A 56,863-nucleotide genomic window follows, 5' to 3' on the forward strand; every position below is an offset into this window, starting at 1 on the left:
TGACATTATCCGCCTCGAGTCAAAGATACGAAACTCTGGTTTCCTGGGTCTACGAATGAACCCACCATGTCAAAACAATCAATCACCGTGTACTGCGTACTCAACCAATCAATTCCTATGATCACATCATAGGTGTGATCCGGAATCACGATCAAATAAGCAGAGAACTCTCCACTTCCAATCACAATAGGACAAGCCTTTCATTGTCTCAAATTCGAGGAACACTCCACATGCGAAGTGACACATAAAGAGTTTCTCATAGATGTAGGAGTCAATCCTACCATCTCCTCTACCGAACTATCACTAATAAGTGTCGATATCATCTTCTTCTCTCTCAGGGTACTCAATCATCTCAAAATAGATTATGATGCCCTCGATCCAGTGGTCCACTACCATATGATCCAGGCCTCTATGAAATAAGACGTTGACAGACGATTAAAGTCCTTGATCAACTTAACACACGACTATCGTCGTCTCTAACGACAGCAGCAGGGTCAACCTGTTCTGCCCGTGGAGCAGCCTCCTCCTAAAGGTTCTCCACATTTCAGACTCGGCCTGCAACCCTACCTCGGCTGCGACCTCTCGTCCGTCCTCGGCCATGTTCACGGCCCTTTTTCCAAATTCATCACCATTCAACAATTAACACTCAGTCATACATGTGAAGTCTCGAATTCGACAAAATAGATCCAACCAATATCAATCATGAAATTTCAGAAGAATGTGAATCATCGAAGTATCGTCACAATACTCTCTACAGGACCAAACCATAAGGTATGGCTCCTAACACTCTCGCTTACCCGGCGACATATCAATACCGAGGAGCATGTGATGGGTGCCCGCCTGCAGTCGGATCATCGCTCCCGGATGATATTGATAATCACCAAATACGCACTTAGGCTCTGATACCAACTGTAACGACCCCAAAATTTCGAGTATAAAAACTCAAAATTTCAAAGTCGTTAAACACCAAACAATCTCGATGAAATCGAAATCATTTAAAATGCCACAGCGGATCATCTCTGAGTTCAAAATACAACTCAGTCAAACCGATTATTACAACCAAATTATAATTCAACATTATAACAAATGGAAATGTATAATCCTCACAACAACCTCACAAGATAGTCACACAAAATCCTCACATAAGCTGGAGATAAATAACTTCGTGTCCTCTGAGTGGTCCGTCAATTCCCGCTAATCCACACCTGCGGAGTTATCCACTACACCATCGAATTGGTGCACCGGGATTGTAAACACAAACCCGGTAAGCTTTACAGCTCGTATGAGTAAAATGAAAATATATAACTCGCATATCAATATATACGAAAATTCACAAATCAAAACAAATATAAATGCACTCATGAGTCAGTGGACGGCCCATCTGGTTGTCCCAAAGAAATATGAAATAAAACGCTCATGAGAAATTAAGTAACCCTTCTGGTTACCCAAATGCATTTATATTACGGGTACCAAGAAAGCTGGTACACATCTGTCACCCCTCTCGTAATACACCGCCGACGTTGGATAGCCACCCGCTACCCAACATCCAAAACAATCTGACTACCCATGAGCAGATAACCACCCGTTACCTCACATGCAGTACTAAGGCAGACAGACTAGAGCTCTAACTGTATCGTAACTTTCGCCCGGCCAAAGGCTAGGTTCCGACTTGCCAAACACGTACAATAATCTCACATCATATTGTACCAATCACGTCCGAAGATAAATCAACATTTTAACAATCTCAATGTTAAAAATCACGTACAATAATCTCACATCATATTGTACCAAAAATCATGTCCGAAGACAAATCAACATTTTAACAATCTCAATGTTAAAATCACGTACAATAATCTCACATCATATTGTACCAAAAATCATGTCCGAAGACAAATCAACATTTTAACAAACTCAATGTTAAAATCACGTACAATAATCTCACATCATATTGTACAAATCAAAATCACATGCTCGATATTTAAATCTCGTCATCGAAATGACATAAATCACGATAAAATCATAACAGTATATTATATAGCAAACTATAATATATATATATGTACATATTTACAATTTATACAATATATATAATCCATTATATCGTATACATGTCATATTTCATAAACACGTCCGAAGACAAAACTCGTCCGAAGACAAAACATTTTAACAAACTCATGTTAAAACCACGTACAATAATCACACGTCATATTGTACAAAAATCACATCACATGCTCAACATTTAATTCTCGTCATTCGAAATGACCAATTCCAATGAATTCATAACAGTATATAATATAGCAAACTATATATATATGTACTTATTACCATTTATACGATATATACGTAATCCACTATATTATATACGTGTCGTAATTCAATATTAAAAACTCTTGCAAAAATCTTGGAATCACCGCAAGGGTAGATTCGTAAATAAGTGAGATTTTACTCACCTTCTTTCCTGCGTGCAACTTTCACGACCCTGAAAGTAATTTCCTCACTCGTTTCGTCAGTCACCTAATAGCACGATAAATGCTTAGAAAATGATACTTAAAATATCAGGTGACGAGTTCAGCACAGCTAAATGTTGTTCATAAAACATTGTTCACGGAACACTGTTCATGTTTACTAATCACTGTTTTTACTAAACCACTGTTCACAGTTACTGTTTTTACCAAAACACTGTTCAAAGTTACTGTTTTACCATGACACTGTTCACAGTTACTGTTACAGATCACTATTCACAGTTACTGTTACAGATCACTATTCATGCGGAGTTACTATTCATTCGGCGTTACTGTTCACCGACCGCCACCAATCATCACCAAATTTCACCACCACAACCTAAACAACATTTCCAACAACTTCCTATTTGACACCAAGGTCTAAATCCGAGTCTAAACAGTCCAAACAACGAAGAACATGAAATCGGCACTATTCACAAACCCTAGAAATTGAAATTTTGATTCGGGTACTTACACTTCGATTTGGCTCAATTCCTTTTGTGGGAATGTTGCTGGGACTGAGCCAAGCAAAACTCCCCAAGAATCTTAAGCCATGGTGGCCGGAGGAGGCGGCGCCGTCACAACAGTAACTTCCGGCGGTTGCTACACCGTGTGTGGTTGTCGCCGGAGTGCAAGGCGTAGCCCAAAAGATGGAGCTCGTCGAGCCCGTCAGTTTGATAGGTGGCACGACACGAGGCGACGTCGGATGGTGGAGAAATCGGCCGGAGAAGGTTTTTGGGTCGGGTGAACAGTACCCGAGCTCGAGTGAACAGTACCCCGATCTGATTTTTAGAAAAAATCTGATTTTCTGATTTTTAATCTCCTCTCCTTCCTTTTATACTATTTCCAAAATCGGAAACGAACTTCCGACGTTAATAACTTTTGCATCCGACGTCCGATTCGAACGCATGACGTGTCCACGAATTCGTATCGATGAGCTCTACGACTTTCGTGAAGGAAGTTTTTGCAACCGAGCGACGGAATAAAAGTCGATCTATACGTTGCGGTAACGTTACGTTTTCTAATTAAACGATCCGAGAACGTTTCCGTTTTTGTTTTGAAATGTCGCAAACCTCCAATTGTCGTCTTGAATTAATTTCACAAGTTTAACACTTAAAAAAATACTCAACATTTCGTTTCTAAAAATTCGGGTTATTACATTCAGAATTTGGGAAATACAACGCCAGAGGCTTTAATATGTCAACAATTACAGAGATGACTACCAAGTCCTTAAAAAACGAAAAACAAAAGAGCAACGTTCAACTGTTCAAGTCCTTAAACCAAGCAATTCACTTGCTCACGAAAACTACTTTGATAACTATGGGCCATATAGGCGTACCACACAGTTCGTGACAGTACAATTTGAGACTTGCCCCAATATATTTTTACGATCGTAACATATGAACTTTCGATCGCGACTTCAATCCAACCTAAACCCTATAAAACAAACCCTCCACCGCTCCACATAAATATTCTCCCAGTTCTATTAGGCAAAACCAAATTTTGATGAAGTCTGAACCTTGCCTTTATAAATAGGGAGAGAACAGAGAGATAATAGAGTCTTATAAGTTACAACGTTATATCTCATCGCATGTAAAACCAGCCGGAAACCCTAACCCTACTAGAAATTGAACACAATCACCCTACAAATAAAACCTATTCTTTCTAACATTCAACTGCTTTGGAATGGAGAATTTATCGGAGGATATGTGGGTTGAAGTTCTTGGTCGACTATCGTCGGAGAAGGACTTGGTGCCTTGCATGAGTGTCTCCAGGTTATGGCACCGAATAACATCAGATATCTGGGTTCGGAGATATTGGGTGCAATCCCCTCCTTTGGGTCTCTTCTACCGCACGGCCACCACCAGCCCGACATCCACCGTAGATGACAAGGTACTGCACCGTATGAATTATATCTCTTTATATAATTATCGTGTCATGGAAGATAACATGGAAGATAGCATGCATATGAGTTATTATCGTGGAAGGTATTTTTATGACAAAAGTGAGTATAGGTCCCATAAATTTAATTGGCAGATTCTTGATCGAGAATGGTATAAGCCGGGTCCTATTGTTGAACACACTGATTCTGATGAGTACCTAAACGGTTGCAATGGGTTACTTTTGCTAATGAAATCAGCAACCTATCAGTTTTATGTTTGCAATCCCATCACCGGACAACAAGTTGCCATACCTAAAGCCCGTGTCCACCAAAACCATGATGATCAGCTATTTTGTGCTGCCTTGGCATTTGACCCTTCTGAATCTGCTCATCGATATCACTTCAGAGTTGTTAGGATTGATTATTCTACATCCGGCTCAGTCTTGCTTGATATATTTTCATCCGAATATGGACTCTGGGTTCGAAATCAGCTGCAAATTGACTCATGTTTTACTGAGGGTTTCAGAAACTCCAAGTTCTGCACGCACTTTGTTTACTTGCGGGGCAAGCTATATAGCTTAAGCCTGTCTTGGAACCTTTTATGCATTGACCTCGATTCTGTTATTGCTTCTGCTCTTGCACTTCCTAACCAAGCCGATGATAAGACCGGAGGCATGGGATGTGTTGGAGTGTCGATGGACAGTCTCTGCTATATGAAGCGAATGCCCGATATTTCGAAGGCTTCTCACAATCTGGTAGTTTGGTATTATGATGATGAATCTGGGGAATGGATTCCCAGATATAGTGTTTCTTGCCGCGAATTGTTATACAAATACGAGGGACTAGGTTATGGCTACGATGATATCATGGAACCCTTTGGAATAAGTCCAACTTCGGATCTGCTGTTCTATCACTTCTGTGGCAATCCCAAGTTAATATTTTGTATCCACCTTAGAAGCGGAAAGACTAAATACGTTTGTAAAGCAAGACACGAAGTACATCAACCGGCTTTCTTGGCATTACGAGCATATTTCGTACCTTTCTACACTCATTTGAACAAAAAGAATGATGTCTCCACTTCACTGTAAGTTATTTCCGTCTCTGTACATTAAATTTGTCGGGTTTCTAGATCTTTTGGTGAAATGCGAACAACTTGGCCAGTATAGAAAATTTGCTTGAATTTGTTTCAAAATATTATAATTTGATACCAACACTTGAATATTATGCATGTAAATTCTGTCAGTATTTCGCTTCAATATTAGCTGATGTTATCTGCCCTCTTTCTCTTGTATGCTCTTTAGCAATCACTATTTGATCTTTTCTCATATGTTTCTTATCAATCAGAGCACAAGATGGGAGCACAGAAATTTTAAGTGTGGAAATGCCATATGGACGTCAAGAAGATGATGATTCAGTTGAAGTAATAGATGTCAAGTTATATGATAGTATGAAGAACATACCATCGCCGTCATTGGTTTATCCCAGTGAAATCATTGGAATGCACGTAGAGCTTGGAAAAGCCTACATCTACAGATAAGGGCAATGAGCAATGAAGGGAAAAAAATCCCTCTAGTACGTACGTCCTCTTTACTATCTCCTAGCGTCTATGTAATTCACTTATTTCGCTACAAATTGGTTCATCTTTTCAGTCATATTATTCTGCACATTTACTGTTACTATATGAAAATTTTTGTTGTACCTACGCACGCTAGCTTCTAAAATCTTTCATACAGTCGTTAATTTATTCTTTCAGATTTCAATTGACACACATTTGAGCATCACACTCAATTCTTAGTGACTTGACTGCATCTTACATTAATCATGTAATAAAACTTCAACTAGCTTTTCTGTTTAACTTTCCTCAGGTTCTACCAAATCAGCACAAAAAATCTAAGAGGAAACAAACCAGCAACTCTAGTATTTCATTGTATCAATAAATTAAATGATCAAATATTGTTAGCACCTGATACCTGTTTGCTATACTTGTTTCATTAAGACTTGCCATCTTTCTTTGCTTATTGCAAAGAACCTTACGTAAACTTGTATAAACAGTTCAGTGGTATTCAACCAAATGTTACGGAAACTTGAGAAGAGAGCCCCCCTCTCCAGCCTCCCTCTCACACAAACCCTAAACTGGCTAAACATGAGTCCAGTATCACCGGTATGAGCTCTGTAGATAGAGCTCCAGGTTAGCTGAGATGTTATCCAAAACCCGCCCCAAGGTAGAATGAGGTGTCTCAGCTTCATCAAGCAATATGATTATTTGACTTAAAGGTAATTAACTATAATTCATACAAGCTGAAGTACAATTCTGATCACAAACTAGGGTGCTAATTACGCATTTTAGCTCTAAAATGAATACCAGTACGTAAGTAGCACTAGTCTGACATAGAAATAACAACCAAATTATGATCATGACAACGTACAATTGTCCTATTATATATAGATAGAATAGATGCCACATGTGTGTTTATGCATGTGTGAGAAACTTAAGGAGACTTTGGGCAGCTCTGGGTGCCGGGGTGGTGTATATAGAAATATTGTAGAATGAAAAGTTAGTTGAGTGGTGTATCAAAAATGAGACGAGATAGGGCGTGTAAATAAAGTTTCTCAAAAAAGAAATGAAGAGGAGAAGAAGCTAAACTTGAAGCAGAGCGAAGGCCAACTGAAATTCACTACATATACTCACTCCAATATCGATTCCAATATTATATGAACCCGTACGACCGTACGTACAGAACGAGCTACGAACTATAAGAGTGCAGACCCTATTGGCCCTCTTGGATGAGCGTAAACAATACTATAAGTCGGGGAACATGTACTCTCCTGCCAAGCATGTTTTGCCGGTGCTCTTCGCAATTGCAGTGGTTTCGTTTTTGAAGACATGGAATGCGGTCATGTTACTTTAATTCTTAGCCAGTTTCTGATGAACACATTAGTGATATTATTGATCATTTAGAGTTTATTTTATAAGTACATGTTTGCGAAAGTACCACCTTAAAACCAGAAAATCAAGCTCTAATTGTAAGGAACAATACCGAAATTCTTAAAGTATTATGATGATATTATTTTGGGTTTCATATGATCTATTACATTGAGCTACTGTTCTTGCCCCGCAAGGTAAGAAAATCTATTTCACTAGATATATTCCACTTTGACCTCTTGTTTTTTTCAGAATATGGAAGAAGGTAAAGGTTGATTTTGCTTTTTCGTAATATATTGGTTTGTCTTGTTTTTTTTTTCCAGACAAAGACGCAGAGAAATACCTCTAGAGTAGTTGAAACTTGTACTCCTCCAATGAAAGAGCCAAAAGACACAATTCGTGGTTGACGATGTTGTGCCTCAATCCCTCACCAAATGACCAAATCACCACTTTCCTCGCTTTTTCCTTTTCCATTTTCATTTTGGGTCTCTTCTGTTCTGCCTTAAACCCCTTTCATTTCCAATGCAACCTCATCCCTTACCATGCAATTAGGTATGCCTTTGAATTATTGGGCACCATTGACTACTGGCTTTTGCAAGACTTGGTCTTTGCTGGGAACTTCCAGATCTTTGTGGAGCACTTAGGTGGGTGGAAGCTTCATTTGGCCTCTATACTTGAGCTGACTTCCAGGTACCAGGTTCTTACATCAAAAGCTTCAGCTTTCACATTTCAATTTCTTGTCTTTTATCTGGGTTTTAGTTCACCACTGAATTTAGCTTCTGGGTGCTTAGGATCTGATCTATATTCAAGTATTTGGGTCATTTCTAGTTCTTCATTGTAGTATTGGAGTAGATTTGGCTCAAAGTTTGTAGCTTTTTGAGGTTTTCTGTGCATTTTGGTTGCTGGGTTTACAGGCTTTAGCTAAATTGATGATCTGTTGATTGAATTGAAGACTAGAAAGATTATAGGAATTTACTGTTTGACTAGAAATGTCATTGATTTCTCAGAGGTTATGATCAACTGAAAGCCAATGATGGGAGGAAACTGCAGTAAAAACAAAGGTGTTGATGCTCCACCCCCACCACCACCCCCACCACCACCACCACCGTCACTGCCGCCACAGGAACCCCTCGAAAACAAAACCAAATCCGAGTACACAGCCCATTTGAGCTCTTATGAGGAATTCTGTAAGCTTGATTCGGGTTTACAATCGTTTGATGTATCTCTGCAACAGCGCACTAGCCGAGTCTTCAACTCACTCTCCACCGGAGTTGAAGTGAGGTCACTATCATTGGATTCACTCAAAGAGGTCACTGATTGTTTGCTTGAGATGAACCAGGAAGTGGTCAACGTAATTCTCGAGTGCAAAAAGGATATATGGAACAATAAAGAGATGTTTTCTCTAGTGGAGGAGTATTTTGAGAACAGTCTGCAGACATTGGACTTCTGTACTTCCCTCGAGAGATGTCTCAAGCGTGCAGTGAACAATCAGGTGATTATTCAGGCTGCGGTGAGGCGGTTTGAGGAAGAAGTAGAAGCTGGTTTTGACGGGAAGGGGTGTGTGAGGACATTGCAGGAGTTGAGGGCATTCAAGGCAGCAGGGGACCCTTTCACAGAGGAGTTCTTTGTACTATTTCAGGCAGTGTATAACAAACAGGCATCAATGCTTCAGAAATTGCAAGTTCGAAAGAAAAAGCTTGATAAGAAATTGAAATCTGTGAAAGCTTGGCGCAAAGTGTCAAATGTTATTTTTGTTGCCACCTTTGTGTCTGTATTGATATTTTCAGTGGTGGCAGCTGCCATTGCTGCACCACCACTTGTAACCGCCTTGGCAGGTGCACTGGCTGTTCCCATAGGTTCTGTCGGGAAGTGGTGTAATATGCTTTGGAGCCGCTACGAGAGGGCTCTGAAAGGACAGAGGGAGATTATAAGCTCAATGCAGGTTGGAAGTATGATTACAATGACGGACTTGAACAATATCAAGGTGCTTGTTGAGAAATTGGAAATCGAGATTGAGGCACTGCTGCAGAACGCAGACTTTGCTATTAGAGAAGAGGATGCTGTGAAGATAGTGATGATTGAGATCAACAAAAAGTTGGAAACGTTTATGAAAACCATCGAAAGTTTAAGCCAAAATGCTGATAAGTGTGGCCACAATATAAGGAAGGCAAGGACAGTGATTCTGCAGAGAATAATTAGGCATCCCGGAAAATGAACAGCCATTTGGTATGTTCTCCTGATCACTAGCTATTTTATTTTTGGTGGTCTTTTTACGATATTATACTACCTTTTTGAAGTACATATTCTGTACTTCAGGCAATGACTTAGATTTGGCCTTCTTAAAGAACAATGTAAGATTATTGTCCTTAAGCTTATACTTGATGTGTTTCAAATTTCAAGTGAGCTTTAATGCAAAGAGTTTCTTACTTCTTCCTTTGGCTTATACTTTTTGATCTAGTTGCTATATTGTGAGATGTACTTGAATATGATGAATGAGTGCTGTTTTAGAAATCATGTTGAATCACATTGAAGTTAACTGTTGCCCTTCGGTTGTGAGTTTGCAATGATAGAAGCATGCATTCAAAAGGCCCCCAAAGAAGAAGAAAAACATGCATTAAAGGCTGATCTGTCTTTTGAGTCTCCATAGAGATTTGTCTGTTGAAAAACCTTTATACATGTTTTATGAACTACATGAAGATATCTCGGCCTAGTAGTAGTCTATTGTTGTTGTGAAGGGAGTACAGTAAATTTAAACTTTAGAGCAAAGTGCACTTTTACCTTGGTCATTCAAGTTTCTGTTGCTGATGAGTAAACAAAACGAACCCGACAAGAGTCATGGATTTTAGGAGGTTCTTGAGTTTTATAGCTCTGATTGCTGGGTAGCAGGACCATTTCTTATTGATATTGTTCTCTGTTTTAATAAACTAATGTATCAAAGTATCAAACTCTAGTGTTCCCCTTTCGCCAAATCCTATTCCGCATCCTCTGTATTGAATTTTGTGTCTCCTCTATGTATCAATATGCTGTATGAGATGGTTTTAAGAAAAGTTATGTTTGTTGCTTCTCTATTTAGGTAGAGATGGAGATTGTTTCTCTTCAGTCTGATATTGCTTATATGTTCCCAGCATGAACTGGCTCAGTATTAGGGAAGACATACTGCTGCAGTTCTGAGGCTGAGGAAATCACACTGCTTCAAATCGATTCAGTTTTTGCATAATTATAGTTATCAGTAGTTGCATGTTATTTAAGAACTTGGAAACATGAATGAACCTCTTTGAGCACTTTTTTACAAACATCTTGAGATGATGATATTGGATTAAAGAATTGTGTAGAGTGCATAAACTGAGACTTGGTATAGGCATGCTCTAGGTACCATGAGCTAATGACAATACTATGGAATACCAAGTACTCTTGGACTTGGTGTGCGGTGTGCCTGTGAACACGTTGAGTTAGTGCATCTGTTACTCATATGTGATTATGGAAAGAGGTCTATTTGTACCCAGAAATCTCGACTACATTATTTATCTTTGCAAGTTTCTTTTTTTAAACCCTTGTTTGTGAAGTTGACTCCATCATCAATGTTCTTGGGGGTTGTTCACAAGTTTTCTCAAACGGGATTCTTAAAATTCCTGATTAACTGCTGAAGTTAATTCAAACCCAAGCTAGGGATTTTGCATGCTTACTATTTGCTCTGTACTCGTGTACATACAGCATGCTTCTTATGCTTTCTGGAAGCGTCAGTCGAATAGCGACGATGAGAGTATGTATGTGGACAAGGAGAACCTATGAATCCAGAAATTTCTTAATATCTCGCAGCTTTTTCTTTTATTGAACAACCCTTTTATCAATCAATCATTGCTTCTTCATGAATTTTCACTACCAGGATGGTTGGAAAAGTAACGTTAGATGATGATTGAGCAAAATTTTGGTACTAAAATAGTCATAATCAGTGGTTTATAATACCCGTGGGCATTTTTTTTATACGAGAATACCCTTGGGCCTTGGCCACCTTCAGGACTCGTGTTCTGTCTCAAGTTCAAATCATTCTCTCAATATTGCTAATTATAAAAATAAATAAATAAAACACAACAACAAAAATTTTTGAAGCGAAATTAACTAGGATTTTGGAAAGGTATCGAAGTTCCAAAGCGAACTGGAGCTTTTCTCAGTTCTCATAACTCATCAGACTAAATATGCAGTGGTTCTTGGTAACATTTTTTTTTTGGACAAGGGTTCTTGGTTAACTTAATTAAAGCTTTCCTATATCAGCAGTTTCATTCGTGTATAACTATATATACAGAGCACTGCACATATAGCTTGTTATTTGCTTTAATTACCTAGCAAGCTACTTAATTATAAAAATAACAGCCACAATATTTTTCATGCTTCAAAGAGCATTGCCTTCAAAGCTTATTATACTATGACAAAGTGGGCGACTGAAGTTGAACTTGGATGGAGCATATAGATCAGATGGAAGTGGGGGTGCTGTTTTGGTAGTGCGGGACAGAGATGGGGGGTGATTGGTGCGTGGTATGAGCACTTGTCCAACCTTAGCTCTCCTCTTCATGCAGAGGTTTTGGCATGCAGATTGGGGATGCTCACTACAATTCAACAGGACTAGATAGACTCATTTGGTGGTTGAGAGTGATTGTGAAATCCTTGTCAACTCCCTAAACGGACGTAGTAGCGACATGGTTGAGGTCAATAGAATTTTAGATGATTGTAGAGCGTTAATGCTTGAGTTTGATCATATTAATTAGTGTCGTGCATGCTTATCATGAAGTAAATAGTGTTGCCCATCATTTGGCGCACTTTGCTAGTCTAGGTAGTCACTTAGAATTACACATATTGGTTCCAACCTTTTTTTATTGATGTTATTTTTTAGGATAATTGTAATGCTTCTAGTTTTGACTCGAGGTTCATGCTTTACGTGCCCCTCGTTGACACGTCTTTCTAATAATATTCCTAATGGGCATTTGGTTTAGCATTATTGCTAACTCACATCCCTCATTCGAAAAAAAATACTATGACAAAAACTGCAAGAATAGAACATGTATATCTTAGGGAATATATGCCATGCATTGACGATCAGAAAATAGTTTCACAATCATATTGCTTTCCCCAATTGACAATGCAGCTACAATTATTAGTAAAGCAAGAATGCTGAGGTTCCTTTAATACGATATTGTTGTTGCCATTTTTTTTTACACAAGTTACAAGATTAAGTGCAAATGACAGAAGGAATATAGCATTGTGTACCCAAAACATCGGATTCTATACAATAACTCGTAGTACAGTTGCTGTTTGCCTCGAGTTCATTAGGCATTGCCAACCAGAGGAGTCTACTTCATGATCTTTTCTTCTTGACTTTAGGTCCGGTAATCTTCAAGAAAACCAGTCATGCATGCAGAAGATGCATGTGGTGTTCTTCACAGCTATCTAATCGAGCATATATATGAGATTTGCATATCAAGATTTGTCAATGGATTTAGATCTTTTTCGTAATAGCTAGTCAAGTACTAGAATTGAAACGAGTGATAACTAACAAAAGCATACTGGTTAAACACACTTGAATTAAGCATATTTGTTTTAGGTAGGCTTCTCTAGCATTAAGGAGGCTTTTTATTCTTGTCGATCTAAGTTATTTAGGGTTTCTTCTGTCCTAGGCCTCTGGTTATTTTGTGGGTTTGTTTAGATTTGTGTGGAGCAAATATAATTGTCTCCCATCGAACAAGTAGATGGTTGGTTACTGGTTAGACAATATTCTCGCCAAGAATTTATATTATTCGGAGTCTTTTTAGCTTTATGTGCGTTTTCTATCGATTTGCTAACTAATTATCTTCAGTTAATGGTTGGTTTGGTTAGATGGCTGATATTGGCCACTGCTTAAGTATTTGGGAATTAAGATTGGTATTTGATCGATAGACAATACGAGACATATATGAGATTTGCTCTATACTTTGACATGAATTAACTAAGCTATATATTTATTACTTAGAATGTTTCATGTATGAATACATAACAAAATGAGGTTTATGATCCTAAGCCTCTCAGAGTAATCTAAAATACCAAACCAGAACAAAAGTGGTACCACCATTTTCCAAGCTCGAATGCAACTAGATATACACTTGGGAGCTAGAAAATTCCAATGGATAACAAATTAAACCAGAGAAGCATCAAATACTCTACAATTATTTTAGAAACAAAGTTGCACATTACAATTATGCATTTTTTCTTTTCTTTTATAGAGGTCGATATCAAGCTTGGTATTCCCGCTCTCCATTATGTAAATTTTGTTCTTTGTATTATTGTACATGTGTGATGTGTCTGTGTGTATTCATGTATGTATGTATATTGAAGAATGATCTAGCTATTTCATGAGTCGATGGTGACTCGACGACATACTTTCTAACTTAAAATACCAATAAACAAAATGAAATTTACCTATATGCTATATTTAGGTAAACCCTAACAGCTGGTGCTCTTGATGCCAAACAAGATTACGTATTTTGATTAAGCTAAATCATTATTTAAGTAGGAGTTTATATTCTTGCCCACGCAAATGATAATGATCATGAAAAGCATGGTTTGAATGATAAGGCTGTAATTCATATGATGACTAACACAAACATATTTCGAAACTTGACCATGGCAATAGGAATTGTTTAACTATATGCCACATGTTAATAGTGCGACTAATCAAGATCAATTAAGAGACCGAGCTCTAGTACGTTGTGGTTCTTAGCTAGTCATTATATGCCCTATATCTACTCTTATGGATTTACAAATGGATCAGGGATCAGTTCTTAACATTTGAAAGGAATAGTTAGACCAAGTAGTAACCATGTCTTGTAAACCCTAATTTTTCGAGTCATGCATGATGGATTCGCCTCATCTCTTTGGCCATCAGTCTTACGAATTCATTATCGGGCTCCTATCAACAAGGGTATACCATTTTCTAGCTCAATTTTCCTCTAATTTAGGCTTGTACGGATAAGATGATCGAGATACGTGTTTTTTAATCCACACTTGATCCGAACAACCCCTCTTCTATTGCCGCAATTGACCTAGGTATGTCGGGAGTGAGAATGTCGTCATTATAGTTCAGACGGTTTAAAAGTTACACGACTTTTATCGAAAACATGACTCCATTTCACTCTAATGTAAATTTAATTCCACGCTTTTAGGTTAATTGTGAAGAACCTTACAAGCATTGCATCGATCAAATATGGAGTGTTAATTCAATATCCCTACAATAATAGATGATAATGCTCGAGGTCAATGAAATGAGTATATGTGACTAAATAAAAATAAGAAACAAGAGAACAAATAACACGAGTACGTAAAATATCCAATCACCAACTACGAAGATCTCACGAGTCACGTGATATTTTCAAAAGTTGTATACATACACTACTAATTTATTCAAACATTTTAAGAATTCAGATTGACTGAGGTGTAGAACTTATTTTGCACCCGATTTTCTTAGTTGTAATCACAATATATCCCTATTAATTTCCATATCCAGGTAATATTTGACTACAAAAATTCAGGGAAATAGATAAAATTGTGTGTGTATGTGGCGACACGTTTACGTGAACTATTTTGAGCTGCCATCCTCTGTAGCCAACCCAACCTCGCCTCTCCCTTTACGCCACGCGTCCTCCCCGCGAGTCCACCATAGGTCCATAGCCCGCAGTCAACATCAGCGCTGGTAACTATTACTTTTTCACGTGATCCTACAGTTACCCGTTCTCCCCATACCACGTTACGGCCCTAAACCACCCACCTCAACGTCCTTACCTCGCTTATCTCGGCCTCGGGGTCCTCGCGTACGATATTTTCATGAGATTAGAAGTCCGTAACCGAATATTCCCAAAGGTGAGGCATCTGTTCATATCTCGCGTCATTTCCGCGGTATATTGAAATTCTCGGAGTCGTCTCGGTTCTTGGGAGACCTATATAATCCCGCAGAGGCCTCCATTGAATTAACCAGTTTCAGATTTTCTCTCTCTAAAAAAACCAAAGAAGAAGAGGAAGAAAATAAGGTATGGCGTTCAAGAAAACCCTAGCTGAGCGCCTATTCAATATCTCCAAGATCTCCACCCAGACCCTGAGAAACTGCCGGATTTCCTCGTCGGCGGTGCACCTCCGGCCGGCGACGAAGCCTCGTGAGTCGAGCATCTCCCCGGAGCCGGGAGACAATAATGCCGTTTTCCGGCGGGGCATCCACAAGAGCGCCGCCGCCACCGACGTCTGGTCGGTCCCGATCAGGGATCATCTGAAGGAGATGCTCTGGTCCGGCGGCATTTGCGGGAGCCGGATTCGCCTCGACGGTCTGGGTCCGCCGGCGACGGTGGAGGCGGAGAGGGAGAGGATGTCCGCGCCGGCGGTGACGGTGGAACTGACGGCGGATGAGACGAGGAAGCTGCTGAGGGCGGCGCAGATGGAGGCGGTGAAGGCGAGGCTCCGGGAGGTGGAGAAGACGTGGGTGACGTATGCGGAGTTTGGTAGGATTTGCTCGGAGGCTTGTTCGGATCCGGATCAGGGTCTCGGGTTTGCGAAATCGCTGGATGAGTGTGGCGCCGTTATCGTTTTGGGAAAAGCCGTTTGCCTCAAACCTGAACAGGTTAATTTCTGCTTCCCACTTACCCATTGTTTAAATTTTTCTTACCGCGGTTGAAATTTTGTGAATTGGATTCATTTGTTTTTACCCTGGTTTTGGAATTTGCTGTGTGGTTTTCAGAGTGAAATGTATGAACGTCTTGGTCTGTGTGGCCGAGAGTGGTAGAATTTTCGATACGTTTTTTTTTAGTGTATGTTTGAATTTGGGGACTGTTACCGAAAACTGATATAGTTTTTATGATTTTATTTTGTTTTCTTCAACAGGCCAGTACTAAAACGTGAAAAGGGTTCTCCCCACCTTTCAGTTTCTACCGTGGCAGATTTTAATTGTCACCTTTGGAATGTTTGAGGAGCCTTCAGTGGATTAACCCTAAAGAAAAAAATTGAATCTCTTCACTAAGAAAATATAAATTGACATCATACGGAAAGGGACATGTTCGTCACTGGCTAATTTGAATGAGTCTGTATAAAATGAAAAGGTTGGGAAAATGATCGAGTAGTATTAGTGATTACTGATTAATTCTTTGGGGTGGTAAAGTTAATTTGAATCAACAGAGGTTGGAGTAAAGTGGGAAGAGTTAGGATAGCATTTTTCTGGTGTCAAGATGTTGCTAATATGGTTGAAATAGGATACTACTCTAAAACTAAGATAATCCCATAAGAGTGTTGGATTGGCTTTTCTGGTTTAGTGTCTTAGTTGGTAACCTGCACTATTTCTAGAACATTTCTTGAGTTACATGCCATTTTTGTGCAAGGGTAGGTGGCCTTGAGTATAGAAATGATAGGTGTGTATTAACTTGAGCCGTTTTTTAGGCCAAATTGTTGTTGTTGTTGTTAATTGTATCTGTTGTATGATGAGCATAAGAGTCCAAGATTGATGAAGATGGGTAGCTTGTTAGGTTGAGTACGCTTTGCTCCGAATGTGTTTCAAACTGTCTGGTTACTGCAGGTAGCAAAAGCAATCCAGGGCCTCATTCCCATCCCTGGAGCCACTCCAAATGATGCAAAAATGAGGGAGCTAGAAGGCATGGAGAAACAGAAAGCCCTAATAGACCAGAAAGCCGATGCCTTGGTGCGCAGGGAACTCTGGTTGGGGCTTGGCTATCTCGTTGTCCAAACAGCCGGCTTCCTGAGGCTGACCTTCTGGGAACTCTCATGGGATGTGATGGAACCCATCTGCTTCTATGTCACTTCAATGTACTTCATGGCTGGCTATGCCTTCTTCCTCAGGACCTCCAAAGAGCCCTCTTTCGAAGGTTTTTTCCAGAGCCGTTTTGATGCCAAGCAGAAGAAATTGATGAAGGATCACAATTTCGACTTGGGTAGGTATGAGGAGCTCAGAAAAGCTTGTTACCCGCTCTCATCTTTTTCATCGGATCTGGGATACGGGTCAACTACCTTTGATGGAACTAAGAAGATGCCAATGCAATTTGGTTCCAATGTTCTATAGAATGAGTAATTTAAAGAGGCAGAAGGGAATTCAAATAACAAACCCCAATTTTGCTAAACCAAAACCAGATTTAACTCTAGAAATTTAGTCCCCCCGGCTTTCTGTAGACAGTGATGTGGAGTGTTATGTTCTATCTTGTAGATTTTCGCTGATACTAAATACATTACCGATCAAACTTGATTGGCAACCATTTCATGAATGAAATTAGTTACTTTCCCAAAAGTTACAATCTACTAATTTACTCTAGTACAGTAAATGGATAAAGGAAGGAGGGGAATGGGAGAGATTTACATCATGGATTCAAAAGAATCGGCTTCCTACGAGTGCTTCCAAAAACATATCAATTTTTAACCAAATTTGGAGCGTCAATATGCAGCAACAGTGGTATAATCAAATGTAAAGTCACTATGCAGCACCAGTTGTAGCAGTAGCACACCAAAAACGATCAATTTGATGGTAGACACCCAATTCAAGGCTTTACACGATGTTACCAATTATTCTTGGAAAGGAAATATCACCATTGTCTATTTATTCAAAAGTTGAATCAATGACTCCCTCTAGCCGCTCGTTTAGATCCGAAGTCAAGAAAGTGAGCATGAAAAATATTTTTCCGAGATAACAAATCAGGCAAGAAAAAGAATATAATATTGGACGGATGGCATTGAGAAGGAAAGATATTTCAGAAGCGAAAATTCATGTTTAGCTGAATCGAAGTGCAAAGAGATGGCCTTCCAGGATTTCAAGTGCCTTTGAGTCTGGTTTATTCACGCAGGAATGGTCACTAGTGAAAACCTACAATGGATGATCGAATAACCAAGCAGCTGTCTCATAGATATATAAAGCTCTAGCTAGTAGGGGTGGGCATAAACCGAATTAAACAAGAAAAATCAACCGAACCGAAAATATGGTTCGGATAACCGAATTGAAGAGATGTAATTTAAAAAATTAAAAAAAAACCGAACCGAAACCGGTTTAAACGGTTTGAAAATGGTTTACGTGATCAAACTAACCGATTTAAAACCGAACCGACCGAATTTAATTTAATGATTTAAAAAATAAAAAATAATGGGTATTAGTACAAAAAATAACAAAACATAACATAGAAAGTTGTCTAGCGCAGTTGGTATAACGCACAATTGTTATATTCTAAGTCAGGAGTTTGAATCCCAACATTGATATTTGATGTTTTATTGAAAAGATATATCAAAATGAGAATAAATATAATCTTTACATAGTTATTAATGAGAAATGCGTGTGAATTAGTGATTTGTGACATCATTTTTGGATAGGAGTTCGTGTCCCACCTCTTGAAAAATTAAAAAAAATTACATATGAGTTGTGAACCGAAACCGAACCGAATTTCGATTAAACCAATTGTTTTCGTTCAGACTAATTCGATTCGGTGAGTGATTTGAATTTCTAGAAAACCGATTAAAGTGGTTTGGTTTTAATTTGGGTCAAAAACCGAACTGAACCGATATATGCCCAGCCCTACTAGCTAGTAGCCACATCAATATAAGAAGATTCTTAATGTTTTGGTTTGATGAGAAATAAAACATATCATCAACGCTTGTTTTTTTTCCTTGATACATTTGCTCGAACACGTACACTTTGCAATTTGTATGTACTGTATCAGAGTTGACCAATGCAGAAAAATTACATATATACATACGTAGATATGAAACAAATTAGTAACAGCATCCCATTTGATATATATTATTTTTGAGTTACTGTCCCCGCACTGTAGCCAAGCTCGGACGAAATTACTGTTTTGCCCTCTTTTTTATGTTAAATACGGTTATGCCGTATGTACAGTACCGGCTCAGCTCAACAGCTCGGCTCGGCTCACACTCGAAATTACTGTATTACCCTCCATTTTCTGTTAATTGCAATATTCCCCTTAAATAACTAATTAAAACTTGCCCTTATATTGATTAAAAATTACCATATTTTCTCCTATTTTGCATATTTTAGGAATGTAATGGCATACAAATTACTTTGAAATGAATTGAAAGTTAAATTTAGGACAAGCATTTACTCGATTTTGTTTCATGGTATTGTAGTTTGTAGTTGATAGGCAAAATTTTCAAAATATAGAATACACTTTTTGTAGTATAGTTTCTTCACAAGCTAGATTACAAATAAAAGCCAATGTTGGGCAGTTTCTACTGTGAAGAATTTGAAATGTGTTTGCATGTTTATTGTGTATTATTGTGTGTGGTTGATGTAATTTATGGTTAATCCATGGCTCACATATTGTTTAAAATTTTCAAGTACAAATTAGACAAATCCCAAAACAAATGAACTTAACGGTATGATGTATGCTTTTGATTGGTGTTAAAATGTGGCTACATGAGAACTGGTGAGTGCCATGTTTATGTCTGCTAAGCCGTGCATTGTTCTTACAGACATGTACTGGACTTAAGAACTAATATCTGTCATGATTGTCATCATATGAGACAATCGAAGTGTAGATGTCAAAATGTATATACAGTATTTTTAGCTGGTCTGATTCATTTTTGATGCATAGTTCGATGTAGCTTGGGTATTTCGAAAGGAACTTATAAAATTGTGGAAGATTAGTGCGAAACAATTTAATTGGTTCTAAACGTTGTTTCTATATTAGTAATAAGTGGTAATAAGAAGATTTCACTTGATGTAGCTTGGGGATTTTGAAAGGAACTTATAAAATTGCGGAAGTTTAGCGCGAAACAATTTAATTGGTTCTAAACTTCTAATATTAGTTATTTCTATATTAGTATATGCGAATCTATGGTTTATGGCGTGGATGGTGAATCTTAATTTTTGTTTTTTTGTTTGTATTCTCCTTTCTAAATTGAATGTATTAAAATTCGAAATCTACATTGATTAACAAACTATTGTTTTGTTACAATTCCGAGCTATTGTGTTTCTCCTTTCTAATTGGATGTATCAAAATGTAAGATCTACATTGATTAAATAGTAAATCATTAAACATATCAGAGAGGGTATCAGATTTATGTTACGCAATTAAACCCGCAGCAAAGCGCGGGTACTTTTCTAGTATACATACGTAGATATGAAACAAATTAGTAACAGCATCCCACCTCGTCACACTCTACCATTCTACCAATGGAATAAGAGTCGATCTAGAAGCAAACCAATATTCAAGAAACTTGTGCTTAACCAAACCGGATGACATGTGCAAATGCCATGGAGAATTTAGATGATGATCGAGTCTCATTCCCTAACGACTTAGGTGGTGGAATTGATTTCTGAACCACACGCATGCATGTTCTTTGCGTGGTGACTATGAACTCGCTCGAGCATAGCTGGGGGAGGTTCAAGTGGCCAGGCCTATTTCACATCTGCATGCATTTGCCTTCAGGAAAGGGACATTGGGACCATGAGAGACCCATCTAGCTATATCAATTTGAATACGAGTCTGCATTAACGATAGCATAAACTTGCGAGCCATTTGGTCCTCCTTTTCTCACCGTCCAAGTAAGAATGTGAGAGCTAGGGTTAGACCTGGAAAATGACCAGCAGCTGAAACTTCCAAGGAGCTGGGGTTTTGTCTTCACTGTTTGGATGGTAGGCAACATAATCTAAACATCTTCACGTTCTATCATCTGTTTTAAAATAAATAATCTCGAATCCAAAACGCACATTAATCCCGCGACCTAATTTTGCCGTTCCAGGAATCTCAGGCTGCCACCGACTTAATGTCGCTGCCAATCGGTCTCGCATCCGAAATCTACTGTATATAAACAAACAGTATTCTCTTCATGATCACAAGCCGACATTTATTTATTTAAAACACACCAAAATTAATAGAGAATTATGCGAGACTAGTTCCTCGGCCACACATTAAGGTACAAGACATGGCCTTAACGACATTTAAAATGATCAAAGATAAGGGTTGAATATAATCGGATGGAAGGGTATCCTCACAACGAGATATGCCCGGGGATTGGATATACACATTGAGTGAGGGAAGGGTGTTTGTCTATCCAGAGTTGACATTAACGTTAGGTACATATAGTCATCCCTCTTTTACTTTTTTCAACAATATCTGGGTCTGAACTTATCGAACTAGATCCATACGGGTTTGGTTTATGGTCATTTTAATGTGCATCTATGAACTTCACATTCTACACATTTAGATTACGTTTCGATCAGCCGATTCAGAGAGTTTCTGAAGGGAAATGGTCTGCGAATTGGTCCTGGCCCCTGCCAACCAAGCTATCCTACTATTGCAGCTGAAGTTAATGATGATGTTATATATAACGCGTTCATTTTTAAGTCAAATGGCATGCGTACTCAACATGCTTGGTGATTGTTTATTTCATAAGACAACTAGACAACTAGACAAGAGTCTTTGTCAAAATCTTCATTATGGAATATCCTCTATTTTGAAGATAATTACCAGACAAGACTCTCGTGAATGGCTTTAATAAGCAAAATTCTCAATCATCATGTTTTTCGAAAATTTGCCGAATTTTTCTGCAGATGAGAGGATTTTAGGCTGAAAATTGCCTAAAAACTAGAATTTATTGTTAGGGCAATATATAAAACACTTGTGACTTTACTCTTGGGCAACACAAGAGTTCTTCCCATCAACTCCAATAATTAGACTAAACTGATTTTTTTATGTCATTAGTATACAATTCTACCCGCTCTCCCTATCAAAAATGAATCCAAAATAGGGGTAACGAGGTCCAAGATGTTGTGCCTTCTTCGTGAATATATAGCTTATACGATTCTACCCGCCATCTCTAATGACTTAACTCCATCATTTTTTTATGCATGTACGTATTGTAGTTTACAAATTTAATTTTGGTAGGTGATCATGAACTGGAGAGTATTATTCTACGTGTCCTTTGATTTTGAATTTGTCTCATCGAAAGTTGGGGTATAGGCGTATAGTTGGCTACGATGTGTAAGATGAACTACGGAGCTAGACAACTAAAACTCGATTAATAATTGACATGCAAACCAATGAATAACAATGAGAAAAATAATAATGCATGTGATAATGATCGAGGTAATCATTGGCTTTGATACAAGGATTGCTCTTCTTTCTTTCTTTCTTTCTTACATGGGACAAGAGATCAGTTTTAGGGCATACGTTACGTGAATCCATTTTGATCGTATTTCTCTCAGGCATCATCATTTGTCCGAGTTTTCTGTCATCATCAGGAGGCTTAAGTCCACAAGAATTTTGATTTTCTTAGGTGTACCGTACGTACGTTCTTGGTAGCAAATGTATGTGGTATCTTGTTGAAAAACTGAACACAACTTGCGGAAGTTTTTCTAAATTTCTTCTTGATAAAGAATAAGGTGACAACTCTAAGCTATATAAAAGAGAGATGGAGTGTTAAAACAAACTTCATCACCCATACTTCTCATATAAGCACATGCCTATCCATTATTAAGGGAACAAGCTATACAAGATTTGACTAAATTCTATCAACCAACAAGAGATGACACCAAAAACAAATATACAAGTAAAGTAATGTATACAAGTAAGGTATAAACAATGAACAATAAGGTTGAAATGGACAGAGGAACACCCATGTTTCTACTAAACATGAGAACAATAGAATACCACAACAACCTTGTATCCTACATATAAAGCCACACTTCATCAAGACCATCTCCAACCGTAAGGTAAAACCCTCAATATAGCTTACCATTACCTCCCACCATAAGCCATCTCGCACTTCTCAAATTTTTTTTCCAATATGTGAACAGTTGAAGGTCATAGATAGCATACCATTTGGTAAGGTAAATGAGATTCTTAGTTTATCATTTTCTTCTTAATTTATCCTCCTTACATTTTTAATATTTCTATTATATCTCTTTTAGTTTTAGTTACATTTTAATTTTCTCTATAAACATCGTGTTTATATTTTTTTTTTTACAAATAATGACTATACCATCACGAACCTCACAATGAGCTCTTTCATATGAGCCTAATATTGAATATGATCAGGGCTAAATTATTTTAATGCATGATAATTACTATGATTTATTACGATAATTAACAGGCTGTTTAAAACCTTGAAGATGAACTCCAAACTCGGTAAAAGTACCATGCACATTGATGCATAAAAGTAAAATAACTAAATAATGCATAAATATTAAGAGAAGTCACTAATCATCGAATTCAGTACTCTGGAATATCATCGTCACCTCTTACATAAATAATAGCCGTTGCAAACCCAAAACCCTATATATACCTTACTATTTATACCTTATGGTGGGAACTCATAAACCAAATGTATAAAAGATACTAAGAAATATGCCAAAGTGGTAAGTCATATTTCTTATACCTTACTAATTTTAACTTATGGTGGCAGATGCTCTAAGCACAGCCATACCATCACTATACTTCCAACACTCCCCCTCAAGCAGGATTAAGGGATACCTTCAGCCAAGCTTGCCAAAAATTCTGCAATGATCACACTTCATGTGAAACCCGATTAGCTTTCTAGTGCAGACAATAATATAGAAACCACTCACTGACATTATGGAGATCAAAACACTGAGAACTATACTTGTAATAGTCATGCCATGATGCCTAATTAATGCAAAAAGAAAACTAATATGCAAAGCTTGAAGCTTGACCTTCATCACAAGTTCACAATGGAAGATGCTAATGATAACAAACTACATGCTCCATGATGCCAACAAGAACACAGTCCCTGATAGCTATGCACTGATCTAATTCAGAGAACAATGAAAGCTAAAGGTAGAAGTTACTTGTTGCTGACATTGAAAAGTTCCTGTAAGATTGGAGCTTTCTCTCAAAATAAAAATAAAAACTTTGAGACAAACAAGTGAAATCAAATGGAACCCACTTGAGGTTTGAAGATGACCAAATATGAAATAAAGCTTCTCAAACTTTACAGCTTCATCAACAACCATACTTCTAAGAGAAATTCTTCCGTGCGCTAACCGCACCACGTGTCATATACACATCGAATAGAAAGTCGCCACGTGTTACATTTCCCTCACTTAAATCTCTTCTTCTTCTCTCTTCATCCTTCCGTTCCCAGATTAACAAAAGCTTCTCTCCCCAATACAGTACAACTGAGGCAAGTATAGATCTTTCTTCTCTCTTAATTATATCATGGCTTTTGTACTCCAACATTACTGTAAGCTACAAAAGATAATTATCATAAACCCCAATTTCACATCCAATGCTGGTTAAAAAAAAAAACTCGGCAAAACTATCTGATCAAACCAAAACAACAGTCCACGTCTCTTAATTTCTCCAACTCCTCTTCCTGTTTTTGTATGTGTGATTTTGAGAGAACTAAATAAAAACGAGGGTCTCTCTCTCGAAATCCTTATGTAGAGGCGAAATCCGAGTCATGGTTGGCGTTGGCGACGGAGAAGCAGGTGTCCTCATGATAAGAATCTGAGAGCAACTTGGAGGGGGTGGTGGGGGTTGGGTCAGGGTTTGGCATGTTTTGTGGTCTATATTCTGATGACGGCAATATTCAACTTGAAGGAATTGCAGATTGAATCATCGGAGAAGAACCTCTCTCCCGTAATCAGGAAACAAAAAGGAAGAAGAATGGAGAGAAAGAAGAGATTTATGTGAGGGAAATGTAACACGTGTCGACTTGTTATTCAATGGGTATATGCCACATGGTACGGTTAGCGCACTGAAGAATTTCTCTACTTCTAAATAACCCATCAATCACTACAATGAAAGTACTCAAATTTGGATCATAAATCCTTGTCCACCATCTCAAACAATACAATTTTTCAAATCCTCAAACTCTGTAAACACCTCAAAATAGAGTCCAAAACATCTAAAGTTGGCTTTCGACTCCTAACCATCCTCATCAACTCACCATAGGCATGCCTAAATAGCTTATAATTGCACAAAACGATAGGCATAATCGAAAAAGAATGCATCTTTTGAGGCACACCTAAATGAATATATGACCAATTAAAGAAATATATAAGACTGTCTAAGTCACCAAACTAAAGAAGTTGTTGAAGAACAGATCGAACCATTTTGTTGAACAACATAGAAGTCTTTCCCAAGAAGCTAAACCCATTTTTACTTCAAAGATTGAATCTTCATTTGTTTCCTCCCCTGAAATAAAATTGGGAAAAGCACTAGCCCACTTGCTAGAAGGGTAATACAATTATGCAGTGGAGCCAACTGATAATTGTCAACCCAAATCCATGGAACTTGGTGAGTAGCATCAGCCCCTGAAGTAGAATTGTTATCACCATAGTAATCACTGTAACTTTGTAACGATGGAGGAGAACCCAAAATGATCATGAAGACAAAAAACAAGCAAGCAAGCTGCCAGTTGATTTGCACCAAACACAAAACAAGCAGACACTACACGCTTGAGAACGAAGGTGCACTGAGCCTAGATGATGTCAGATTTCCATGTGACGTCGGTTTGATGATGAGGACAATAGCTTATGGAATGGATGATAAAGATTGGTCATACAGACAATGGTCTAAATATCATTTTCGGCATCGTATCGGTCGAGAGGTAAAACGATATATCGGGGGATATATCGGTTTTATCGGATTTGCTTATTTTTAATAAAATTTATAAAATTATACTTCAATATGTACCAAATAAACTAAAAAAAGGTACTAAGTAAACTAAAATAAATAAATACTTGATTTAATGACAATTAAAGTACACGAACGACATCTAATAATAAAAATAGGTATTTAAGAATGATTATTTAGACTTGAAATTCATCATATATATTTAAAATTTATATAAATTAAAAATATATATGAAAAAATGAAAAAAAATATAAGTTTTTTTTTAAAAAAAGAGGAAATAAATACTAAAAAATTAAACAAAAATTGAAAAAATAATAAAAAATCAAAGTTTGACCGATATTTGACCGTTGACCATCATTTTTGCGTTGACCGATAAATTTTGACCGATATGATCTTATCGTATCGGATTCGAAATATCAACGATATATCGGGGATATATCAGCGATATCGCCGATATTTCGAACAGAGCATACATATCAGGAGACGCCAATGAGGATTGGACTGTTGAAGCCAAAACTTGGATATCAGAGAGAGATGCAACGAAGATATCAACCAACCACCAACGGATGCATGAGAGAGGCACAACGAAGAAAGTGAGGAGCCGAGCACAGTAGAATGTGTTGAAATCAAGATTGCGGGTCGGGTTGAAAAATACACAACGACAACCCCGACGAACACAACTTCCAAATGCAGAGAGAGATTCGTCAAGATTAGAGATGCATAGCGGCAATAGAGATGGGTGATTCGACGCTGAAATGACCTTGAAATCAAGATATAGATCCGACAAGAATCGAACCACCTTGATCGCAAATCTAAAAAACAACAACAAGGTCAACTGCAAAACTGATGTACAAAAGACTAACACTCTTGTTTTTCACTTCAACAAAACTGAAAAAAAATATGATAGTCCAACATCGAAAATGACAAGGTTGAAGAAGAACCTCTAAACATATCTCTTATCTAAAATAAGATGAAGACATCATATCTTAACCATGGACAATAAATTTCTCTTCAAAATGGAAAGAATAAATCATAAAGTGGCCAAGAAGAAATGAAGAGTAGTGAACTCTAAACATATATCTCCTCCAAAATGGGATGGAAAAATCAGAATTTGGCCAATTACAACATATTTCTCTTATGGAAAGAGGAAATCAAAATAGCGAAAACGAAATGAGAAGTCTTATACCAAAGAACTCCAACATATTTCTCTCCCAAAAACAGGAAGAAGAAATTAGATGATGACCCGATTTGGACTTACTCCAACATCGGAAATGATTGAAATTACAATATAATCTCTAATAAGATCTTCATCCAAAATAAGATGAAGAACTAGATCTCGACCATGGATAACATATTTCTTCTCAACATAAAATGAAGAAATCAAAAATAGCTAAGAGAAAATCTGGAAATATCTCCTCCAAAATGATAGGAAGAAGAAATTTGATAATGATTTGACCAAGAAACAGAGTAAAAGAGACAGGCCATGAACACCTGCTCTGATACCATGTTGAAATCTTGAATGAAATGAACAAAAGCTTTTGGTTGAATTTCTAATCTATTTCTTGATACAAAATACAGAGGCACATCTAGTCTTTATACATAAAAAAAAAAACAAAGAGAAGGAAAAACACTATTCAACCACTACACCATGCCAACCACTGTACAAAGCTAACAACTAATTTCCTAATCTCTGAACAAACCGAAAAATAAGGGAAAAATATTATATTGCTTTGATTACAAGCAATCTGATTTCGTGGAAGGAACATAACTGCACCTAGTTGTACGATCTGCATTTAATGTGCAGAGATGAGAAGAGAACGACACGAAAGACCACAAACGACCACTCTCGATTAAACTGCAAACGACATTAAAAAGCAAAAATGACCACCAATATCCCTTGCCATGCAGCTCTGCCTACTACATGATTCCAATATATATATTGTTGTAGTTTATGACAAAAGCCATGCACAGAGTATCATAAACTTGTGGGAGTAGTCCTGCTGCGCTAGAGGCGGACCTATGTGTATTCTAAGGCGGACTCAAGTCCACCCAAAATTTTTATCAAACTCATTCTTCACCACATAGGATGTATCCTACTGCACAACAGACAAACTCAAATTTAAAGGGGGGGGGGAGAAAAACTTACTACTATATACTTATAAAGGTTGGTCTTCTCAAGGAAAAAGAGTGATTTCAGAAGCAAGAGATAAATATGTTTGAACTTTGAAGTAATATGATCTTCCTTTAAAAGATATTGTAGGAGTTTAATCTCCTAGAGTGAAGAGTATATATTAATAACAGAGAGTACAGATATATCGAGTATGAATACAAATTAAGGCTAATACAAACTTTAATAGTCTCAAACGAAGTCGTCGAAACCCAACGTACCATTTTCACAAACCCAGGCTACCGACTGGTTCCAAGAGAGTACACAAGGCAGGTTCAAAGTGAAGCCTAACTAGGCCTAAGTGCTTAATTAATAAAATAACTGGCATGGGATATCATAAACTCATTCTCTTCTTCACGGCAATCCGGAGATGCAAAGACATACTCAGTTCCTCACTGTCTCAAAGAGAGAGCGTGCGCGCGCGCGCACACACACACACACATATCTTTATATAAATGACGGCCGGAAAAGACTGTCATATATAGGAGCGTTCACCGAAGAAGGCATAGAGGAGCAAACATTGCCAAACCCCTGCCTGTTGGAAAGCAGTGGCAGTACGTCTTACGTGGTTCTTCCATCTTGCCCTGCACCATAATTCATATGAAGGGCAGAACACAAACATTTCAATTTTCTGACCATGCTACCAATCCTACCATGAGTTTTATTGCTTTCATCATTGCTTGGGTACTTCTGATTGAGGAAGACAGTCCCTGCAAACCTAGGGCTTAGTAAGTTATTGCTTTTAATCAAGAATTATCATCTGTTATATACATACAGGTTATGCCCAATTTCCTTTTTTTATGTAATCTATTGTTTACAGGCTTAGCCCACATATCTTGTGTTGGGCTTCGGTTACTTGTATACTGTACAATACAAGGACACACCCTCACAAGTCACAACTCACAAGCCACAGGTCTCGTCCAAATTCTAAGCCAATTATTCAAAAAATATGTTTTGAGGCACAAACTCATCATATATGCTTGTTCCAATGAAATTCATATTCATTTGTGCTTTATTACTGTTCGATCAAGATATAATGGTAGATCAAAGTAAATAAAACTAATCGATTTCAACTATCTCTTATAAGTTTTCATCGTATTTTATTACTGAGTAGGTGAATAAGATAATAAGTACAAATTATGTTGGAGACTTACCGGCAATTTAAAAGTTCATTAAAAGCTCGTAAATGACAAAAGTATGTAATGCGGAACTCCACGATTTTATGATCTGAAAGGCCAACACTTTTTAATGACCTTTACTAAGGCACACGATTGCTACATGAGCTCAAATCTAAAAGTAGTCATAAGCCAAATTACCGGCATGCCTCATATGAGCCACCAAATCCTAACCACCTCGCCAAATGCCATACTTCGCTTTCTTGTTGATTTAATAATTAGACTGTGGCAATAAATTTCTTTCGTATGATGATCTGCCCTTACATCCTTACATAAGGCCATACTTCCATTTCTTGTTGATTAATTATTAGATTGTAGCATCAACTTCATTTGTATGGTGATATGCCTCGACATAGTGCTCCCCCTCTAAAAAGATTTGGTTGTTTGTCTGCAACTCGTACTAAAGTTCCACTCAGATACGCCCAACGAGATTTGCAAATGAATTGGTCTGGCACTGCTTGTTGCAAAATTTCCGCAATCTGTTCAGAAACAAAAATCTGTACTGGCATTTCTATGAGTTGAGGGGAGAACTCGATCGAGTATGTATTGCAACAATCGGTGTCAGCTTCCACACAGGGTAGGTTACAGTTAAGTACTCCGGCTTATAAGACCGGTTTCATTTCATCGCAACTATTGAGTGAAATAGAGATGATGCGACATCAATGATGCTACGAACAATATTTAACCCCCATTCTACAACTCAGAGATTCTTAGCGCTCAACTAGAGCAACTTATTCAACACATGAGTCCAGCGGTATCTACAGTTACCAGTTACAATGACGATCAAAATGAGCCACATAGAAGTTATGAGTTTCGAATATTAGTGACACTACTTTGTGTTTGTGAACTTGATTTTAACACATACCAATCGCAGAAAAGATTCATCTCACAACCTATGACTATGATCATACTCATTCCACAACTGAGCAGCGGACTCTATTCACATTGCCTGTGATAGCACGCAGTAAAACTATTAAGCAAGAACAAAATAAGCTATATAGCTAAGAACACACACTACTACTCTCACAAGCCAGACTAAAAAAAAAAAACAATTTGATTCGATTTCCCAACTAAGATTTTTACTGCTGAATCACAACCAAAATCGATTACCATCAACTACCTTCCGAGACATGTAATTCAACTCAACTCAACGCACCACTCTCCTAAACCACACTCGAACACCAAAACTCTTAACACCCCTCTCCCCAAAGAACAAAACTTCCTTTACTCACTAAATAATACTACTTTACATCATAAACACTCCTTCCCTCAAAGCTCTTTGTCCTTAACTCTACCCTCCTCCTCCTCCTCCTCATTCTCCTTCGCCTCCGCTTCCTCCACCGCAGCTAATGCGGCCCTCTTCCCATAACCCCAATGAATCTTCACGTAGAAGTTCAAGAACAGCAGCAGAATCACCGCATTCAGCACCGAATTGAACCCCCACGCCCCGATCCCATTACACCCTCCTGTCATGAAATGCATCACCAAAACCCCGACATGACACGCCACATTGCACCCCAGCAGCAGCATCTGGCAGTTCACCACGAACGCGAAACACGCCCTAGGCAGCCCGATCGCGATCCAGAACCGATAAGCATACACCACGGCGTAGACCAACGTCGTCGAGAGGATTGCCAACACTTGAAATGATTGCGAGAACTCCAACCAGATGAACGACATGAATGTGAGAATGGAGTGGTTGAAGAGCTGGAAGGGGACGAGGCGGCCGCGGCGGAGGACGGTGAAGAAGGTACGGATCATGTGGAGGTAGCGAGAGAGGTAGTAGATGTAAGACCAGAAGAAGACACGGCCAGAGGGGCGGGTGCCGAGAGGGAAGCAGAGGAGCCACTGGAAGGGCGTCTTGGAGCGCCGCCAGAACCAGCGGGTGTCCCGTATTTCGGCGACAGAGGAGAGGGTGATGCCGGCGAAGATGGTGAAGGAGAGGAGGGTCATGAGGAGGGAGTGGAGGGCGGGGATGGGGCCGAGAGGAACGAAACGGCGGCGGCGGAAGAGGGAGAGGAGGAGGTGGAGGAGGAGGGAGAGGGCGAGGTAGAGGGTGATGGCGGTGAAGAGGAAGGACCACGTGGAGCCCCAGGAGTGGGCGTGAGACCACCGGAACCCGACGATTGATGGGTGCTCCGAGAGCCAGAACGTGAGGGTCTGGATCACGGGCTGACCCATCAACGCTGCCGCCAGTGGTGGATCAACACGGCGGCGGGTTGACGTGGGTGCTTATTGGTTTGATGGGCTATGTGACTAGGGTGGAGGGATTGGAGGGGTGAAGATAGGGTGGTGGGTTCAAGCTGAGTCGTACAATCAAAGGTGGGTTGGGAATGCGAAGAGAGAACGAGAGGTAGTGAAGAAGAGGCGGGGTGGAGATAGCTGGTGGGTATAAAGAGGAGGACGTATTGGAAATTGGAAAACTGCATTTTGGGAATGGTACGCGGGGGTTTTTGATTTGTGGTGCTGTTTTGATAATAGTTGGGTCCAACAAGGTTAGTTGGAGAATTACACTCTTTTAAGAACTGGTTTGACAAAAATCAATTGTAATTGTTGTTTTTAGAACTGTAATCAAAGTGTTGTTGAATTTTAGTATAAAAATTTCTAAACTCACTCATTAGTTTCACTTATGTGGGAATAAAACAGATGAACTCATCGCATGCTATTGTATATCCCACTTTACCAAACCTCACTTAAATTATAATTTAAACAGTATAATGTCACGTCCCGTTTTCAAAAATGTCTATTGCGGGCGTCGCTGGTTAAATGAATATCAGACATATGTGGGATTGCTCCAAGATAACAAGTGTGAGAGATATATGGCTGCTCCTTCCGAGGGGTTCAGACAGACCGACTCAGTTAAGTTTGGGGAGCTTGTCGCTAGTCGGGGACTTAACGTCGAAGAAAGAAGTTGGCCGCCCTACACACAGGTTGAGGTCTGGAGCCGATCCCTTAATGAGCCCAAGGCAGGGCGAAACCAGTGCATTGCCCCGTTGGATAAGACTGGCTCCATGGGGATGGAGTGCCGCATGGACCAAGTGTGACAGCCGAATGGCTAGGTCTGTGACAAGTGGTATCAGAGCCGCCTCAACATCGATGTCGTTGTATCACCAAGCGCTCACACGTGTCGTCGTGTCCCCAGGATACGGGGGGCTCCGCGGGGGAGTCGAGTAAGCACGGCCGCCTCCAGGGGGGAGGACCGGACGAGAGGTTTTATGGCAAAGTCCAGGACGAGAGATCAGGCGGGAAGCATGGTTGGGCTATCTTTGGGAACTCTTTTTCGTCGCTCAGGCATCGCGGGCGTACAAGGGTTACGCGGGCCGCAAGTGGGGATGCCGTGTACAAGGACGTACACCCAGTTTGGTGGGAGAGGATGTCACGTACCGTTTTCGGGAGTGTCTATTGCAGACATCGCTGGTTAAATGAACATCAGGCATATGTGAGATTGCTCCAAGATAACAAGTGTGGGAGATATATGGCTGCTCCTTCCGAGGGTTTCAGGCAGGCTGACCCGGTTAAATTTTGGGAGCTTGTCGCTAATCGGGGACTTAACGTCGAAGAAAGGAGTTGGCCACCCTACACACAGGTTGAGATCTAGAGCCGATCCCCTGATGAGCCCAAGGCAGGGCGAAACATGTGCATTGCCTCGTTGGATAAGGCTGGCTCCATGGGGATGGAGCGCCGCATGGACCAAGTGTGACAACCGAATGGCTAGGTCCGTGACAATAAGCTACTGTATATCTGAGCCAAACGGACCCTAAATTGGGGTGAAATTATAATCAATGTATATATATCATTCATTTCGCATGTCTTTAAATAATAAATTGACAAGATTTTAAGGCCTAAATGAGGAGAGAATGAAACAGTTTGGAGAATTTGTTGCACGTAAGGTTTAGAATATCGATATCGGTAAATATATTATTTTTTTAAATTAGAGATATCGGATATATCTGAAAAATAATTGGGATATTAGATAAAAAATATAGTTCATATTCCGAAATGTTTTTATATTTATTTATTATTTAATTACATACAAACATATACAATTATTAACTTTATCTAATACCAGAAAGAGACTCTAGTGCTTGAAAAAATATATGACTCTCATGTTAATCATTACAATTCATACTATATGGCGAGCTACCGACAGATATTCCAAGAATGAGATAGTAAAGATGAATCCAACTCGATGATTGATCATATACTTCTCTAAACTGGCCATAATCGTAAATATGATGACCAGATTGATAGTTAACTTCATGTGATTCGTTTGACGTTCCACTGTGTTTTGTGCCTAAATTGATAAAATCAAAACTTAAAGCAATTGAAGCAATATCAGATGGAATACTTTGATCATCAGCGACTTCTTTTGTCCTCCTCCCGTACCCATTATGTTGTTGCGCACCATGATCATCTGCTCTAGATCCATGATCTTCATCTTGGGTAGCATAATTAAAATTACATTCACAAGTAAACTGCTCAAATCCTCTACCTACATAAGATTGTCCATATTCAAACCTTATATCTCTACCACCTTGTCGATTTCCCCCACCATCATATCATCTGAACTATCTGGAGTTGCCACGCCGCCCCACGCACTAGCACTATCAAAATCATCTCCCAAGTCTCCAACTTCATCATATAATACATTGTTTACATAAATTCTAAAATCAGTTGCCTTTTCTACGACATGTGGAAGAAGATTTTCATTCTCATCATAGAGGTGTGCATACATAATCTAATTATGAAGAGGATCAATATTGTCATTATGAAATGATTCGCTAGCAACATAAAGTATATCGATATAGTTTTTTTCATTAATCACATCATCCTTTACTCGTTTATCACGTAGTCATAAGTTCATGTTATAGTAATAATATACGAGTTTTTCCAACTTATGATATGCAACACGGTTCCTTTGCTTTGTATGAATAAGAGCAAAATTACTCTGTTGCTGAAATTACTCGAAAACTCACTTTTCATATGGAATTCTGGATATCCTCTTATGACATTCATGTGACTACTCTATAAACCCTTTATTTTAGATTCCCTCAACGAGAGCACTTATTACTGATATGGCTTGACTCTTAGGAGAAGAAGAGTTAAAACTTGAACCTTCACTCTTCATTTGGATATCTTTTACAAAAACTTCAAATTTAAGCCAATTGAGGAACTACTCTTCTAGTATTCTTTCTGATATCCCCAATGTGATTAATTAATTAAAAACTCATCTCTGAGAGTTTGAGATATCCTCAAGTCGAGATAAAAAATTTCATGGAAAATTTTTCATATATTTCTACAAAATATCGAAGATATATCAGATATACCGTAAATATCGAAGATATTTTATATTATCTGAGGAAATATCGCAGATACGGAAGAAAATAAGATATTGATCCCTAAAATATATCGTTTTGTTAAGAGAGATATTGAAGAATATATCAAAAATATCAGAAAATTTTTTGAACCTTGATTGCACACTTGTTAAGTGGTCGATTAAAGAAGAAAACTAAAATGTTTATTCTTGATCACTTGTTAGTGCTCTGCTAAAACATTTTCCAATACAAGTGGGGGTGAAGTGGCTGCGATATGAAGTACTTACATAAAGTTTAGGGTAAAATCACCAGCAAACATCTTAACCACAATTCTTTAAGTTTCACTTGCATAAAGTACTGATAAAACACTATACTCAAATGAGTTTTTTTCACCAACAGTCCCTCAACTCTGGTGTACCTACCAATGTGATACCTCAACTCTTAATCGTACCAATGTGATACCCAGACTCTAGTATTGCTATCATTGAAGTACTTCCGTTAGTTTTTTTAAACTTTTCCGTTATCTTGGTGACGTGGCAGGTACGTGAGGCCCACAAAGAGGGTTAAAAGACAAAATTAACCTTATCTGAGAGGAGCAATGTTTTTCCCGCCCTTTACCTTGAGAAAGACACCCAACAATTCCAATTTTGGCGCCAATTTTCACTCCCTACTCCTTAATTTGTGTCTAATATCTAAACTAAAGAACTACCGCCAACCAGTCGACCACAATCTGATAAAACCTAGATCAATCTCATTTTATATTTTTACCCTAGCACTTGTTAAACTAACAGAATAAATATATAAATTTATATGGAACATCTCATTTCCACAATCTCATAAGAATATAGAAACACATAACTTAACGAAATTCAACTACATGTACCATTAGTTCTTATGGCAGATCAACATAAAAGGTGGCAACTAATGGTACTTAAACATGTATTTGAATTTCGTTAAGTTATGTGTTTTTATATTCTTATGAGATTGTGGAAATGAGATGTTCCATATAAATTTATATATTTTTTCTGTTAGTTTAACAAGTGCTAGGGTAAAAATATAAAATGAGATTGATCTAGGTATTATCAGATTGTGGTCGACTGGTTGGCGGTAGTTCTTTAGTTTAGATAAGAGACACAAATTAAGGAGTAGAGATGGAAAATTGGCGCCAAAATTGGAATTGTTGGGTGTCTTTCTCAAGGTAAAGGGCGGGAAAAACATTGCTCCTCTCAGATGAGGTTAATTTTGTCTTTTAACCCTCTTTGTGGGCCTCACGTACCTGTCACGTCACCAAGATAACGGAAAAGTTTAAAAAAACTAACGGAAGTACTTCAATGATAGCAATACTAGAGTCTGGGTATCACATTTGTACGATTAAGAGTTGAGGTATCACATTGGTAGGTACACCAGAGTTGAGGGACTGTTGGTGAAAAAAACTCTACTCAAATAGATGGAGTAAACTAGGTTTAATAACGCACATCTTTACTGATTAGCTCGTCCAAAAATGTTAATGGCTAGGTAAGAGTGTCTTTAGTCTTTCACCGTACTTTCCTTGCCAGGATAACATATCTTCAAGTAGTAAATCTACTTTTTTAATGGATGTAATATACTTAAATCACTATTAATTCTTTGTTCATTGTTCTTTGCACACTTTAGTCGATCTAGTTATGATGACCACTCTCTATAATATTGACATATTGTGACCTTTATGTGATAGAAGCTAGCTAGTGTGTTCCCTTATATTCAATAAACATCGGGAAAGTTAGGCTATTACATTCCTTGCCAACCCAATAGACTAATCCTAACGGGTTCCTAATTGCATGTATAAGGCATAAGCTTCGATCAGAATTTCATTGCATGTTGCATGGTTAACGTTCATTCACTTGGGTCACATCTGCTCCTTATATTCCTGGTAAAATTATCAGACTGTATGACAAGTAGGGTGTGAATGAACTTAGGGTTTAGAAAAATAAACACAAAAGCATCTTGACTGAGGATATTGCTGAGAAGAAGAGGATCACACTGCATTGCATGGCTTGCATGTGTTCCACGCCCATGCATTGATGCATATATATCCATCTCTTACTTTTCCAAAGTTGCAGAAGTCAGTTTTTATTTCACGCCCATGACTCAAATTCATAAGTTTGAATAATCTGCAGATAGAGAGGAAATAACATTATCTCCTCTCTATTCTAAGTTCTTCAGGTCATAATCAGATAGATGAATAAAGACTATATACAGTAGATTTGCTTCAGAATTAAGAAATTGTGTTATACAGATACTTGATATTTGTACTAATGTGTTTAAATGTGTGCAAGAAGACGAAGATAATTCACAGATATGAAGTACTGTAATTTCATGGGACTCACAATGTTGTCTAGCTGCAACCTGCCCAACACTGTATGTCATTTAACGCATACAACTATTAAATAAATCATGTTGAAGTGGATTGGTTTCATTGAACATATATAAAGTTACGAACATTCAATCTAAATTGGCCGACAATGAGCCAGCGATCGAAGAGAATCTAGAATTTTGTATATTGTTCATCATGATAAAATTAATAGGCATTAGAGCTAGCTAGAAAGCAAGATAAAATGACCAAATTTATATATATCATTATTGGTTCTCAAATTAGTTTGGAATTCGGAAAAACTGATCAATCGTACATGAACAATTTCTTAGCTCTTTCGATTGGGATCATTATATATTGCAGATGATCGACTGGCGAAACATATAGGCGGATGGTTCATTTACTTCAAACTTACCCGAGATGCGATAAATTCTTGATGTGGAAACTTTCCATTATCTCACAGTCAAGAAGACTAAAACAGAACAATTTCGACAAGTAGGCTCGAGTTGCTATATATTCAATTACAAGTAACTGTATGCGCATGATAATGATATCGATTCGTCCATTTATGATATGCGTAAAGGCAAATAATGGGTTAATTTTAGAAACTTTTACGATTGGCTGGTTGGCTGGTATTTGACCATCTATCTAGTTAGTAATTTGGTACGTAATACGCAAATTAGTATATACATTGATTTGATATATATATATATATATATATATATATATATCCACTGAAACGTATATCCAATCTTATCAACCACCATTGTTTTGAACTCGGGCTTTCCATTTCGACTATAATTACCTCTTTCAAATGGTCATTTACGCATCAAAAACAATAAGGTGAAAGACACTAAGAAAGGCCGTCTCCCTTAAACCATATCCTGGTGTATGATGAGAGAGGATATGGTTCAAAGAGCCAGCAATTGTATTGTCAAAAAAGAGACCAAGCAATTGAAAGCGGCAGCAGCACTAAGCCCGTACCATCCTTCAAAGCAGCACATTCAGCTTTGATCTGAAACTGAAATAGAGAAGAGTTTATTGCATGGGAAAACCAGAAGCCATGGGGTTGGAACCTTCGAGGTAATTACCACAAAGGAATGTGTTCTGTTAGGGGTCCAAGTTAGTTATTAGTAAATTATTGTGATGGTTAAAAGTGTAATAGTTAGGGTCCAATTTACAACGTACTCTACAAGTCACTAACCACAACAATTCCACTGCCAAACTAGCTGGCACTCAGAACTGACTGAATTTTCTATAGATCGACCTACGCCATTAAAATGGTTGGTAATGACTTGACTTGATTCATAAAATCTGGTTTTCAATCGCCGTGTAGTTTGATTCATCCAAACTTGATAGTTGTCGGACGAGAGAAACTAGGGGAAACCCTACAGAACACAGCAAATAAGAAGCTCTATCCAACACCTCGCAGGGTTCCAGCTCCTTGTCATTCAGAAAGAAAATACGCGCAGTAGTACTTTCATATGGGAGTGTGAAGCTATGTTGGATTCGTATACGGAAACTCGAGTATTTAGGCCTTTAGGGTTTACTAAATTCGATCTAAATCCCAAATTAATTAACCCTAGAATGTGTAAGGATAAACGCCTCTAATGACTATGACCGCGGCATAGAGAATACGCATGCAAGAGCTTGGATGAATCATCAACTAAACAAAATTAATGTCTGGATCGATCACTTGGATTATATATAAATGATCTACCGTAAAGAGAAATTCGTGTATTATGTCATATATTAAGCTTATAGAGGAGCATCGATCAAGTGACTTGACTCCTTGTTCCAACTAAACCATGAAATATCGTAATGGTCCTACACTCCTACTCAATTATCAAATTAAGTGGGCTGTACGTGTTCTAGTTTGTATGTTCTTTGTTAGTCAACGCACAGCCCCAATAGTCAATATCTGTATAATGCAATGATGCATCATGGTCTAAATATCATTTTCGGTATCGTATCGGTCGAGAGGTAAAACGATATATCGGAGAATATATCGGTTTTATGGGGGATATATCGGTTTTATTTGATTTGCATATTTTTAATAAAATTTATAAAATTATACTTCAATATGTACCAAATAAACTAAAAAACGGTACTAAGTAAACTAAAATAAATAAATACTTGATTTAATGACAATTAAAGTACACGAACGACATCTAATAATAAAAATATGTATTTAAGAATGATTATTTAGACTTGAAATTCATCATATATATTTTAAAATATATATAAATTAAAAATATATATGAAAAAATGAAAAAAAATATAAGTTTTTTTTAAAAAAGAAATAAATATTAAAAAATTTAAAAATATTGAAAAAATAATATAAAAAATCAAAGTTTGACCGATATTTGACTGTTGACCATCATTTTTGCGTTGACCGATAAATTTTGACCGATATGCTCTTATCGTATCGGATTCGAAATATCGGCGATATATCGGTGATATCGCTGATATTTCGAACAGAGATTACTACCCACTATACTATATGAACCGAACATAATTACTAATCATTTGTTCACCATGTTCATAAGTACGATTTTATAACTCGATATTTTTCCTTCCCTCAAACGAGAAAGAAGATTTATTCCAAAGCAAAAAAAAAAAAAACAGAGAGAAGATTTGAATTTTATACAACAGGAGAGCTTATTTGGTACACGGCTCATCTACACCGTTGGATTTAACATGTGGACAACTTAATATATTGTTGGGGTTGACGCGCGTAAGTCTCCTTTGAGAGGCGAGTCAAGGTGAGCAGGGTACTGGTAATAGCAACAGGCTTTTCTGGTTCGGTGGTGCGTAGACCTCCTTCTCCATCTTGGTAGCATGCAAAGATGAGAGAGTGGCGACAGTTATAAAAAGGGACTTGATGGAGGAGGAGATGAGGGGATAGAGATTCTGGATGAAGACCTTTGGTCTTTGCAATGGGCGAAGGAGGAGTACATGGTCATGGGATCATGGTAGCTATGGTAATCAGAGTTGCATAATAGGGAATGGAGATGAGATGATTTTCATTTTTAATTACTTCTTATTTTCTTTTAGGACAAAAATGAGATAATGGTGGGACAAAAATGGGCCTGAAGTTAAAGATTTGGCCGAAATCTTAAAATCGGGCTTGGTTCTTCTCCTCCGATCTATTCGAAGGCCACTGCATGAGAAATTTGTGGATTGATATCGAAAGAGGGAAGGTAGAGGAAGGTTTATGTGGGGGTGCGCCACCTTGAAGACACCAGGATGGCAGAGCTGGGTTTTTAGCGGTCGGAGATGTTAAGATCTACATCCTCTACCTTTGTATCGAAGAAGAGAGGCGCAAGACTCCCACTAGCACCTATAGCGCGTGGTTGCACTTCTAACCCGTGTATATACACGGTCCGTGTATCGAATAAGTTTCAATACAACAGACACATGCCACAACAACACTTCTCATAAAAAGACCCTAAAATTGATAAGACCGGTCACTAAGATACTAAGAAACATAAAAATCGAATTCGACCGAAATTGTGACTCTTCTCCTTCTTAGTCAAGGAAGCCCTCTAGGACCTACCCTTGAATCCTTGATCATACTTCCGAAGCCGACGCTTCGAAAAAAAAGGGTCCCGGACCGGGAAATGAAGCCGGCACTTTCACCGTGTGAGCCCAAAACCTAGTCAAAACCAAACACCTCACCCAATCACAATCCAACCGTCCATTTCAGAACCTTTCACGTCTAACACCGTACGATGTGACGACAAGTATAAATGGGGGAGAATACAACGAACACAGACAGAGAGTGAGAATATATAAACACAAAAGCGAGCCCGCCACCGTGGAATTAGGATCTTAAATCCCAATTCGAAAATTGAAAACCTGGAATCTTCTACTTCCTTCTTCCTCTTCCTCTTCCTCTTCCACCATCGCAGAGACTTTTTCGCTCTTCTATTTCTACCCTCAGCTTGATCTCGTCCCTCCTTCTCTCCTTGGCCCCAGTCGAATTTCCCAAACTACAAGGTAACTTCTCCGATCTGTAATTTTCAGTTTCAGTTTTAATTGTTTTTTCAATTTCTGTCAATTGTGGTTAATGTTAGGGCTTGTTGATTTTCTTAGCTCTAATTAGGTCTAATTTTGATTAATCGCTCTGATCTGCGTGTTGTTGTGCTTAATTAGTTTGATCTGCGGGAAATTTGGGGGGTTTTGGGGGAATTAGGGCGAGATTTGATTGTTTTGTGATGTGATCTTGTTAATTTGGTTTGAATGTTTGTGATTTTGTTTAGGGGATTGGAATTTCGGCTTTATATTGTGGATTTAGCTGTGATTGTTTCGATGAGTAGTGTGGATTTTATTGTGTGTGGAATGTGTTTTTGATGTTTGATTTCGATGTTGCGGTGAAGAAAGGAGGTGATTGATATGGGTTTGTATGGATTGCAGGTTTGCGAATTTTTAAGGTTTGTGGGTGCAGGGATGGCGAGTGGTTTTGGGGAGTCGACGAGCTTGCCGCCCCAAAGCCCGTCTTGCTCGGGGAACAATGCCAATGATGCAGGAGATTTTGAGTGCAACATTTGCTTCGAATTAGCGCAGGATCCGATCATAACACTTTGTGGTCATCTCTTCTGCTGGCCTTGTCTCTACAGATGGCTGCACCATCACTCACATTGCCAAGAGTGCCCCGTGTGCAAGGCGCTTGTACAAGAGGACAAGTTGGTTCCTCTTTATGGAAGGGGGAAGACACAGACTGACCCTAGATCGAAATCGTATCCGGGGATTAATATTCCTAACCGCCCCGCTGGGCAGAGGCCGGAGACTGCTCCTCCTCCGGAGACCAATCAGTTTCCTAATTACGGATTTGGGTTTATGGGAGGATTTATGCCCACGGCAACTGCCAGGATCGGTAACTTCACACTGGCCACTGCATTTGGCGGTCTGATACCCTCATTGCTTAATGTTCATTACAATCATGGATTTCCGGACGCTACTGTATATGGAACAACTTCTGGCTTTCCTTACGGATTCAGCAGCACATTTCATGGGGGTCATGCTCATGGGTTCCCTCAGCCGGTGGCTCAAAGGCAGCAGGTTGATAATGTGTTGAAGAATCTGTTTTTGTTGATTGGTGTATTTGTGATTGCTGCGCTGATTTTTTGTTAGTCCAAGATTGAACTTTGAAATCAGCGTGGTTGTTTAGTGTTGCCGCTCTCTCATATCTGTAAATACATTAGCTGTATTCCTGCTCACATGATGTTCGGTGGTTAGACTTTTTGTCAGTTCTGTTACTTATCAAAAACATCTGCAACAGACATAAATTTCATAATAAATGCTTGCATTTGTGACTGATTCTTTTCGAATTTTCTTCACTTCAAAACTAGATGTATTACCTACCATGAATTTGGGAATGTATTCCTCTCTATGTTCTATACCAGGTGTGTGGATGCACTGCTTACTACTTGGTGGACATGTCAGTTGGCTTTTGTAATTTATGACTTGAAATTTGTAATGTTGGCTGTTAGTTTGATATTTGCTGAAGCATGACTGGTGGTGATCAAGTTAATGTGTCCTCAGATGATTTCATTTAGTGGTGTAAGATTGATGGAATACTAAAGAAAATACTAGCTCTGCAAGGTACATCTTATTTGGTATTCCGGTAGTTATTGTTTGTATTGGCATTGTTGATGTCATAGAAGATGATACAATAAGAGTAGCTTCTGTGCTTGAGCTCATTGTTTGGTTTCGGTTCTAGTTTATTGGTCTTATCATGGATGCTGCTGGTACAAGTCGGGAACCTAATCGTTGGGAAAGAGGACATAGATTGTATTCTGAAGCGAAATGATACACGCTCATTGCTTAGTTTCATATTGCGTTGAGATTTAGAAGCATCAACTGAAGCCTGGTTTAGTTACAAATTTGTATTTTCAAATGCAACGTCTACTTGGCGTTGTAACTATGCAACCCTGAGAATATGTGCTGCCTTGAGGCCTGAGGTGTCCAGTCTCTTTTGAGAAGTGTGCACAGTCTCTTTTGAGTACTGTGCAAGCAATGCTAGTAGTCCTTTCTCTTTAAGGTGGATTTCAATGCTGCTGAGAAGTACATTCATCAAACGAAATGCATCAAGCATTTCAAACATCAAATTTTAGATATGCTCCATTCTTGTACTACAAGAGTGGTTCAGCAAGTGACTTTGGTTTTCTTTATTAATGACCATAATAATGCAACGAGAACACCCACGTTATATTAACCAACTCTGCCTGAAATTTTGTTCCTTGTGTCTTGTTCTTGAAATGATTAGTGGAACCATATGAGAATGAGGACAGAGTACAGGGTGGTCTCCATTATAACCCTTTGGTCTGGCCAAGCTACGAAGCATATCAGTCTGACTTGGAGTTAACAGGCGACAGGGTGGTCTTATTCCTATCTCCATTATTGAATTACGTTGTGGAATAATTTCAAATTTGTTTTGGCCCGGTCGAAAGGAGTAGTAAAGATGAGTGCAAAGCCAGAAATTGGCACATTTGTACGACTAATAGGATGTTCATCGTTGGACAAGGCTCTGCCACCGACCAACGGGGAAGCTAACAGTAAATAAGCTCTCCCATATAGCTAGAACCCTAGAAGTAATACACTGAATCGGGAGACGTTAGGGGAGGGATAGGTAAAAAATGGAGAACATTGGCTTTTCTATGTGCTTCTATCCTAATATCCCTTTACTCAAACTGCACACGATGAACGACTAGTTACAAAATGCCTCAACTCGATCACTTTCTAAAATTCCAAATGACCTAACTTAATCCCAAAATTGAACCATTTAGAGATCTGTCACACTCCCTCAAAGATCTAGATCTAATGCTTCCAAGTTCCAACGGGGGATGGAACTCAAATGAGGTGTGAAAAGGAGTGAAAACAATCTGTTACATATCTATCATATCCGTGCGAATTATTCAATTACATAGTTCTCAGAAAGAGACTTGGACCAACTTATTGCCGTCAAATCTACCAAACAAACCGCGTCGGTGACTTTAGTGTACTAACTACTATGAGTACGAGATAGTCTAAGTGTCACCTAATTGACCACATTAATCTAATTAGCATTGCGTATGCAAATTCTGTAGGTTTATCTGGATTCACTTCTTCTTCCTCGATATCTTTGACCTAGCTAGGTACAAGCCCGGCCACCAATCTCCAATTTGTTCTTGCTAGGCACCAAGTGTATATAAATGTATTCATATGGTTTGTTCTACCATTTTTTTCGATCTCAGAAAGAAACAAAGAATCAAGTCATATACAAGTGTACAGATGAACCCTAATCCGAATCAGCCACAGAATTTTGAAAACAAATGCATGGACCAGTTTCCAGGTCCTCTAAACAAGTAATCAATCTATGAGTTTAGGTAAGTCATAAGTGTCCACATATCTTATGCTAATCCGCCAAACTAGTTCAACATCAGCTAAAATTTCACTAAAGCATAAAATAAACTCAAGCCTAACTAGTTTTTTCGATTACCTCAAGTCTAACTAGTGTAGTAAAACAAAGCTAAAGACATATTTGGTACATACATAGATCATAGATGTGCTGACTACTATCTTAGACGCTTCTGGCATCTTCATCACTTCGTCTTCTTAGCCGCCAACTCGGCAAAGAAGATCGAGTCGGATCTCACTTAGGCATGTCAGAGAATCCGGGACATTTTTCCCCGACCGGATAATATAAACGCGTTTCCTTCCAAGTCGTGCACAACTAGCTAGTACTCTTTTGAATTTGCATAGTAAACGACTAGTAGTATTATGAAATTGGCTTCACAAACAGACAAACGACGAGCTCGCTGCATTGTCCACAAGGCTGACTTCACGGCCGACCTCCTCGGCCCCCACCAGTTCTGTCGGTGGCACTATACTGTAACTCTGGTACAGTAAAGATCTGATGATTCTGGTGAAAGGAATAAAATTAGAAAAGAGACTAGAAGGTTGAAGTAGATGATGCATTGATCATGATTGAAAAGTACATTATATGTTTTGTGGGTTTTTCAAGTTCGCTGTGAGTTGCACATGGTTTAGTTTCCATTCAAATATGGCTGCAACGAAACCCTAATAATGGAAGAAGAAAACCAACTCTCCCGAGGGCATGTGAGCCGGGCATGTGAGCCTCACAATGATATAGTTTTGAGGATCGTAGTTAACTAGTTTATCCCCCAAACGAAATACAGTTCAAATTATTCTAAGCATATTGCATGTAACAAATACAATAAATAGCAAAGCCAAGCTAGAATACTTGTCAATCATCCCCTAGCTTCCCTGAATAATTAATGTAGTGTGGTTTCTTCTTAATTATAAGTTATGATTGGCAAGGTATGCTAGCAAGGCTTTAGTTTTGAATGTATATGCTCTATGTCTTATGGACAACCTAACCTAATTTGGATGTTAGCTCCATAAAACAAAAATAAAAACATAAACATATAAAACCAGATTTTGAACTTGACCCTTGTGTGTAAGTCATATACTAAAATTTAATTGATTGGAGATAAAATCTTTGGTAAAACTCGCAGACTCATGATCACGTATAAAAAAATATGACAAATTCATGTAGGATCACTATTAAGCATCGCAATCTTCTATAATGCGAAAGATATAATGAATCTTCACGAAAATAATACCAAGTCGATCATGTACTTAAGGACGCAGTCTCGTAACAACACTACTATTAATTATAATCATTTTTTTCCTTCATATCGTTGCCTACATTTCACATGACAAAGAGTATCTGAAATGATAAAAACGTAAAAAGATCTCAAAATGTGATTTAGTTCAAGTGAAGAACTACTAAGCATGCAATAGGAACAATGTCAAACCAAAAATGTTCAAAAGAACGGGGAACAAATCATGAAGAATCTCTTCACTTTAGACCTTCCCCCTTTCGTTTTCCTATGTAGCATACAAGCCTATATAAATATCGCACCACTATAAAGATGATCGCAGCCACCATCTTTTTTCTTTTAGCCAATTAGGGCAACCAAAAGTGTTTAAAAGGGATCTTATATGAAGCAAACAGAATCAGCTTCTACTGTTTACTAGTTTGAATGTCTCTTTCCAGTTTCAATTTTGATGCAACCAATTCAAAACCAGAACCAACTAATTTCCCCACTCCATTAAAGGCTACTAGTCCAGGGGTACGTGGCGACTCTCCTTCAGTTAAGGCTACAAAATATCTGCCTCACAATCTAGTGAGGTGTCTAAGGTTGTATACACAAATTTAGGACCCGACTTTACGAAGCGCCCCCATTAGGGGACATGGCTTGTTCTCGTGGGGTTTCGAAATCAAAAGTTTTCAATCGATCGAATACCCAAACTGGGGAGGGATCGAGCTGCAAAACTTGGGAGTTTTCTTTGATGAATGCAAAACTTGGGAGTTGAGGGTTAATTTATTGACAATTTTGGACTGTTACATGATTCTATCAAGTCATATATGGTGAGATTCGATACAATTCTGATACACTACTGATATTATGAGCGCGAGTTATTCAGAATTATTGATTTATACAAAGATTTCATAATTTTATGACATGGTGACCGTTATATTGCGTTTACATTAGACTTTCAACAAATTTATTGTCACTGATCATTAACATACTAAGATCGATCAGTATTTAGTGTCCACTTTAATTAGTAAGATAGCTAAAGTAACAATCCAAATGGTGCGTCATTTTCCATGTGATCGATTGAAGGTTTTAGAAGTACTTTAAGTACTACTGTAACACGTTTTTCTTTCAATAAAATACCGTTTGGTCGCCCATTTGAACACCAAAATATTCATGATGGAAAAAAATTGTCACATATATAGGTACACTTAATCTGAAAGTTAAGGCAAATAAGAAGACCAGTTACACGAGCCAATGACTTACTTACTATATAAGCTATTTAATTAGAACATGTACGTATAAACTATTTTAGCCAGCCGAGATAGTTTGGTAGTAGAAGTTTCTAAAAAATAAATTAAGACCTTCTCACCTTCCCATTTGTTTTGTTCGTGTACTTAATTACAAGCATGAAAACTTTGCAGCTACAGTCTACAGAAGCCCACAGCAGATAGCTAGCCGCTGGCCTTGGCATTTCCTTTGGACCCATCATTTCCAGAAGTCGATGGCTCATCTATACATGAATGGTCAGAAGGGCAAACAGATCTAGCTAGCTAGTTTCTTAATTTGTACACTATGTGTTTGGTTTGATACATATTTTGCTTCAAATGGTAGTCCATCTTAGAGTTACGATGTCCTATTCACTCTTTAATTACTTGCTAGCTAATTACCAACAAATCGATTCTCTCGCTTCGGCAGTACCAAACTCTATCACCTTCAAATTTGACTAGTTGTGCAATTGTGACGAAATTTACAGTCCATTCACATATTTCGATCACGCAATTCATTAGCTTAAGCTGTGTATAACTCAAATTAAAGTTGTTGAACCTAATATAGAAGCAATTGATTAATTTGAATATGTTGAGTGGTATTAATTTATATAACAAACTACTAATGAGTTAATTAACAAGTTAAGTACTACTAATATATATTGACAAGTTAATTCACAATGAGGTTGATCCGTTGCCAATTTGCCATATATAGAATCAGTAATTTACTGTGATTGTACAGAGACCATTGTATAAACCAATGGCAGATTAGCTATAGCAGTCACAATATCTGATGGTATATTACCAAATCCATAAATTAGCTATAATTTGGTCAAAACTCACTTAAAAAAGGAATAACAATCCCATCCTTTTTCTTTTTTTTAGAAAATAACAATCCCATCCTTGTTTTCTTTGCTCCCCAAAATATATAAATCTCATCTCTGACTCCATTGATTTTATTTTTGTTCCCACACCATTATTACACTTCGCTGTTAGCTCGCTCTGGTTGTGGGTGAGCTCCGGGGAAAGAGACATAGTTGAAGACCCTTGACTTGAAGACTTGTCTTCCTTCCTTCTTCTTCTCCCCAGTTTTGAATCACTCGACGTGGTTTCAAAGCCACGCACAACTCTCACAGCTTCGTTAACTATCCCCCCTCCTCTCTCTTTTCTCCAAACACCAAACACTTTCTCATTCCAACACCACACCATAACATGCCTCTAGAATCGCCATCGCAGCTAAAGCCGCTGTGGTTCCTCCTCTTCTTCCTAACCAGCAATGCCGCCGCCCTAACAACAACTACAGCTCATGTCTTCAAAGAAGCACCCAAGTTCTACAACTCCCCTAGCTGCCCTTCGCTCCAAAACGACTCCACCGTCTGCTCCGACGTGGCGGTTCACGTCGCTATGACCCTCGACGCCGCCTACCTCCGCGGTTCAATGGCGGCAATTCTCTCCGTTCTCCAACACTCGTCGTGCCCTGAAAATGTCATCTTCCATTTCGTCGCGGCGGCTTCTTCCTCCAACTCTATACTTCTAACACAAACGTTGATCACTTCTTTCCCATACTTAAAATTTCGAGTCTACCCTTTCGGCGACGCCGCCGTGGCGGGGCTGATCTCCACCTCTATAAGGTCAGCCCTCGACTGCCCGCTCAACTACGCCCGAAACTACTTAGCCACCCTCCTCCCGACATGTGTCCGCCGCATCGTCTACCTCGACTCCGACCTCGTCCTCGTCGACGACATTTGCAAGCTGGCCGCCACCCCCCTCGGGCCCTACGCCGTCCTCGCCGCGCCGGAGTACTGCAACGCCAACTTCACCACCTACTTCACTCCCTCGTTCTGGTCCAACCCAACTCTCTCCTTAACCTTCGAGGGCCGCAACGCTTGCTACTTCAACACCGGCGTCATGGTCATCGACCTCGACCGGTGGCGGGCCGGCGGCTACACCAACCGGATCGTGGAGTGGATGGAGCTTCAGAAGCGAATGCGGATCTACGAGCTCGGTTCTTTACCTCCTTTTCTCCTAGTCTTTGCCGGAAACATCGCTTCCGTCGACCACCGTTGGAACCAGCACGGCCTCGGAGGCGACAACTTCCGGGGGCTTTGTCGGGACCTGCACCCCGGTCCTGTTAGTTTGCTTCATTGGAGCGGCAAAGGGAAGCCGTGGGTCCGGCTCGACTCGAACCGGCCTTGCCCATTGGATGCTCTGTGGGCCCCTTATGATCTGTTACAGACACCTTTCGCGCTAGAGTCTTAGAGGTTAATGCAATTATTAATTAACGCCACAAATTACTCCATCATAATAAGAAAGTGTTATTATTCTTTTTCCTTTTGTTTTCCTCCCCTTTTTGGGGTGACCATTTTTGTACATTTTATACAGAGGCACATTAACAGATCCTTCATCATGTAATATTTTGCCTTTCTTTTTTTCTGTTTTCTCTGCTCGAATTATGGAGCTTCAAGAAGAGGTTTGGTGAATTCAATGTGCGTTATGTAAATTCAGTACAATTTTCTGGGTTTGTATGAATACATCAGCAAATTGATAAAGAGTAGATTTTCTGCTTCTGTTATGGGGAGGTTTGGTGAATTAGAAGGGGTTATTTGTTGAAGAAGGAAAAGTACAGGCTGTGTTTACAGGCCAGTACAGCCAGACTTGGAATGAAATAATATTGGTATCATTTGTTCTTATTCTGGGGGCCCAAGTATGATGAGATGCTGTGGTCATGCTTACATGATATATTTTACTTAGCATTATGTTCACATTAGATTTCAATTGGAAAATAGTTTGAAATCTTCAATGTGTGTGTACATGAACTTATGTATGATGTTGTAAATATAATTGGAGCTGCAGGCGTATAGTTTTCAGAGCTTGGTTGGATACACAATTTTCGTTGCAAATATAGATGTATTGTATATGAAATTTTCATCGCAAAAATAGGTGTATTTGTTTGTGAAATTTCGTAAATATATGGTTGATATCTACATAGAATCTACTTATGTATAGACGGTCACGTTAACCATGATCACCTAAGAGTTACACTAAATTTTTCAGTACTCAGGTTTACTTTCTTGATCTTGTTTCAGATTCAAGTACCAATGCTGATTTTTCTATAGTGTAAACAAACTCTGAAGTTGCTAAATTCCTGGACATATTGTCGTCACCATAATCAGGTTTTCACTACTTAAGTTCCTAAAATACAAGCATTGCTGACTTGCATACTGCGTAGAACGACAAGTTCATATCATGGAATTGAACCAATATGCATAAAGTCAAGAAGATTAGTTACTTTTAACTAATTGGAGTAATATCCATGCACACATTTTCTCCTCTAGTCTTGTCTTGTGAAAATGATAAAGATTGTTCACTTTGGAGTTCGGAGCAGAGAATAAAAGAAAGATATTCTTTCATAATTTCTCGATAAGACAATACTATAGGGAAAGCATAGTGACACAAGTGTATTTAAATTGTAAGGATAGTGCCAATCATGTTGAAGTCGGAGAGGTAAAGCTAGGCCGGAAGTCCTATAATTATAAACTTGAAACTTGAGCACGATGCATTTCTCGTTAAGTTTGTAAGGAATACGTGAATGTGATTTGCATTTTCATTCATGAAATTTATATGTATTGACAATACATACGACATTGCGGAAAGAATTTTATAACCCTCTAGACATTATCAACTCAAGTCTTCTTCTTTCTCTGAGAGGAGATCAACCCAAACATTTGCAGTGACTATGATTATGCGCATCATATGCCAACCAAATCTAGTAAACCTTAACACTTGTAGATCTAGTATAACAATGGAATTCCATTTCGTGATTCTAGGAGCAAATTGCTGTATATACCGAGCAATCTAAGGCGCCTCTGTGGCAAGTTAACCCGATCGAGAAGCTAAAATCCATTTTCTCCGGCTCCAAAATTGCTGTATGTCCTTGGAGTTGCAGACTTAATGCACGACGCTATTAATTAGGTCCACTTAATCAACTGCTTAGTAGAGAAAGTTGGATCAACTTACCATATATATGTATTTATAGCCAGCTTATCAAATAGTTTGTCAGACATATATGCAGAATAATATTGCAGACGGATCGTAGCATAGTCAAAGCCTATGAGAAGGTTTGAGTAAATGTTAATCAAAGTGGAATGGAATTATCTAAGCAGATCGAACATGGAGGGATTTAAAATGGCAGAAAGCATTAGATCGAACATTGAAGACGAACCACATGATGATTGATCATCTATCGAAACTCAGCAACTAAGTTGGTACGTACTTGTTGCACTTCAAAATATGCCATGATGATATATTATTGATCACTAATCACAAGCGAGCTCCCGAAACTTTGATGGATTTTAAATCGATGATTGATGGTGGCTTGTATATCATATAAAGCTCACTGATTCCCACATTGGCCATGACCAATGAGATTATTCTTGTACTTGCTAGCCTCATACTCGAATGATGCACAGCTGATATATGCAGTGACGAAAATGTCTCGGCAAGAGTCTAGTCCCCTGCTGACGAGTTCATATTTTACTATATTTTTATACCTCTTACCCTTGATACCTCTACCTTTTACTTAGTTTAATGTTTTTTAGGTTTGAAGAGCATTTATGAGGAAAAGAAGCAAAATTATAGCACAACCGTCGGAGGAAGGTCTGAAGTCTGAAAAATGAAGCAGTCAGTCACATTTGGAGGTTAACCTGTGCTGATCTAGGATGAACTAGAGGTCAAGTAATATATCAAAAGAAAGCCTTCTATTTTATGTAGAATTTTAGAGATCTCAATTTCGATACTCTGATAGTAAGTTATGATCATTTAAGTGAAGGAATGTCACAGTAGGAATTCTGCTTGGATTTGCTAACATTCATGGAGTTTTCAAGTTGTGTGGCAAAAGATCATCAAATTCTAATGCTCCAAGGAAGTTGATTCAAATATGGACTCAATGATGAGCTTATTTCTTAGATGTACAAGCGATAATTCAAGGGGTTTTCAAACCCCTAATCCATATCAAGAAAGGAGTTTGAATTCAAATCTTAGAAGGAAATTAGAAGTCAAAGATGACTAGGAATCTTGCCTATATAAGGGAACACGAATTCATATGAAGATGAGTATTCAGAGCACAATGTAGATGCCTAAGAAGCAGAGACCATCTATTCATCCATCCATCTTCCCCATCTTTTCCTTTTATTCTTTTATGTTTTTCATTTGTTTTCTTAGCTAATACTTTTGTTAGGACCATAATGGATCCTTAGCATGCCTATCTGATGTTTTTAGTTGGATAATTACTTAATTATTAAATTAGTGTTAAGTCTTTAATTTCTATGATAACGGTTGCTTATTTCAAAATACTATTGTATCACGACTTCTAGAGTTTAGTTTAAACTATCTGATGCAATAGTAGGTAGATGCCCATGAATCTTAAATGTCTTTTGTGATTAAAGACCGCATATTGGTAAAATATACGTCATGTTTTACTCGGTTTGTGTGAGTCATTTTGTTCTCATTGAACTTCATCGGCCTTTAGAGTAGACATCATACTTCTTAGAGTAATTTAAGTACTATACTTCGCCATAATTCGTCATAAGGTAATATTCATACTTTGGAAAACTTATGCGTATAAGTACTCCGCCATAAGGCTTATATGACGGATTCTTTGACACCAGTTTGATAGTTAGTATCTAGAAGATTAGGAACTCAAGTAGGATTGTGAAGATAATGTTAAAAGCCCTAGTGTTTGTTATTATTTTCCAAAGTTACTTTTCAAAATTCTTTTTCAAAACTCTTTAGTTTAATCATCTCGATGATGATTCGTGCGCTTGCGAGATCAACATGACTAGCTAATGGTTCAGTTCAGTTCACAGGTGAGTTTGGAGCTCAGGCGAAGAAAGGTAGATCAGTGGCCTATTCCCCTTAACATTGTCTTCGAAACCGTTGGCTAGGGCGGGAGGGCGCTATGCCACCAGTTGGAACACATTCGATGGTGGTGACCTGGTGATAGCGGTAAATGACTGTTGGTGCCTTCGTGGTTGCCAAACCCAAACTCAAAAGAGATAGAATCCAAATCATTTAAGATCATTCTATTCCAACAATAAGCTAGAAGTAATCCCCAACTAATAGTTAGCAAGGATATCCATGATACATAGGTTATGATAAGTAATGATAAATATCAGACTCGATCTAGCTCTGGATTTCCCGCTGGCATATATATACTCTTTGCAATGTTTACTCCATTAAGCACCTACAGCCTTCTCTTGTTCATTGTGGTATATGTTGTCTTCATCACCACCACTTCTAGTCCTATTCCTCCAGTGTCTGTAATACATGTACTGCAGTATTATCTGTTAGCACGTACGCTTGTTAAGGTTTACTTAGAATAAAAATGTAATGAACACAGAAGTTTAAAATGTAATGAAAACAGAAGTTTTGAATTTGCAAGAGATTAGTAAAAGGATACAAATAAGTCGAGTGCCACGCAAACTGCAGCATCGAGCAACCATGCCATATTAGCTTTAATGCTATCCCACTCGATTGTTCTTACAAGTATGCTGCAACAATATTCAAACAAATTAGTTAAAGCACTTAAGCCGAGTATTTTTTTCTTTTTTTTGGAAATAACATGAGCCGAGTATTGTTAGAAGGATATTGGCATATTGGCATTAATCACAATAGAGAGGCCTTTATATACCTCGCCACGTAAGTGACATTTGCAATCAGTGCAAAGACGAACATTAAAGGATTCAAGCCCTGTAGTTTATCAAAATCAAAGTATTAGTGGTAATATGCATGACCAATGTGGTGAATAATTGTTAACAAGCCCAAAACCTATGATTATGACTGAAGTAAAAGGGAAAAAAAAAGCGCACCTCCACGCTCCCTCTCTTAATCTGCCCAACATTTACAATAACAAAATTAGAAACAAACCAAACATGAAATAAGAAAAAGTTGGGCTTAATTTGACCATGATAGATGATCGAGATCAGGGAATCTAGCTTTCAGATTAGTGAAGGGAACAAGAATATACATACGTTTAACCAAATCTGAGGTAGTCGCCCACCCATGTATATAGCAGCCATCAGCCACCCCAACCATTGGCCATAAACACTATGCCCAACTGAGTGTTCCTGCACAACCGTAGTACGTACTATAAGGCCGGTTGATACCTTTAGAACAAAATACTTATACAAGACAACGGAATAATGTACACACTACCTATACACGTTAATTTGTACACACTACTTATACATGTTAATTTGTATGGTAATTGAGAATTGTCGGTCACCAATATACCTGTAATAGCTTTCTCCCAGTAAGTCCTATGTATAAAACTTGTGTCATAGCCTTGCTTCCGAAGGGCAAGTTAAGTGATGTAGCTAAGAAGGCCCCATAACCTACCTGAAAGACATTGTATACATAGTTACATGCATATATGTACATACACAAATCAAAGGTTCAAAAGCATATCGTAAAACAGGAAACATTTATACTTGGTTATGTTGTAAGCGTTTCCAGAACTAAAGATGTTCATTATGAACTGGGTGGTTATTTAGGCTCACCGATCTTGGAATTGGCCGGGGTTGGGAAGTCGTAACAGAGTTCTTTGATGTAACTGGAGCAGACTCGTCCTCCGAAGATGAGTCACTGTCTATTGTCAATGAAGGACCACTTCTGGCTACCCTCATATACGTTCGAAACGGCGGGGTACCGCTACCCGCCAGAGATCTAGCTGACCTGTAAAAATTATCAAGTGCATCGCATGCATGTCAACATTGTTGGCCTTATTGTTTTTTCACATCTTAATCTTTCGGGATTCAATAATACTGGTAAATAGGATAAGAAGCTATGCATACGTATAGTAGAACTCTTTTCTAGGAGTGGCTTTGAGAAAAGCATTCGGTATTGGGACGCCTGCAGAATCAACCGTCTCAGGATTCAATGGTTTTCTGTAATCTTCTTTCTCATCCTGAAAAAATATTCATGATACAAACATATCAACTCAAAGCCCCACTTATTTATGATTTTTCAGAGGATGCAGAGAAAATGATTAATTACTTGTGCCAATTGGTTCACTGAGACTTTGCCACATTTCCACCATGAATAGAAGTAATCATAGTACAGGGTTTGCAACACCAACACTACGGTGCTTGTTGTGTAAAGCTGTAGAAAACACAAAATTATACTGTTCTGTAAATGTAATGACCAAAATCTCCATACCTTGTCACCTGGACACATCTAAATACGGATATAATTATGAAAAAAAAAATTAGACCGTACAATATATTTCACTGGGTCTATCTACAATGCCAAATAGATTCATAATCAAGCTAATCCTACCATATTCATAAGCTCGACAAGGATTAGACTTGGGGTATGAGAATTAGGCAAAACAATTGATTTCCTGAACTAGAATCTTCTGTAACAGTAAACTCACAAGGTAAATTTATCAGTATAGAATTAACGTAAGAGGAAATTATCACGTACAACCGAAGTATACAGCTTTCGAGATGAACTTGATTTTTTTGATAAGAGAGAATGAGAGAAGAAGGCTTACAGACAGGGTTATTTCAATAGCAAATTTTCCAGGGAAAGCATGAATTAAAGTTTAGATAGTGGAATTACCAGAGCTGTGTAGTACTGGGTAGGCAACTGCATCCAATTACAAACCAAACAAGGAAATCAAGATCAGAAGTTGCTAAGAACTGAACGGAAAATTTTCCGAGAAACATAAAACAAAAAAGAATACTTGTTTAACCAGAGCCAACTAGAGAATCTCTGGTGGTAATTTCTGGACCACATGCAATACTAGCAAACAACAAAACTATGGGCACAGCAAAAACTCACGGTTGCTGGTTCCAGAAGACATCCCATCAGATTAAACACATCCCTGCACCAACGAAATATGAACATAAACAGTCGGTTGAACCCTTTTCGGGGTAGTGATGAAGATAGAGTTTTGAGGAGTCGATTAAGTAGTTTACGTACCCGGCAACCCAAGTGAGGAGGAAAGCGAGAGAGACACCATGGCTGGACTTGGTCTGAAAGTTGGTGATGATCTGAGGGATTTCTGCAACTCCCCAACAAACCAAGCTGACGAGTCCAAAACCGAAAGAAAAATCATCGCCGAGATTACAGAGGCAGTCCTTGAAGTACCTCTCAACCCAACGGACGCAGGGCTTTCTCTCTGCTACACAGTAAGACAGCGGCATTCTCTCCTGTCTGTGATGGCTGGAGCTGAAGCTTTACACCTCGAAAGTGTTTAACCGGTGGCTGATGAGCGTGAGTGTTTTTGTGAGGTGGTGAAGGTGGTTATATAAAGAAACAAATACTTCAGATGAATGTGTCGTCTTTTGTTGGGTGAAGTGTAAATATAAATAGGCGAGGGAGGGATGAACAAGTGGTACGCCTCTGCTTTCATCTGAGAGTATACGCGTCTCTTGCCAAATGAGGCTCTTGGTACGAAGGTATTCACTATATTGTGTGGTGAGCATATTCTTTCCAAATGAACACATGATTACATGAATACATTCCAACACTATGTGATAAAAAAAAACCTATTAACAGTTCTAAATTTGGAGTATTGTGATACTTAGATGTTATTGCTATATTTTGAAACTTGACACTGATTTCGAGCATTAGATTTGAATCTATAACGAGGAGAAACTACAATCAATTGCATATAATGCTTGCTAAACTCATGAGTATCTTGTTTGCCCAAAAAAAAAATTCATGAGTATCTTTGTATCAATGTTGAAACTAAATGCGAATCTTATTTTTTTTATATGCTTCCTCTCATGCTTGCAACCTAGGTACCCATAGCCAACGGCCCGGCATGACTTGATGGCATTGATAACGTACTCATGATAGTTAATAATGCAGATGGGTACAAAATATGTCAACATGTGAACACATACACTTCATGTTTTGTTTAAATATGTCAACAGATGGGTACAAATTAACGATCGAAGCTCATTTGGCAAAAGAAAATGCATTATGTTTACTTTCCCGTAATTTAATTCATTTTAAATCAGCTTGGTATCGTTTTTAAGTTTAACTTGGTCA

The 56,863-nt window shown here is 38.4% G+C and overlaps 6 protein-coding genes across 9 annotated transcripts; 4 read left to right on the top strand and 2 right to left on the bottom strand.

Moving 5' to 3' along the window:
* The first annotated feature begins 7,749 nt into the window (after positions 1-7,749).
* LOC126805470 (UPF0496 protein At4g34320-like) lies at positions 7,750-10,535 on the top strand. 4 transcript variants are annotated; one of them, XM_050532272.1, is made up of 3 exons: positions 7,750-8,003; positions 8,314-9,532; positions 10,380-10,535. In XM_050532272.1, the coding sequence occupies exon 2, from the start codon at positions 8,337-8,339 to the stop codon at positions 9,519-9,521; it is 1,185 nt and encodes a 394-aa protein (XP_050388229.1). In that variant the 5' UTR covers positions 7,750-8,003; positions 8,314-8,336; the 3' UTR covers positions 9,522-9,532; positions 10,380-10,535. The 4 variants fall into 4 exon arrangements, with proteins under 4 accessions (XP_050388229.1, XP_050388234.1, XP_050388228.1 ...); XM_050532277.1 differs by having other exon boundaries at positions 10,384-10,532; XM_050532271.1 differs by lacking the exon at positions 10,380-10,535 and having other exon boundaries at positions 8,314-9,736.
* A 4,778-nt stretch (positions 10,536-15,313) lies between these two features.
* Positions 15,314-17,571, top strand: LOC126805527 (calcium uniporter protein 2, mitochondrial). Its single transcript, XM_050532313.1, has 2 exons — positions 15,314-15,935; positions 16,881-17,571. The coding sequence occupies exons 1-2, from the start codon at positions 15,357-15,359 to the stop codon at positions 17,379-17,381; spliced, it is 1,080 nt and encodes a 359-aa protein (XP_050388270.1). The 5' UTR covers positions 15,314-15,356; the 3' UTR covers positions 17,382-17,571.
* Positions 17,572-30,202: 12,631 nt separating this feature from the next.
* LOC126781940 (elongation of fatty acids protein 3-like) lies at positions 30,203-31,615 on the bottom strand. The gene has a single exon (XM_050507067.1). It carries the CDS (start codon positions 31,441-31,443, stop codon positions 30,532-30,534), a length of 912 nt encoding a protein of 303 aa, XP_050363024.1. The 5' UTR covers positions 31,444-31,615; the 3' UTR covers positions 30,203-30,531.
* Positions 31,616-40,723: 9,108 nt separating this feature from the next.
* LOC126781982 (uncharacterized) lies at positions 40,724-42,247 on the top strand. Its single transcript, XM_050507125.1, has 2 exons — positions 40,724-40,929; positions 41,347-42,247. Exon 2 carries the CDS (start codon positions 41,380-41,382, stop codon positions 42,061-42,063), a length of 684 nt encoding a protein of 227 aa, XP_050363082.1. The 5' UTR covers positions 40,724-40,929; positions 41,347-41,379; the 3' UTR covers positions 42,064-42,247.
* Positions 42,248-47,792: 5,545 nt separating this feature from the next.
* LOC126805534 (probable galacturonosyltransferase-like 1) lies at positions 47,793-49,299 on the top strand. The gene has a single exon (XM_050532326.1). It carries the CDS (start codon positions 48,017-48,019, stop codon positions 49,061-49,063), a length of 1,047 nt encoding a protein of 348 aa, XP_050388283.1. The 5' UTR covers positions 47,793-48,016; the 3' UTR covers positions 49,064-49,299.
* Positions 49,300-52,854: 3,555 nt separating this feature from the next.
* LOC126805510 (probable vacuolar amino acid transporter YPQ2) lies at positions 52,855-56,121 on the bottom strand. The gene is made up of 12 exons (XM_050532288.1): positions 55,787-56,121; positions 55,646-55,688; positions 55,424-55,450; positions 54,857-54,961; positions 54,655-54,767; positions 54,361-54,535; positions 54,095-54,199; positions 53,833-53,928; positions 53,671-53,691; positions 53,493-53,551; positions 53,262-53,352; positions 52,855-53,145 (listed from the first exon to the last, which is right to left on the bottom strand). Exons 1-12 carry the CDS (start codon positions 56,008-56,010, stop codon positions 53,038-53,040), a joined length of 1,167 nt encoding a protein of 388 aa, XP_050388245.1. The 5' UTR covers positions 56,011-56,121; the 3' UTR covers positions 52,855-53,037.
* Positions 56,122-56,863: the final 742 nt, after the last annotated feature.

Source organism: Argentina anserina, chromosome 1 (assembly GCF_933775445.1).
Source record: "Argentina anserina chromosome 1, drPotAnse1.1, whole genome shotgun sequence".
NCBI classification, from domain to species: Eukaryota; Viridiplantae; Streptophyta; class Magnoliopsida; order Rosales; family Rosaceae; genus Argentina; species Argentina anserina.

What these genes read in the sequence shown, in the direction of transcription:
- LOC126781982 (XM_050507125.1), top strand. Translation starts at nt 41,380, where the DNA reads ATGGCGAGTGGTTTTGGGGAGTCGACGAGCTTGCCGCCCCAAAGCCCG.
- LOC126805510 (XM_050532288.1), bottom strand. Translation starts at nt 56,010, where the DNA reads ATGCCGCTGTCTTACTGTGTAGCAGAGAGAAAGCCCTGCGTCCGTTGG. An exon ending in GTCTTCTGGAACCAGCAACC is followed by an intron (nt 55,451 to 55,645) that starts GTGAGTTTTTGC and finishes AATTGGATGCAG; the next exon opens with TTGCCTACCCAGTACTACAC. An exon ending in CTGGGAGAAAGCTATTACAG is followed by an intron (nt 53,929 to 54,094) that starts GTATATTGGTGA and finishes ACGGTTGTGCAG; the next exon opens with GAACACTCAGTTGGGCATAG.
- LOC126781940 (XM_050507067.1), bottom strand. Translation starts at nt 31,443, where the DNA reads ATGGGTCAGCCCGTGATCCAGACCCTCACGTTCTGGCTCTCGGAGCAC.
- LOC126805534 (XM_050532326.1), top strand. Translation starts at nt 48,017, where the DNA reads ATGCCTCTAGAATCGCCATCGCAGCTAAAGCCGCTGTGGTTCCTCCTC.
- LOC126805470 (XM_050532272.1), top strand. Translation starts at nt 8,337, where the DNA reads ATGATGGGAGGAAACTGCAGTAAAAACAAAGGTGTTGATGCTCCACCC.
- LOC126805527 (XM_050532313.1), top strand. Translation starts at nt 15,357, where the DNA reads ATGGCGTTCAAGAAAACCCTAGCTGAGCGCCTATTCAATATCTCCAAG. An exon ending in TTTGCCTCAAACCTGAACAG is followed by an intron (nt 15,936 to 16,880) that starts GTTAATTTCTGC and finishes TGGTTACTGCAG; the next exon opens with GTAGCAAAAGCAATCCAGGG.